Source organism: Metopolophium dirhodum, chromosome 8 (assembly GCF_019925205.1).
Source record: "Metopolophium dirhodum isolate CAU chromosome 8, ASM1992520v1, whole genome shotgun sequence".
Classification (NCBI taxonomy): Eukaryota; Metazoa; Arthropoda; class Insecta; order Hemiptera; family Aphididae; genus Metopolophium; species Metopolophium dirhodum.
Window position 1 is genome coordinate 11,551,626 of NC_083567.1, and position 67,685 is coordinate 11,619,310.

The 67,685-nt window shown below is 34.7% G+C and overlaps 1 protein-coding gene across 1 annotated transcript; it reads right to left on the minus strand.

Moving 5' to 3' along the window:
• Window positions 1-29,073: 29,073 nt before the first annotated feature.
• Window positions 29,074-43,164, minus strand: LOC132951318 (uncharacterized). The gene is made up of 3 exons (XM_061023145.1): window positions 43,111-43,164; window positions 29,464-34,652; window positions 29,074-29,110 (listed from the first exon to the last, which is right to left on the minus strand). Exons 1-3 carry the CDS (start codon window positions 43,162-43,164, stop codon window positions 29,074-29,076), a joined length of 5,280 nt encoding a protein of 1,759 aa, XP_060879128.1.
• Window positions 43,165-67,685: the final 24,521 nt, after the last annotated feature.

Here is a 67,685-nt window from a genome sequence, read left to right on the forward strand (position 1 = left end):
CAACACGTTCACAACCTCAGTTACAACATAACCTTTTGAAAAAAATGTAACAGGTACCACAGTAGGAGGCGGTTATTTGATTTATTTGATATAATATATATAACGCGTTGAGGTCCAATAATATTCAATAAATAGTAAATATAATTTGGACATATGAAATTAGAATAATAATAACAGAGATTAAATAAACTTAACTACATATTATTACTATAATATAATCCAACGACCCGGTAGGTTCACGCTAAGTATAAAAAGAAATTAGTTCCCTTGAATATGCACACATATAGATAAACGGATCGGACAAATACGGTAGATCGGTTGGTGTCTATCATATCTGGGACCATCCATAGGAAGAACAAAGGAAATTTGAAACCTTGTGGAACGAGAAGGAATTTTAAAGTCTACTTGCGAGAGCAGAGGAGGACCATGTATCAAACCACCAATATTTACAATTGTAAAAATACAAGATTAGTTCTACAATTAAGGAAGTAAGACCGAGCGTGCTCCAGACTGGATAGTTATAATTGTAGTCATGCTGGGGGTGGTCTATTTTCAGCTGTGGATGCCAAAAACCGTCTTTGAACTCGCTCTAAATGGTATGAAGCAACTACCGTAAATGGGTTTCAGAACCCAGACGCATATTCTAATAATGACCGGACTAGATAATTTTCCGGACGTATTAGCTAATGACTTCCGTGGACCAATGGAATATTGTGAATGTAACGTTGTAATTTATTATCAGTATTAGTTAAACTGATAATACTTTCTTCGTTAATCTGTTTACTGTCGTTGTTTCTATAACGATATAGTCCCTAATGACCGTCATCGATTAAACAATAAAATATTATGTTATGGATACCTCCTAATATTCACTCTAGAGCCATTCAACGATTCAATAATAATAATTTTATTAATTATCTTGAATTATTATATTCGTTGTGAGAGGGGTGCAGATTGGTTCCCGTAAACACTTGACCATGCCTTCAGCGAATCCAGACACTTTCTCCCCCCTCCCCTCCTTATTTATATACCATTTAAACGTGACATTTATTAACGTACATAACGGACGTAATCTCGATGATAATAATAATAATAAACATTAATGATCAAGATAGCTATTATAATTGTACATGATGAATCAGCAGCCTGAATCGTGATTATCAAGAGAAATAATTATTCGAAGTTAGAAACACTGTTCCTGATCGTTATGACGTACAGTAATACCTACACCATAAAACTATACTTGTAAAAATAAAATTACCGAACATTAGGTACCTACCGGCTACCAATATATTATATGAGAAAAACAAGCAAAGTTTTTCTAGCCACGGTGAAATGTTTTATTTTGTCAGCAAATGGTTGACAATCGTTTCAAAATTTATCGTAAAATCGGTTTCATAAACGTTTGTGTTTTGTTTTTAAATATTTGTAACGCACACAGATAGGGTTGAAAAATAATCGTAAAAGTCTCCGTCCACTCAGTAATCGCTTACGGCAGCAGTCGTCACTATGTATTTTTGATTCATTTTGATACTCCGTGCCTGTAAAAACAGTACTTACTATTTTTGGAGGAAATTCTTGACGGTGACATCGCATGCGAACAGTAAGTTTCATTAAGTACGCTAAAATGCCTGGCGTAGTAATACGATCTAACAGCTGAGCTGTACAAAAATATGATGTTCGTAGGAATGAAAAAATGAGAAAAAAAATGTAAAAAAAAATAAATGATACCTACACAAAAACGGTGACAGCTGAGGCGGGAACGTTTGTATACCACCGGCTATATATTTATATGCATAAATAATATATTATAATATACGCCCGTCTACATCATATTAAGCTCGTTTTGTAGTTTTTTACCTCGTTATGCGCTCGGGATAGCGTGAAGAGCAGTTTTTTAGCCGCCTCGCGTCGCCTTTGCCGTATGCAAATTCACGTCGACCTAATTGTAATAGTATTATAACAATATTATCATGAAAAAAAAAAAATAAAAAAAATGTATATTATTATAATAATATAATGCAATACATTATAATGTTGTGTGTGTTTACTGCAAACCGATATTGTGTGTGCGGAGTCGGCGTCGGCACGGATTCCGATATAATCTAAACGGTAAATATAAAATCCAACTATATAATAATCGGTTTTTCATGCGCACCGGGGGAGGGGAAAAAAACACTATGAAATCGCAGGTGGCTGCAGCTGGTAATTACAGGTATGCACCGTCACGTACGACACCGTTTTATATTACAGTAGGTAATCCGCCGCCTGGCCGTATTTTTTAGGGTGTCGTATTATTACTACTCGCGAGTGGGTATATACGCGTATATTATTATAATGTATATATTACGACTCGTATAGGTATATTATATTGCGTACGCATTAACACCTTAACCCGACGCGTCGACGTAAATTATGCGCCGCCCCAAAATTATGATTAATTGTAAAATAATTTCCATCGCGTTCACTCGAAAACCGCGATTTTGTGTCCTACGCGCGCTAAACATAATATTATATTATATTTTTGTCGTCGTACCAAACGAGTAAGGAAGTAACTGCACACACTTCGTGCGACTATTGCTTGCTCGTTACTAGCGTACGGCGCACGTATTTCATGCATAATCAAAATATTATACACACGACGAATGAAATATTATAATGTCGCCTTGTTGTGGAACCAAAACGAAAAACTATTACCTACGCTTACAACACTAGCTGCATTAGGTTTACCGTAACGTAAGACTGCGAGTTTCGATGTGCCGACGAGAATTAAACAGGAAATGTTATAATTCTTAATCTCAATCTAACAATAGTTGTGGTTTGATTGTATTTTATAATAGAATAATTAATAATTAATATTCGATCAAAGACAATCACACATCCGATAACTGGTATCGGATAAATGCATAAACGAGTCGCATTCATGTCGGGATAACAGGAAACGAAACAGCAGACCTAATTACAAACTAAACCACTACATCCTAATAATCCATGCTACATAAACCTAATCCCAACCTCGGAGACACACAATACCATCAACCATAAAACTGAGAAATCGTGGTAGAATAATTGGAACAAAATAATTGGCATTCGCAAAAAAATTATAAATTATTTTAAAAAAATTATCGAAAAATGAAAATTCACATTAATCTAAATAGAGGAGATGAAGTAACAATAACCTGAACCAGAATACGATACTATAATAAATTTAACTCACCCATTCTTATCACCAAATAACCAGCCCTAACATGGGACACGTGCAAGAAAAACCTAACTACCACACTGTAACTAAAATAAGTCCTAAACCCACTGAAATGATTATAGTATTATCAGTTCCATACCTAAAGTTGACAATATCTACTACATAGTAACTAAAATATATTCTAATCACGCCGAAGCACGAAAAATCTTTACCAACGCAAAATCAATCAACTGAAGCTATTTATTTATTTTTCAATAGTAGGTATACACTGAAGCGAAAAACTGTAAATAACTGTAATATTACCGTCCTATCTACAATATGACAGTCTGTCTTTGTTTTGACACAACTAATACTTAATAGTATATTTAAGGCCAAAGTATGATAATAACCCTATAGCTAAGCCCTAGCAGTAAAAATAAAAAAAAATATTGTATTTGTGAAACGATAGTAATGTCTCTATGGTCGATACTGACGGGAAACGCGAACGACCTACAAGGCCGATAAACGTTAACTGTTGTACCTATACGGAAAACACGGAGATTCGACATGGAAAGTATTAACGGTTCGTTCACTAAACGGATTCCGACATATTTCATGTATCGCAATCTTCTCTTCACCAACCCGAAGGTATTCGTGCGGTTGTAGTGCGATTATAATAATAATAATAATAATAATATTGTTATTAATAACGATATTCAGCAGGGTATAAGTATACGCGCCATATTATTTCTTGTATCTATTGATGTGGATCGGCCACATTGCGTAATTATTATTATATCCGTCGTTCGATCAACTTGAGTGGCGGACGACCGAAGGGCCCATAATAATAATAATAATAATAGTAATAATAACAATAATATCCAAAGCGCAATTTAAACCCACTGTCGTAATATATACATATTATATTATATTATGCCTGCAATGGTACAATAATTTGTTCGGCGGACGAAACTTGAAATCCGTTTTATACCTCCTGTGCAGGAGCTTAGGCGTTCCGAAATCCAAAACGAGGTCTTAACAATATTAATTTGCCGTAAAGTTATTATATTTAGATGACGTATAAACAACGGCGAAATAATAAATAAAACCGGAAACGGCGCGGCGGTGCCACGTGCCCGTTTGTGGTCTCCGCCGCCGCCGCCGCCGCCGTGTCGGAGTAACGCGCGGGAGAGCCGCGAGACTTTGTAACTATATTAAAATCACGAAAGTCTGCTCCCCCCCCCCCCCACCAGACAGAAGCCGCCACGCTAACCGTGTGTTTAATCTCTACGAGAAACAATAATTTTACGATATTACACGCAACAGTGACCGCTGCAGAGTGCAGATGTAATATGATACCTATGTATTATGTTTGAATTAATATTTCCCTCGCCGATGTAATAATAATAATATAATACGAAGGTATACAATATAATATGATATTATTATAAAATATGCACACTCGCCACGCGATAGCGAGCGGATCCAAAGCGAAGATCAAGCTGAGCTCCGAGAGGAAAACGCACTTTTTTTCAGAAGGCATCACTTTAGTACAAGGGAGCCGAACTGATTTTACACATGACTTGGTGCCCGCAGGGTTTATTAAAAATATTATTTACAACGTAGCTGGTATGCTCTCACGAGGCCGCAATCTACTTTATACTTTGTCTATATGTAGATTACGAACATCACGAGAGCGAACAATCTTTATACAGTTGGCAGAGCCACATGGGAATTAAACGGGACATGCCCTGCCTTATCGAAATTTGACAATATTATACAGTCTTACATCAGTCGGTCCAATGACAGCCCGACTTATGTCCGACGCCTTGGACGTCGCGGTTAGTAGATCCTTTTCTCAGACCGGCTTTAGCCAGCCGTCCTAGGCTTCCCGCACTGAATATCATCCTCTTCTCGAGTCGGCCCAGCCAGCCACTCTTGAATCCCGTGCGTGACTGAGCTTCGAGTGCCTGACGTGCCCTTGTTTTGGTCTCCTCGAGACTCAGGATCCACTTCACCATTTTGTAGAAGATCCTGAAACTTGAAACCCACTTACAACAATTCATTTCAACATAAATGTTTAATTATTTAGTTAATTGGCTGGATACGAGGTTTTGCGTCTGAACGATTTCTCGTAAGATTTTCGTTGTCATGGATAATTATTACTTATTGAGAATTTTTACCAAACTTTATACAATTTAATTGCAAATAAAATAAATTATATTATATTATAGGTTTTTTTTAAATTATTTGCTTAAAAGTATAGATATATTTCAGAAATTATGAATTCTAATGCTATAGATACCAGAAAGTGTTCAGAGAGATACAAAAAATTTAATATAATAACAATTATGTTTCATTTGACTTTAATTTTTGACTATTTGTAATTAAATTAGAAATTAACTTATAACGTAGCAAGCCACTCAATATTTTCACAACTCCAAAAACATATTTATGATTCATACATTTTTCCTGAGGTTGAAAATATCAAGTACTCGTTTCTTTCCGTGAGATTGATGTTTTCGGAGTGATAAATAACGAATTAAATATTAAGAGTATAATTAAATATAAACTATTTATATAAAATATTTATAATTTTTACGACGAGTACTGTCTCTATTTATATTCATAATATAATTCATCTAATAACAATATTATTTTAATCTAAAACGATTTTGTTATTTTTATTTCTGCTGTAATATATTTTAATATCTAACTAATAAGTTTATACACAACACATTTGGAAACTTATTTTTTTGTTTGGTCCTTGGGCTACCCCTATATCTCCGGATCCGTGCAAAGTATTCATATACATATTATATGTATAAAGTGGGTGAGTAAAAAACTTGAAAAAACTTGTAAAACTTGAATATTAACGCGAGGCTTTGCTCCTGTCATCATCATAATACCACAACTGCCTAAAATATCTGCACGCGATGTGACCGATGAGTCATGGCACACGGTAATATAATATTGTATTATATTATATTAATTGATTTCCACACTTATATACAAAAAAATAATATTTGTATACCTAATCTTATATTTTTTTGGAACGTACCTACCATTCCATTTTATTATTAACAACATACGTCATAATAATGCATAATATATTAAACTAAAATCAAATTAATTTTTAAAAATAATAATTTTTAATTTTCGATCGTATCTAATAATCATTATAATATTATATTGATATATTTCGCCTGCGATTTCGTTTCTACTTTTATTTTTTTTTCCATTTATATTTTATTTTGCAATGCGGACGCGACGCGATCGTTACGTTGAGTGTCAACCAAAATGGTTTGTGAATTTTCATGCTGACAATATTCAATCAATTTCAACTACACCGCGATACCTGTTGGCAATAATCCAATAAATCCACGGGTATGGATGAGATGCCTCACCACTGGTATATGATAATATAATATCAGATAAACAATTGGCAGCATGTGACTCGAAATTCGAATACACATACAAGATACAACGAGTAATATTTCATTGCTCATTAAATGTTTGATTTTGTGTTGTAATCACACATTTTGTGCTTTGGTTATTCTTAAGAATAACTCGAGGCGTGAATCAACAATTTCTGTTCTAGTATTATATAATAATTCAACTATCTGAACTAGGAAAATTTAATTTTTTTGAACCACATATAGATAGTATCTCCGTAATATAATAGGATTGTTGACAACAATTTCTTGCTCTTAAACTGGCGGACTTCAAAAGACGCGTGTAATAGAAATTGCAAGGTAAACATGACCTACATTTTGAAAAAAAATTACTTTGACCCTTCTGCAGACACTCGAGATCAGAATGTCTGATATAGCATGCACAAGTATGCGTGAGACTTCGCTCGATATCTCCTACCGAATTGTCTTTTAGGGTGAAATACAAAACGTATAGGTTTTTACCGATAAGTTTCGTTACTTGAAATCATATTCAATATTACAACAGTCCCGTGTATTTTAAATTATACTTATGAAAATAATAATACCTATCGTAATGTAGATATTGTGTTTTATTATTCAATTATAGGTTGACATACTATTTTGTACATATTTTAGAGGTTTAATAAAATAAATAATAGCATTGATGTATTTTAATAACTATAGTATATAATAAGGTTCATCCTACCACAAGTCATTACTTTTTAAAAAGCGCACCACAAGCCGCGTAATGCGATCGTAATGTAAACGCAATTGGACATATTATTATGTATTCTTGAAATCGTGGTAAATCGATCACGATCTACATCATTGGTCGGCATTGAACCTATGGTGAGGAAATCGACCAAGGTGAGTGATAAGATACATTATAAAGTAGTTTATTAAATAAAAATTATGTCCAATAATTTGGTTGAAATATTTATTTATTGAAATGAAAACTGCTTGAAATACAAAATATTAAGTATAATATTATGCAATTTGTTGGACATTCAAAAATGCCAAACGTTCCGACATCCTAATTGAAGTCAATTTATCCCGGACAAATCGGACTGCGTTGGGCATCATAATATTCAGAAATCCATCGATTTGTAGGTACCGATTGTGTATACGGCCGGCTGTGATTTGTGTGGTCGTTTTGGAACTCGACAAACGACCGAGCTCGGCGAAAGAAAAACGGTTTTTAACATTTTCATACTGCAGAATATTACATAATATTATGCGACGGCGATCGATTCACCGGATACCGGATATAGGTACTCCTTGTTATATTATTATATCCGCGACAGAACGTGAGGTGTGTGTGTGTGTTGTGTGTTTACACGTCGTATTAACGCTCTCTCGGTGGAAACCATTTATCACGAACGCGCTCGCGGAATGGCGGAGGCCCGGAAACTTTGGGAGAATAATTTCGCGTTGAAATCGTTTTAATACGTCGTCGCCGACACGCGGACAATAATAATTAGCGTAATGATCTCGCACGCATCTGCGGCGGATTCGCCGGCACCCCACCCCGCTGCCGAGGAGACGAGTAATTTTTCTCGGCTAAACCTCAGCCCCTCGCGTGGGGAGGGTTGCGAGAGTGTTATGCGATGATGTGTGTGCGCCCCGCGATCTAGATCGCACGTGTCTCGCTCGCGCACATCTCGTATCCATCACCTCGCAGCTAGTGTACATACCATTACGGTGTTACACCACGCGGGGCACGAAACGGTGTTATATTGCTATACGCAACAACAATAATAATAATAATATATAGGTGTGGCGCAAGGGCGACGGAAAATATTATTCCGTACCTACATCGTATTCTATATGTTTATATATATATATATCGGTAAACCTAACCGGCTGCGGGTAATTTATTCGAAATATTCCTCGCGCGCAGAACGCGAGCGGTGTATATATATTATACATATATAATAATGTTTTATGCGAGCAGGCGCACCGAAGTAATTTCCAAGTCACACCAATTAACTATTAGGTCGCTGTAAGGCGCGCGCGCGAGCCTTGTAAACGCCAAAGTTATTCATTATTCGCGCGTTTTGACAATATCCATATTTGTTTAATAAACGTAGCCCCCTGATCCGCGTATATTATTTATGCTAATTCCATCGATCCACGTAGTTCTGTACATTTAAATATTACAATAATATACATAATCTCGAGATATCTCCACTGCTTCGCCGAGTAGTTATTAGGTTTTCGCTGAAATATCACGTCATAATATTACAATATACAAATCCACTCTGTTAAAATATAATAACGACGCTGCGGCGACTGCTGCGGAGTAAACAAGACATTTTTGCTTTCGTACAGTAATAATTCGTGAAATCCGATGTTCGATATTATTTAAATGTCACAACGCCGTTGATTCGACAGTAGTTCGCGGTGTGATTCCGTGTGAGAGTTGTGTGGTGCAATCGTACGTCGTAATAAGCTCTAAGAGTAAACTTATCTTAAAACAAAAAAATGTATAATGATCGTGGGTCACAGCGGTCTCGGAGATACATATTATTTGCGAATAACAACATATAAGTATAATAACCATTATACAGTGTTCCGCCGTTTCACATTTCCGCCGACGAATTTTATACTTACGTATTTCAGTAGTATTCGACGGTATTTTTCCTTAAGCCTATTTTTCCCGTGACTTGGGATTGTGGCTGTACCATGCGGATGAGCGTTGTCGTAAATCGTAATAAATTGTATTGGTTTTCTCGAGAGTTTTCGAACACTTCTTGAATGGGTTTCCGATACCATAATAATAATACATTAGATGCGCCATTCTACGTTACCAAGGTAGAATGTGTGTATGGTAAACGAATAATAATTTCACTTGATTGCGAAGCCAGAATACAAAAAAAAAAAAAAAAACAAGTCATTCGACTCCGATCACCTAACCTAACCTAGGCCAAAGAACTTCTCGTCGAGTCAAAAAAGTGATATCGCCTTATGTGGCTGACCTCGTAAAGTTCAACCGGCCAACTTTGTCTTACGATCGGCCTCGGTGGTCGGCGTCAAGAAACGACGGCGCGGCGCATCCTCTTCGTCTGTACCCTTTGCGTCTTTATAGTACCTAATGATAATACACAGTTATCGGGCCACGATTGGATGTATAACCGGTAAATACCACGTCTCTATTGTGTCCGCCTGCTCGTATATAAAATACATATTATATATATATATATATATATATATAGAAAACCACCGTAAATCGATAAAGTATATAGGTACCTACGGTAATCGGCGATGGAAAAAAATAAAACGGATTTTTATATTATTATTATGTCGTTGAGTGATTGGTGCGCAGCGCGTCCGTGGAATTCGATTGTACGGTTTTACGCGACGGGACCGATCGTTCGACCTAAGCGATAAGCCTGCCGGAAATAACGGATTGTCATCACTCGACCGAACACATTACACACCGGCTATATCGTATACCATGCACGTCGAGTATAACGACTCCATTATTATTAGTGTTTTATTAGTGTCTTTGGCGTAGCAGCGGTAGGTACCTATATAATACGTTTTCCAGATATCCTTTAACGGTCGCATGTGTGCTTACTATATAGGTAGGTACCGCGAACGTTCCGGCCGCAAATTCCTTTGCTCACCAAACGTACTATAATATATAATATACAGATATATTATATTATTACAGTTTCCGGTCGTTTTTTTTCGACGTTTCGGCGGTGTGTATAAAATAAAAATAAACTCACAAAAAGAATCCCGCGGGGTTGATTTCGGAACACTAGATTCTGTCTAATGATCCGCGGCCAGTGTTCGCCGAAGGGTAGTTTCCCGGAAAATATCACGAGAGGGAGAGAATAATAATAATATATACGGGCACGAGGGTTATAATATTGTTATAATGCAAAACGAATGATTAGTATGCATGATGAGTACTCTTAGAGGATGGGATAACTTGAACGAGGGGTGTCGTCCACTCGTCTCGTTTCCCTCGACAATCTAGGGACATTTAAATATTGTTTTAAATCCGAAAGCAATATTACGCAGTAGCTACTTTGTGTGCCCATAAATATATTATAATATACATCTAAACGATTGAATTTGTCTTATTATACTAGGCATATTGTAACTCAATCAACCGACCTTGTCTTTGTCAGATTAATAGAACATTTTTGACTAGTAGATAGCAAAATATACTACCGGTAGCACTTAAAAATAATCAATTTCTAATTGATTTTGCTGATTTTTTAAAAAAATATGTCTGTACTAACTACCTTTATAGGGAATAGAAATAATCCAGATCTACATCAGGGGGTATATTATAGACTATAATAAAATATATATCAATAATATACGTAGACTTTATATTGATGTATATTTATTCCCGCACTTAGAACGACAAAAGACTATCTATACTCAGTATAATATAATCTATTCTTCTAACTTAACCATAATTTAGTTACACTTCCGCTCGAGAATTAATTCAATAATTATTATTTCTATAAAAACCTATTACAATATTATTATATTGTATTTTCACCCAAAATCACTTTGAACACAACGCCGCTGTAATAGGACGTTAAAACATTTATTTTTGGAATTATTTGGTTGAAATTAGAAATGATCTGCCTCTGCTGTGTAAAATCTTTACACAATACTCAAAACGTGTACAACTTTATCGGTGACTTTGAAGAGCGAAATTATGTGCTTTGGTAATACTTGACGCGTGTCCTTCCGGCACAGGTTGAGCTCAACCAATTGGAATATTTTATAATATTATGTAAATCGATGGTAGACGATTCGTTCCCATATAGGTTTGCGGTTGAAAAAGCGACGTGCGCCTCCCGATGAAATCGTTCTATATTTTTATTATTTTACATACATTCAAAATTTACATTTACATTAAATGTTATGTTTGTAATATCGTCATTACGTTATTTCAGTGTTTTTTTTATTATTACCATAATATAATAAACCATCATAATATTGTTATACTGTGTTTTAACATAAATTAAACGATTTAATTCAGTTGAATCATCTGTGTTGCGGACGAACTTAATTTAATAAATATTATTAACACTGTATTTCAAACCTCTGTTAAAAAAAAAAAAATAATAAAAAAATAATAAAAAAAAATAACAATTACAATGACAACCAATTGAAAAAAAATATCATTATTATTCACCACTGCAGCACCGAATTTGCACGAATGATCAACTCGATGTTATTATGGTTATTAGTATTTTTTCACATCACACAAGTATTTAATGACGCAGAAGCTCACAATGCTATTCTCACAATTATTATAGCCTCAAAAATATCAAACATAAGTATATCTACAGCTCACAGCCAACCTAAATAGCAAAATATAGATATTTGTTTGGTTTTTTTAAATTTAATTTATCGGTTTCCCAATTAGATTGTGTAATTTGTTTTTTTTACCGAGTTCCGTAGTCAATACCCAACACTTGAAGTCAAAAACAACGAGAACTTGATCGATCGTATACGATAGCTTTAATTTATACTTCAAACTTAAATAGCAAAGATATTAATTGTAGAATTTTTAAAATTAATTAATTATTTATTAAATTCTATTTATTTTTTTTTTTACCTGAGTTTCATCAACCAAGGAGAACTCAAACAATATACGTCTATGCATGCTACAACAGTGGTTTATACGATTTTCTGGTGTAGAAAGTTGAAACTGACATAATATTGTTGTATTTATATCTTAGTATTCAAAAAGACAAAAAAAAATGCATAGAAAATAATAATAATAATAATAATAATATTATATTTTTACCGAACGTTTTTGCCCGGTAAACGGTTCGGATCGATACGATATTATTATGTACACGTTTCGATTAAGTGTTTAAATAAAATCTGATTATAACCATTCGCACGGCGGCGTCCGATAATTTGTGCGTTGTTTCCCGGAGAACTGTTGAAAAACTATCGACGAAATGAGAACAATTCGGTAAGTGTACCGGGAGGCCGTTCCGAACGCGTTTCGAATACATTATAATAATACTATAATAGCGACTATAATACGTCTCAGTAGTTTATATCGGTTAGCACGAATCAGAAGTATTGCGTTAAGCAACTCGTTTTGTATGTAACGCTGGTTATCCGTTATATTACTTTAATCGTTAGGTAATGTTCATAGGTAATATATTTTATTATTTTATAAGCAATATATTAGTCTGATCCATGTTCGGGTTACGCGTGGTAATAACAAATGTATTGCAGTTTGTCAGAGTAATAATAATGTGTCGATGCATCGACGTTTATTTGCACGTAGTGTGGCTCTAAATGCCTCCCGTAAAACCATCGAATACAAAATTGAATTTGTCTAACCACTGACTTGGCAACAAATAGAACGAACGTTTCAGTTCTTTTATATGTTTTTTTATCTGATATTAGGCTTAAACGCTGGATCCGAAATGATTTTAAGTAGAATAATAATATAGTCTAACGTGCCAACACTCGTGTTAAAAACTTCGAAAAACTTTTAAGACTCCCAGTTGTACGATTATACATCGCAAGACTATAATAATAAATAGCTGGTCGCTTGTGGAAATTTAATTTTTGTAAACGCTTTAGCCGTCCAGTTTTGGGAATGTCCATCTGAAATGGAAGCAGGTTGCCCCGCAAACTATAGCCTGCAGCTACCTATATCCAAACGGTAAAGGCACGTCGTATATTGTATTTTATAATAGATTATACTTTTCGTATTGCAACGTATTATACAGTGGTGTTATATATTATTATGGGGTGTTAAAATCGTATTCGATCACCCCGCGCTACCCTAACCTACGTCGGTTCCACAGCTGGCGTGCTCTACCCCGAGTTTTACAGCCGGTGACGTAAGAGAATGTAATTGCAAAATCTTCCCCCCTCGACCTTACAATGTCCACGTATCGTCTATTTGGTCGGCCACGAACTACCGCCACAGACGCCGGTCGACCGATGGTGTGATTTATCGGTGACAAAATTTTCACAGAGCTCTAGCTCAAATAACCCCTCACCCTTCCTTACTCCATCACGCACTATCTACCCACCGCTCCCTATCGCCTTGATCCCTCTCTCTTTCTCTCTCTCTCTCTCTCTCTCTCCCCCTCCACCTCTCTCTCACTCTCTTGCTCTCTCTCCATTGCCGAAACAGACACATATAGTAGGTATATTTGTAATTATATAGGACGGTGTCACAAGCTTTGGTCCACACATTTCACCATTACGGCGCGGCGCAAAAGGATTCCGACTGTCAGGTGTTCGCGCGTATATATTGTTTTAATAAACGTCGCCGGTGGACTCGGACGGACCTGGCGGCGGAGGGCGAGGCCCCGCAAAATAACAATATAATAATAACAACAATAATAATATAATAATAATATAGAACATATATACCGGATTATTGGCCGATGCCGACCGAATAAATTGGTGGCATCAGTTTTGATAAAGTTAATCACTTTTTAGATTCTGGGTCGTCCCCTCCCCTACGCGCATACACGTCGCGGTCGCCCCGGCGTGACAGCGTTAATCAAACCGACGGGCGTGTATACGGCGGCGGGTGGGTGGGCGGGTACGTGCGCCACCGACGGTCGTATATAGCCGAACGGCGGCGGGCGGGCGGGCGGTGGTCCATTTGGACCGGAGGCTGCTGTGTGGGAAAACGTCGGCGACGGCGAGCAAAGTTTAAATTAAACCTTTAATCTTGATGATGCCCCGGGAACGGTCGTTTTTGTTGTTGCAGAGCACCGCCGAACCTCGTCCACGGGGCGCGCGACGGTAGGTACACACAAACCCCGAACGAGAGCAGCACCCCCCCCCCCCCCCCCCCCCCATCACTGATTGTACGTGTGTGTGTGTATATTGTGTGTGTGTGTGTGTGTGTGTGTATGTGAGCCGAGTGAATTATATTTCTCTATTGTCGCGGATGGGAGAGGGTTGGCAAGGGTCGCGTGAAAAAAATTTCCCATATATATACATATTCGTTTACGTCACGCACGCGCAATGTATGCGTGTGCGCGTGTGTGGGTGTGTGTGTTTTGTGTGTAAATGTGTGTGGGGGTGTGTGTACATTATAATATTGTAATTTAATGCTCGGCACCCACCGCCGCCGCCGCCAACGCTGCCCACCCACCGCCACCAGAGGGTTGACGAACGGTTCAGCGACGGCAGGACACGCACGGCGAGGTCCCCGGTCGCCCGTTAAATATAATATGTACGTGCGTGTTGTATGGGGGGGGGGGGGGGTTAGATATGCGGGGAAACTAAAAAAAATACACACATATAATATATATATATAATATAACAACGCGGGTGCGGCGTTCGGAGAGACCAACCGCGGGCCGTTTTTGACGAAACTCGCGAGATTATTGGATTTCGGCACTCGTTTGACCTTTTTTTCTTTTTCCTTTCATTCTCAAACACCACTCAGCCACACTATATATATACATAATATATTATGTATGGATGTTGAATGCTGATAGTAATAATATGTATACCACAGCTAGCCGATATTATACCAACATATATATACTGTCAACCACACCAAAATTCAGGGGCTTCGTTTTTTTGGGCAGGGGGTCGCAGGATTTATTTTGTCATCCCTATTTTTGCTGCATCTCGTTGGCCTGCCATAAAATGTACAAACACTACAAAAGTTAAAATATTATGAGAACCATATACTAGGTATGAATGTATGATATATTAATATGTATGGACTATTATTTATAACATTGATATAAATTTAAAATTATTAATCGGACGGCTATTTTTCATCCGCACTATCCCAAATCGCACTCGGGTACTATATTATAATACGCTCGTCTGGGCCCAATTTTTCGCGACAAACTTTCCCACAAATCGTTTTTCCGAATATAATAAGACACGTGTGTAACTGTCGTCACATCTGTCCGTCCACAAGGACGAACCCACACTTTGTTAGTCATGACCTCTGGGACATTTGTGCGCATAATAATAGCAATATATTACACACTATAATACACGTGTGTAACCAGCAGCACTTAAGACGCTCCTAGAGTTGCACCACACGCCCGTTATGATCGCCAAAATTATAATACCCACAGACGGGTTACTGAAATATTGAAGGAAAAAAAACGGTAACCCTGTATATATATATATTACACGTGTAGCCGGATAAATCGATGACAATTTAGGTTTTTCATTCGCTTCGATCCAATAACAAAAAGTGCATATCTCATTTTATTTATTTTTTCCGGTGTCTGTATCCCGTTTCCGAAAGAAACTACTTCCGTGCATACCTATCTCCTCTATCAGAAATGACGAAGAAAAAAACAATTATCGTTGTGTAATAAAATATTATTGCAAGATCACGTTGTTTTTTTTTTGTCACAGTCAAAAATTGTTTATCAAAAAATTAAATGAGTGATAATATTATAATAATAAAAGAAAAAATTTAAGCTAAAAACTATAAATACAACGATAATGTTAATATTTGTATTCAGAAACGTGTTTCAAGTTAAATGTCGAAGACAATATTGAATTACTCGTCCAGGACGATAAAACGTTTACGTTTGTAATAAACAATTAATATGTAAGTACTGAAATACAACAAATAAACGTTAATTAAACCGAATATTCAAACAAATGTAATCGTTTATCAGATAATTAGCAAAACGAATCTCAGACAGTCAGACATAGACCAATTGGAACAATTAATTAACTCTTTAACTAAACGTGTTCATCATTGATCAATTTAATTCGAATACAATATAATATACAGCTTATATACATTGTATATCAACATACCTGCAACTACTACAGTTGTACACGTAGGTACACTGTTTATAATAAATTGTTATAACTTGTTCAAGTGTACCTACTAAAGGTCTGCACCTAGACATTTAAAATAGGTAATTTTATGTCAGAAAAATACAATTAAAATATTAGTAACTAATATATTGTAAATGTATTGGTATGGTCATTAAGGACCAAATGTGACATAATTCAAATCGAACGTGTTCGGCATCGTTTCTTGAATATGGTTTCACGATCTATAGGCATTATTCACGAACCCCATGACTATAAACCCGTCTTAACAGCACTAAATTTATCCACCCTGAGCGAAAGGAGAAATATGAGTGATATTAAACTTAATTGACTCACCTTGTTTGTTACATAGAATAGGTTTTTGCATTTCAGGAAAAACCCGTTCACTAGACCCTTACTACCTTGCTCCAGTGACAAGATATTATCTGAATAATGACCCTCTCAGGAGAGCTATGTCTTAATTTAATAGTCAAACTAGTTAAAATGTTTTCTAATTTAGGTTTTTTTTTCTGTTATATTTGACATTCTAAAGTTAACTATGCAATATTGTATATTTTAATTTATAGATAAGGTACTCAATGTGTTATAATATATATACAAATATGTTATTATGTATATTTCGTTAATATGTCCACTTATATCCTCATTGATTTATAATCGCATTTGTTCGAAGAAATACAGTAACAACTATTATTATTATGGGTTTTACATTTTCAGCATCAGATATTTTTTCAACATGAATTCAATAATAATATATAATTCTTTACTATAAACGATTCTGAGCGGCGACTGTCTGAAAACCAATACTTCGAAGGACATTTTAATAAGGTAAAACTTCAATATTACGAAGTCTCATGGGCAACAAAAAAAATCGTATTAAAGAGAAATTCGTTAAACAACAGACATTCTGTGAAATGGAAGTTCGTTACATGGAAGTTTCACATTGTATTTATTATTTATATTGTTATAGGCGATTTATTTTTCTATTAGTAGCATCGATACGTAGAACTAATTTTATCGAAAACTAATCACATATTAATTTATATGAAAAATATTATAATATTGTTTCATATAATATTACTACCTGTTACTATCTCATAAGCCAATATGGCAATACCAACAATATGAAAAGGTTCATGGTATAAATATTAAATATCTCAAAACAAATATTATATTAATATTTTGAAAATTTAATTTTGTCTAATAAATGTATCGAACAACAACAAAATAACAACAATTTTAATTTTAAAAGTCTTTAAAAAGTATTGTGGGTATGTAACTCTAATATTTTCAAATAGCCAAGAGTAAGAATACAACTTATGAGAAATCTTGTTTAAATTGTCTTGCTTTTTGATACAGATTATTATAAACATTTGATCAATATTAATTACAGAAAAGAAAATATACCAAAAACATTTAAAAATTCAAAAAATTTCCAAAGCTTACAATACTATTATAATATCTTAAAGTTGGTTTAAATGTTTAAAAAATTTGATTGACACGTATCGAAAATTAAAATTAAATTAAGAGTGGAATGTTTCAAGTACTTATAGATATGTTATTTAAGGGGCTCGTTGTCAGTTTTTCATTTCTATATAATTTAAAAATTATATTTTATATTTTAATTGAAACCTGAATAATTATAATACTTTTCCACTAATCTACTGACCGATACATATTTAGGGGGGAAGAGATACGGTGTATTTTGTCAAAAAATTATAACTTGGGCATTGGAGAATTGTCGGGTTTTGATAAATATTTTTTTATCTGAAAGAAGAAGACTTCCAACACGCCACATTCCTCTCTGATTTTTTATTTTATTTAAAACAATGGGGTGATATAGATTATTTTTGAAGACATATTATATAGTTTGAAATTGAAATATTTAAAAACAGAGTTCAGTGCGGCCTGTCGAATACTACCTATTATTATTTAAAAAAAAATAATTATCGAATTTTGTTGATTCTACAGATATAAGGATTATTATTCCCGTAGATCGTATTTTTGCGGACAAAAATTAATTGTTACCGAGTGCCTTTATTAAAAATCGTTAAGAATAAACCGTTATCACGCTAAGTATTATTTGTTCGACGATTTGACGCTACAATCTGAGATATTATGTTTACAAACCAGTGGCGTAGCTAAGGGGGTTACAGTACATTTTAGGAAAATTTAATAATGGTTTGATTGTTCTGTGAACGTATTACATAAGATCCAACTGCATTTAATAAAATAATTGTAATTTGTGTGGAGGTTTCTGTAATAATCAAAAATATTAAATAGGTACCCACGTAATCAGCATACCAAACGTATTAAAGTATCCTAGTTAAACCTGCCTTATTATAAGACAAATTACTATCGCCTCCCCCCAAAAATCTTGTCAACGCTAATGCCAATACCAGGCATACTTTAGATGCACTATAATATAGTATATAATATTATACTTTATTCATATTAATACACACGTAATAACTTATATTATGCAAGTGTAGTTCATTGTAAAACCGGTGCAGATAGCTAAAACGAAATTTCTGTACTAATAGAAATTATTCGAAATTTTTTTTGTGTTATTTTCTGTGGTTGGTGACGTCGTCTTCTGAATAGTTTCAGAATAAAAAAATACCTCTCGTTTTTGTCTTGTATAAAATTATATTTTAATTAGTAATAATGGTTACACATCGTACGCTCGTATAAAATAAACACCTATCCATCTGAATAGTAGTTATCTATATTATATTGTATTGTATATAATAAGTATGTCAGCTATCTACAAATGTTGGTTAGGAAAGACGAGTTGATCAACCAACAGAGGTGGATCCAATTCCTAGGTTTAAATCAAAAGGGGTCTCCTATGTATAATAGTTGTCTCGTTTTACAGCACGCAAAGCAAATAAAAAAAATGACCTTTTTAAATCGATTTTCGTCCATCCTAACATTCTACATACATATACCTACCACGTGAGTATTTTTGATGGGATATGTTACGACCTTTGCCGTCCTCAGGTAGGTTATATATATATACGCCATACGGTGAAAGTGTAAGTTCAAGTTCCACAAATCGTAATGAACGAAAAATGGTGATTTACCTATAAAATCATGATAAATAGGACAATATACTACATGAGAAATATAATATGTAATATCTATATACCTATGTTATAATATGTGATATAGTGGAGATAAAGTGTATATTAAGACATACACGTATCAGATAAAATGTAACTATTTGATATAGGTACCGAACAGAAATCACACCGCCATTAGTGTTCTTACGTATAATAGATATTGTTTTATATTATTTTAATGCAACTTTCAGAAATAATAAACCATCAATAACTGTCTTATTTAATACAAATTACTTTTATACTTTTTCATTTGTTCGGTACGCACGACAATATTGTACAATGTTACGATGTAGTGCTTACAAAATCATAATAAATTACTAGTTTGTGTGTAGGTGACAGGTGTAATAATAATATTATAATAATTGATAATTCACGTTACATAAACAATTTGAAATAATAAATTGTTTTCTGAATATTTAATAACCGTTAAGAGAGCAATGTGAATCGAAACTACTTGAACATATCAGTTTTCAATTATTGATGACGAAATAAAACAAATTGTCATTTTTTTCATTTGTAACAATATTATTGACAATAGCAGATATTATGATATTTTTAAAACCTCACAACCACACTTCCATCCATATAAACTTATCTACTCGGATAAATTGATATATCGCACAACTATCTGCCACAATAGGTATTCGAAGAGTGTGAAATAAAACAATCTGCGCGATGAACAAACTTTAGATTGGTTATTATTAAAGTGTTCAAAGCCGAATACGTCTTTGGAACAGAAAACAAATGTACATTTCTATGTTATTTTCTCACTACTGCTACCCCACCTCCCCACACGTCACACATATGGTATAATAATAATAATGAAAACTATATATTATAATATTATTATTACGTTCAAGCGAATTAACACCGTTAATTCTAATTGTATTTTATCGCCACTTAAATAACAGATTATATTATTAAAAAAAGACACATATGAGTCGAACCATGTATGCTAATAATACAAAAATAGCATTATTATAACCTGCACGAAATTTACATTTCGTTCGCAAATTTACGAGCTTTTCTATAGTATAAATACAAATAAAAAATATAATTGATCCAAAAGAGCGAGTTAAGCCGTTCGTTAGGTACCTAGTGGAATTCAGATCCTAGTTAAAGTTTATTAGTAGGTATTGCAATTGTGTCCGGTGTATAATTACAGTCGACATAATATGTTATAGTTATACCTTAAGCTGGGTTGATTAATGAAAAAGGTTCGCTCCTATTGGAGTTAATATCGAGTTAAAAAATTATAATCGAGGTCAAAGTTAACTGCAGTTTATATGTTTTTTTTTTGGATCTGTATCTTTGTATGATAAAATTTAAGTTATTATCATTATTTTATTTTATTTGTATTCAATGCGATTTTCAAAAAGATGCGTTCGATGGATGGTGAGTGCCAACTCCTACTTATAACCAATTTATCAGTCTCGATCCCAATTTAGGATAGTAGGGTTACCCAACGACCTATGATAAGACGGCTAGGATATGAAACCAGATACCAGTACTTGCTAGCGCTTCTAATAATTATTTTTTTTACATATAATTTACTCACCCCAGTCATCTTATTAATGTCTGTAGTCTGTACACCAATTATCAAATATTATAAGTAAATAACAAAATAAGCAATAATTATTGTTTAATATTTAATTAACTAACATTTTAACAAATTTTACTTTACCACAGGTGGCGATGTAGATCAAGAGATCACGTGACTCTTGGATTCATATCGTCGGTCGTGTGATAGTGTTTTTATAATGGATCGCAACCATACTATCTTAAATCGTGGCTTCGACATAAACGATACATATAGTATAAAATTAGCAAAACTGAAAAAAAAACATTAAAGTATAAATAGTTCACGAAAATGAATTTAAAACAATATATTATTATCTACACTGTTCGTCACGTGCAATAAGTCGGCTAAAAGTAAATGTCCTGACTACAGGTACCAAACACAAAATGTACCTACTCGACGTTTATAACACGATATATTAGTAATATTATGATAAATAAATTAGATAGGGATAGGTATCAAAACTTTCAAAAGTAACATTATAATATGAATTGTTAGGTATGAATATCGATTCCGCGTTTTGATTTAACCGCCTCCGATATAATAATATTCCCTCTCGTATAAGCTTCCCGTCGCGATGTCCAGCGCTGAGAATTATAATAACATAATAATATTATCAGCTTAAAACTATATTTTCATCTGTAATTATGACGTACATGTAGTCTATACAATATTGTTGATTCACGTCAGTGAAATCGCATTTCGTATGAAAATGACGTGTCCTCTAAACCCGCGTAAGTATATAATAGGATGTATGACGTGTCCATAAACGGTTGATCCGTATTGTTAAAATATTATTGTAACATGTATTTCATGTTCACTCTCTAATGTTCGGTGTGCATTTTAATAATAATATTTATAATAATAATATAATATGCAATATTATTATCATATCGTAATCCAACGCTCGTCGTCGACGGTGGGACGACGGTGTATTTTTCGACTTTTATTTATTATTTCATCTCGTCGTGGTCGATCCACGATATAGTTTTACGCGTTTCGTAAATTCGGAAGAATAATAATACAAAACAAAAAACAAAAAAAAAACTAAACAATACGTTATTAATGAATAATGATTATTATCGCAGTGGTTGATTAATAACGCACCCACCCGACGACCTACGTTTGGTTTTTTTTTTCATAATAAAACACACCGAAAATAAGTATAATAATAAGTAATGACTTTAATACCTGTATACTATTATTATTATGATTATGACGCCTATACCGTATTATTACGTACGTTGTTCACGAGAGCCAAAACATTATTATTGTATACACAGGTTCAACGAAGGTATTGATAAATGTTATTATTTTTTTTTTTTTTTATCATAACATATCATCAAAACTTACTGAGTATCTCATTTTATTTTATAGAATAAACGATAATTTCGTATTTACTTATCAACAACAACTGTGTATATTAAGAATATCGAATTCATATTATATAATATTAACAATAATATTATGTTAATTATAATATTACATAATACACTAATAAAAGTCAAAATATCAAAAGATGTATTGATTTATATAGTAAGAAAATATTTTAATTACGATGTTCTTTTGTACTTGATAATTTTTAGATTCTGAGAGGAGTAACGAATCTATTTATTATATACAACGATGAGTGTTTGTGTTTTTATTTCTGAATCGGATCCAAATGGTACTCCGAGGGGCCAAAAGTAAATAATTCCTAGTACTTTTCAATATAATCGGGAATAACAAAAAATATATTCAAAACTAGAATTTTTATTCAAACCCAAATTCTGACGAAATATTTAGCTCAAAAAAGGTTTCAGTTATTAGCTTTGACTGAAAAATACATGCATTCGCTACGCTACGCTCAGAATCTTAAATATTTACAATATCATTTTCAAGACATGTCATAAATTTAAAAATATTTTGGAACTTTTTAAAGTTATTTATAGACATTTTAAATTTTAAATTTGATATTCTATTAGTTTTATTCTCGTTTTTGTATATTCGAATTTTCTCATACAGTTTTGCAGCGACCTCATTTCATGTTATATTGAAGCATCATGCTATTACTTCTGAAAACATTTTCAAGTAAAATAAAATATAATAATATTACCTATATAATAAATCAGCAGAATTATCATTTATTTATAAGCAATAATACACATTTCATATCTACAAGTAAGTATAACATAACTAAGAAAAATATCGTTTCTCAATGTTTTGTATAATTTAAAAATTGTGTTACCTATAGTTATTAAATTTCAACTATATTGAAAAAAACAAGTTCATCGCTCCACTCAGAATCTAAAACAAACTACAAAAAAAGATTGAGAAATCTAGTGTAACTCATTAAAAGTGTAAGTACTAACTACATAATATTATTTTGTATGCATTTAAAAATGATTATTAAACCATTTTTATTACTTATTTAACTATCGTTATAACAAAACATTATCTTTATCACTTAGAGTGAAAAAAAAATGTATTTAATAATATCAGCCATGGCGGTGCAAATGGTTTTGTGGCAAAGATTATGTTTTTCTTGAAACTTATATTCATAAAAGAAATAATTCAGTCAGATATAAAATAGTAAGAATATCAGTTTTTTCTCTGAAATGTTAAACTTTAATGATTTAAAAATTAACGTGAAAATAAAATGTTTTTTGAAAACTCCACACATTTTCTCGTTTGCCGAGAAAAACTATTTTATAAAAATAAAATAAACACCGATCTGCTCTCACTCTCATAATATTACAATATAGATAATAATAATAATTGTCACTACGGCGAAGTGGCGAGCCACGTATAACGATTTAACTGGTCTCCGTCACCGATCACATGATGTCAGCTAGAACGTTTCCAATAATAATAATATATTATTATAATGCATTTACGAGCGGTGCTCGAGCAGCCGAACTACGGGGGTCGGGGCGTTTGCATGCGCTCCCGCAGCGACGGGAAAACACGGAAAATCTCGTCGTGGGGTGCAAAGCGACGCGTGTTCACCCTGCGCGAATAAATATAGGAACGATACATTGTCGTGATGTTTTTGTATAGTTCACCAACCCTCCTCCTCCGACGGAGAAAAATAAAACATATTTTGACGAACGCCGTTTTCCTACAAACCAACATGTATTGTGTTTTTGCGTGGTGAACTTTTTGTTCGTGTCACCATAATGACACGGTATACATTATAATTATAGCACGAATGAATATTTTTGGAGCGCCACTTTAGGAGTTTAAAAACGTTTTCGGGCCCACAAAAATGTAATGCACCCACACGTTTATCGAAAGACAAAATCGAAAAAAATTCAATTTAAATTAATGAAAACATCTGTTGCCTCATCATGAAAAAAAAAAATAAAAATAATAATTTTAAAACTAAATTTCCCATTAGCTGCCAAGTTAACAAATTGACGGACAGTGAGGTTTATAAATAATTATAAAAAAACATGCCTAAATTTTATTGATCGATTTTATAAAAGAAAAAATCAATATTTTTTTAAAATTATATTTGCTTTATTTTGTCAATGACCAATGCCACTTTATGATGTTCATGGACATTAGACTTGGTCTCTCATATGATACCATTGAAAAAACCACTGCTGTAGCAGTAGTGTCCATTTTTGGTCAGTGTTCGAGAACTGATTTAGCAGTACTATTGCATATCAATTCAAAAGTGTCCCTTGGCATCGCCAAACAAAAATAAACTGCTACAGCAGTACTTTTTCATGGTTGTCCGTCAATGTGTTAAGTTTGTTACCACTATTTGGTGATACCTGGTATATACATATGAGAAGGACGTGTGTAAATTTAGAATATATCTCATTTTTAGATTTTTGAATTTGATGTAAATTTTGCATATTATGTAAATTTTGTTTTCGGGCTTCAGTTTTCTATTCAGAATTATTATTATGAACGTTATATTTATTATTTACACATATATGAGAATATTTAATATTATGTATACACAAAATATATAATAATATTATATGAACGAACCTCAGTGACTTTCATATTATATTAGACAATGTATTAATATCCAATTTGATATCCAATGTGTCAGCGAATCATGACCTTTTAAAAATGACAGCACTGCAAATGAAATATTCAATGTTTTTGCGGTACTAAATTAAAATCCTTACATAGGGGCTCTGTTAAACATTATATTAAACGTAGGTGACTCTAATTAATTAATTAGCCAGCGAAAGGGTCACGACCTCCGGGTTCAAATTTCCTGTTATATTATACTATAAACAGGCGAATTTCATCGATCGATCGTCTATTGAAAACTGCTGTTGCATAGCACGTCGGCATTTTACGCACGTTTTAGTGGCCATTTCCGAGCGTCGCAAAGTACGATATGAATGGGAATAAAATATACGAAAAAAGGTAAAAATATAACCAAATTTCAATGGCCGGAATGTTTGGGTAAAACGATACGATGCATAGAAGCACCTGTTCAGACCCATTTTTGGGAGATAATCGTTATTAGAATATGACGTAGATTATTGCAACATCATTATGCCAAGTCGTTGCCATAACCGTATCGTTACGAAAGTCCAACTTTGGTCGGAAGTCGGAACTGACTTGGAAATTATTATGACTATTGCTTTTGACATTTCACGTCAGTAAAATATTTCAATACGAGGAATAACCCATTTAACGATTCGAAAACCAACAATATTTACTTTGGACCGACAACAAAAATAACCTAACCGTTTAAGAGGTTTAAGGCGTCTTCTCAGAATCTGACTTGTAAGCCGTATTGTCGATATTTTTCAATGGGCGTGTCTATTCTGCAGTGTGCAATTATGATTATATTTGTATAGTACTTTTACATAAATTTTCGTTTAAAATATTCGACATTTTTACTTGAGTTCTTATAATGGATCCGATTTTAAAATATTTCTAGTAAGCGTCGTACAGCGAACGGTGAAAAAAGTCTTTGGGTTTTTGGGTTTGATAACCTAACTTTTTACCGATGTTTCATTTTCAAATTTACATTGGACTAACTTGATATGGTTTCTGCTCAGAGTAAGCACACCTTATAAAACAAATATGTATAAAACTGTAATATATGGTAAAAAAATAAAATACAAATTGTCAGTTATGTCTAGAGTGTGGAGTTTTATTAATTATACCATCACAAAATGAAAATAAAACAATAATACAAGTTTCACTACGGTCTGCATTGCGTCTGCAGGTTAGAGAATTTGTCGATTGAAATGTCTAAATAATAATACATCGTTATCATAAATGTTGACAATAACATCGAATATATATTGTTCACTTATCTCTGCGATACTGCAATGCATTTTATAAGTATGGTAGAGTCACGGATTACTGAATTACGCACACGTTAATCGCGTGTCTCCTTCACTAGACGTATAATATGTCGAAACGATCGACCGAAACTTTTCCCCTGGGGTCACTCGTCGTCATAATAATTTTTATGTTTTTTTTTTTAGTATTATTGTATAGTATAATTATTATATCATTATTTTTACTTGGGACCATTAAAAAGCGATAGACCGAATGAAAATAAACGTTTTTATGACGGTCACTATAATATACACTCGTGTGAACGTACCAGATTTGTAATTTTATATAATATATTATAATACCCTTATGCATATATAATAAAAACTGGATGATTCACCAATTTTTCCTTTAATCGAACATATTATCTATTCAAATTTTGTTTTTGGGACTTTTAAGTATACTTCAAGAATATAATATTATTTTAAATTACTTAGATTTGTTATATACCATTTAAGGGTTGTCCTGTGGCTATATAAACTTTTTTTTAACGAGAACCGCCCTTCTTTTTGTAAATTGTTAAACATATGATTTAATGATATAGCTGGATACTAATAATAGTTTTGAAATGCATTTCAACTCATAATGACATAGCTAAGTAGTATAAACCATTTTCAACAGTATTCACAACAAGGAAAATCAAACCACTAATAATTATTATTAAAATTTTGTCATATCTAAAGTAGTTGGAATAAATTATATACCAAGATATATAAAAAACAGGTTGATATTTAAAAACAGAATATGAGTATTGAGTATTCTATAGCATATTATATAAAATTGTTGTATTGGTATTTATTAAAAAATAACCACAATATTATGTATAAATGTTAACATAAAAAGAGATGTCAACATTAAAAATCACCGAGATAAAATAGACGTAAACTCTGTAAAAACTACATAATTTAGGAAAGAATAGTACTACAAAGAAGTAAAACTTAATAACTTAAATAATATTTTATTCAGTAAACAAATAGAGTAAGAAATTAACAATCTCCAATACTCATCACTTATGACTTGAGCCTAAGAATTTTATTAATTTGGTTATTTTTACTTGTAGATCGTACTCTATACTAATTAAGCACAAAATATAATATAATTCTTCACGAAAGTGTGATTATAAATACAATTTCTTTTAGAACATATTTCAACATTTTCAACAGTTTTTAGAACATATTTTACAACTTTTAAAGTCATATATGGTCTTTTTTATGGCATATTGCATTAAAGTACTTAAGTAAAAACTGAACGTACGATTTTGAAAACTAAAAATGAAGATTTTAATAAAGAATGCCAATTCAGGAGAAGCAAAAATAATAAATTCAAAGTCTACCTACCCAATTATTATTTTATACCCTATTATTCTTTCTCTGTATTTTACTAAGGTTTTTATTTTATTTACTGAGAAATTATAATTTGGTATAATAAGACGTACACTATAATAATAACGAATAAATGAACATTGCTGTAACTTGTTTCAGATCAATATAAAACCTAAATCTTGTGGTTTTTTTATTATGATTTTTAAAAGTATAATATTTTCCATTTTGACGTGTATTTAGTAAGTGTTGACCCGACGATCCTTAAAATCGGATATCGCCTGGTACAAGGTCCTCAGGGTTGTTGTGGAGTAGGGCAATTAATATAACATCGAATAATAACAAATGGTTTTACTATCAGGCGCATGTATTATTGTACAACACGAGCAATGGGTACAAACAATTATATAACAACAAATTCAGGGGGGACGGGGAACACCGACTGAGCTGCCTCCCTGGCAGATGTCTTGAGCTGATGAACGGCGATGGCGGAGCTGCTGTACTGGAATTGCGGAGCTGCTATGCGGGAGGTTTAAACACCGGTACGAATGCGTGCACCGACGTGAGGTGGAGCAACGAGTGTTCGCCTGCGTACACGGATACGCGGTGTATCTACCGACGTACGCGGATCAGAACTGAACGACACCGAAACACTAACAAAGATCAAACACAATAAAACGGCTAATCGGCCGAACAACCTCTAGATGGTAGACCACGTTTTTGCGTCGCACTTTCAAACGGGAAAAGATGGCGGACGGGCGAGCGAGCCGAGCACAAAACGTATCGACGAGCTGTCGAAAAACCGTTAAGACGGAGAGTGTGGCGCGGACGACCGAGCTCGCCTGCGCCGAGCACCGGTAACGGTCACCGGTAGTATTGCCAACCTTGCGGCTGCCGGCGCGCAGCGCACACGAACATGGTTGATGCGGCGGTCGGCTGAGCGTGACCACCGACGGCGGCAATTCTGTTATCAAACGGATCGAACATACTCCCCCTTGCAAGTTCCAGCTAACTTGGAATAAGAAGTTCGAGCTGTGCTAGATGATGTTGGAGCTGGGAGCAATGTACGGAGCAGTTGAGCAGATGAACGGAGCAGTTAAGCAGATGAACAGAGCAGTTGAGCAGATGAACGGAGCAGTTGAGCAGATGAACAGAGCAGTTGAGCAGATGAACGGAGCAGTTGAGCAAATGAACGGAGCAGTTGGACGGAGCAGTTGAGCAGATGAACGGAGCAGTTGAGCAGCCCAGAACGGTGATCGATTTTTTTTTACAAAGGAACAACATCTTTAACATTATTATTTTTGTTTGAAAATATAACAAATTAATTTCATTAGGTAGCATTACCCTGAGCTACGGCCTTAGCTGAACTAAAATAACAATATTTACAACAAAACATACAAAATTAATCATCAGTCTTTAGTTACAATATTTTCTTTTTATCATCAATAAGAAATAACAATTTAATAACAACAACATAACTGAAAATAAGCAAATGTAAAAACAAAAACATTTGCCATACCCCACTGGATCCAGAGGTGGAGCAACCGACCCATCATCCGGAGCAGGCGTGATGGCTGGTCAAAACAATTAATCACAATTTATAACACATAATGATCCCAGTCGTAGCAGACGAGTATAAGGGTGCAAAGGGAGCTAGAGGACGGAAATACATCTATTAATACCTATCGTGTTTTACAATTCCGTAGGTAACGGTACTAACTTTACAACTGGTCTAGTGAACACTCCCTGGTTGGTCCTTACCTTTGCCACCCGCACTATATTATCTGTGCCCGGATACACCTCAATCACCCTACCTAAAGGCCAAGTAAGAGGGGGGGTATCGCTAATTTTTACTACCACCATATTACCAACTTCGACGTTGTTGCTATCTTTAGTCCACTTTCCACGAACTTGGAGGGTATTCAGATATTCTTGAGACCAACGTCGCCAAAAGTACTGGAAAGACTGCTGGAGGAGCTTCCAGCGAGTCTGCAGTCCCGTTTGCGCACTGTCCAACACAGGTTCCGGAATTGACATCAGAGGACGACCAACTAAAAAATGACCGGGTGTTAAGCACTCTAAGTCATTTGGATCAGATGATGCTGGTACTAAAGGACGCGAGTTCAAAGCAGCCTCTACCCGACATAACACCGTTGTGAATTCCTCTAACGTCCAAACTTGGGAATTCATGGCACGTAAAAGCAACGACTTGGCCGATTTCACGGCGGCTTCCCAAATTCCTCCGAAGTGGGGAGCACCAGGGGGATTGAAATGCCACTCGCACGCAATATGCCCGGATAACTGATCCCTAGTATCCGGATGATTGACTAATTGTCGCAGCTGCCTCGCTGCACCGACAAAGTTGGTGCCACAATCGGAGTAGATCGACAACGGTAGACCACGACGAGCCACGAATCTATCTAGCGTTAACCGAAAGGCCTCAGTCGAAAGGGCCGATACCGGTTCTAAGTGCACCGCTTTGGTGGTCATACACACAAATACTGCGATGTATACCTTCACGATACGTGCCTTTCGCAGGCTAAGTTCCTTCATCTGCAAGGGACCGGCATAGTCTATCCCAACTACAGAAAACGGATGAGCTTCCTGGACACGAAACCTAGGCAGATCAGCCATCATTGGTTGAGGATTTACGGGCTTGGTCCTAGCGCAAATTATGCATCTGCGAATCACCCGATGGACCACAAGGCGAATGCCAACTACCCAAAAACGTCTCTGAACAAGTGCGGTTAATAACCGCGGACCGGCATGGCATGCGTAGCTATGCCAATGGCGAGTCACAAGCACTGCCAAGTGAGCTTCCTTCGGTATCAGCATCGGGTGCCTTCGACGTTCGGACCAATTTGTGTTTTGGAGGCGACCTCCTACACGGACTACCCCGAGCGAGTCCAAGAACGGAGAAAGGCGAGCAATACCCTTACGCTGAACTTCCTCGCCACGTGTTAAATTGCTGATGACTTCACGGAAAAAGCAGTTCTGTGCGCTTTTCACGACCATGATTAGAGCAGCGTCGAGCTCGGACTGCTTCAAGAACCCGGTTTCGACATCCATCTTACGACACCTCGATATGAACCGGCGAAGTCGAGCTACTACCCGGATCATATGGTCGAAAGAAGAGAACCGAGCATACCATTCTTCTGGAGGGTGGCTTTGCGCCACTACACATGCAGGCTGCACCTCCGGCAGCTGATCCAGAGATATTCTGCCAACTCCCGTTGACCAACTGTCGGCACTCGATAACAGAAAGGTAGGTCCCTTCCAATACAATGTCGCCTCCTTGAGTTCAGACGGGCGAAGTCCCCGAGAAGCACAATCTGCAGGGTTATTCTCCGACCGAACATGTAACCACTGGCAAACAGGAATCGTGGTTTGAATTTGGAAGATACGGTTGGATACGAAAGTCTTAAACGAGGTATGAGTGTTGCCCAACCATGAGAGCACAATGGTCGAGTCCGACCAAGCGAAGACATTCGAAATCTCTAGTTGAGGCTCCAGAGCGCGTTTGATTCTTCCCAGCCATAGAGCAAGTAGCACCGCTCCGCTCAGTTCGAGCCGTGGGATCGTCGAGGTTTTCATTGGAGCCAACTTCGTTTTGGACCCTAGAAGATAGACATCAACACTTCCTGACTTTGCAGTGACACGGAGGTAAGCGACCGCTGCATACCCTTTCGTGGACGCGTCAGAGAAACCGCACAAATCATAGCTACATCCAGCGGAACAACCGATGTAGCGTGGAATCTTCATTCCGACCAGCCAACCTAAAGAATGATAGAAGTCACACCAATCTTCAGCTATATCTGATGGCAGTTGATCGTCCCAACTAATCTGTGCGACCCACACCCGTTGCATGATCGACTTGGCATAGAACGTTGCCGGCGCCAACAGGCCTAAAGGATCAAAGATTCTGGCAATCATCGACAACACTCCACGTTTGGTAGGAATCATCTTGAAATTGTTAATGCCGAAGGAGAAATAATCTTGATCGTGATTCCACCGCATTCCCAATACGACGTGCGTAGCATCATTTTGCTCAAATGCCAGCGGATCTCCGGAGCAATCTTCAGGACGTAGTTGTTCCAACAATTCTGGCGTATTGCTGGCCCACTTCTTTAACTCCAAACCGGATCTGGCGAGAGTGTTGATTAGATTCAACTGAAGCGTTTTAGCAGCTTCCAACGACTCTGCACCCACACATATATCATCCATATAAGTCTGATGACGCAGAGCTCCTTTCACATCCGGAAAACTTTCACATTCCGTGTCGGCGATGTAGCGGAGGACTCGCAACGCCAAATAGGGCGCACTATTTACTCCATACGTGACTGTATTAAGTGTATACTCTTTTAGCGAAGCTTGTGGCGATTCCCTCCACAGGATGTATTGGTAACCCCGGTATTGAGGCAGCACCTCAATCTGGCGATACATCTTGCATATATCCGTGGTGAAGGCCACTTTGTGTACGCGGAATCCAATCAAAACATCAACGATATCTTGCTGCAGTTTCGGCCCGACCAACAAACATTGGTTGAGAGAGACACCCGAATGGCACTTTGCCGACGCATCAAACACCACTCTCAATTTGACACTGTCCCCTTCGGACTTCTGAATCGCATGATGGGGAATGAAATATTGACCGGGACCTTCTGCGAGAGTCATATGACCTAGTCTCTCATAATCGAGCATGAATTTGCGGTATGTATTGTAAAGGACTTCATCGGATGATAGTTTTCTCTCCAGCTGCAGGAATCTGTTTAACGCCACTTGCCGTGAACCAGGAAAATCTTTTAATGGACGGCCTGTGCGGAAGGGAAGAGGTACCGCGAACCGACCTCGAGCATCCCTGCGCATCTCCGAGTTAAACAATTCTTCACACAATCCGTCTTCGGTGAACTGAGGCGGAGCAGCTTCAGGTTCCTCTACCTTCCAAAACCTTTCCATGATGGATTCCATGGACGATACCAGCGATACCAACATGGCCTGTGCACCAATATCTGGATGCTCCTGAACTGGACCAATCAGCACCCAACCAAATACCGAGCTGTAAGCGGAAGGGAAACCTGGACCCAACGAACTGCACTTGTTCTTCCATACTTGGGGAAATATATCGGCGCCAATAAGCATCTCGACTGGAGCCGGTTCATCGAAGCTTGGGTCTGCCAATGTCAGATGGCTGCATTTGGCTCGTACCTGAACTGGTAATTGTCGAGCTGGCATATCAGACGTGATGGCAGAGAGTACCCACGGCTTGACCTTGATAGCTGGCGTTGGCTTATCCCTTGGCTGGATCGTCAGCTGAACGATACCCTGCACATCCGGGACCTTCTGACCGGAAAGACCAGTTACGGGTACTGTCCATCGCGAGGGCTGTAATCCCAAGCGGTTGCAGCAAGCCGATGTGATTGCACTGATCTGCGAGGCCGAGTCGATCAGCGCACGCACCGTCCGGCAACTGCCAATTGTATCTCGAACATGGACCAAGGCCGTCCCGAGCAGGACCGTTGGAGCTTGTTGTCGACCTAACATGGCGGCTGGAGGAGCGGAATTCGACGGTTCCTGATCTCGATGTAGTAGCGCATGATGGCGCCTCTTGCATATGGAGCACGAAGAAGAGCACTTGAACGACATGTGCCCGGGGAGCAAGCAGACCATGCAAAGGCGATGCGTGCACACTACCTTGTAGCGTTCATCGACTGAGCAAGCCTTAAATTTCGCACAATCAGCTAGCTGGTGAGCACCGGAGCAAACGTAACATGACGCCGAAGTAGATTTGGTTGACGCAGCTTTGGACAAATTATGTTTGGCCGAAAGAGGTTTGGACGTCGATACTAGTGTGGTCTTCGATTCCCGAGGAAAACCAGCTTTCCTGGGGTTGGCCGACTTGGAGGAGCTTCCTGTCGGTTTTACCCCTGCATTTTCAAGGACCTGGATTCTCGTTTTAACGAACTTGATCACGCTCTGGATCGACGGATATTCCTTAACATTTTCAGCCTCGAAAAGACGCCTCGAGATTGTAGGTAGACACCTGGCAGCCAATGAAAACAACAGGAACGACGCTAGATCCGGGATCTGAAGCGACTCCAGGATCGTGATGTTCTCGTCGAAGACTGACATAAAGGTTTGCAGAGCTGCAAGATTTTCAGAACTCGCGACCGGCGCGGCTATCAATTTATCAATTATTGATGATGCCAGCCTACGTGGTTTATCGTAACGTTCGATCAACGCATCCCAAGCCAGAGTAAAAGACTCATTCGATATCGAAAATCCCTTTATGACTTCCTGCGGATCAGAATGTAAACATCCTACCAGATAATAGAACTTGGTAACATTTGGAATCTTATCGTTGTTGGCCACCATGTTGCCGAACATGTCCCTAAAGGCTGGCCAATTCTGACATTCACCATCAAAAGTCGGTAGAGGGATTTCAGGCAACCTCATAGGTGTCACAGCCATCGGTGTGTAGGGAGCTGAGCAGTCCTTAGATGACCCCTCAGCAGAAGAACTTGCTTGGTCAACTATACCCTCGTACGATACTTGTTGAACCGTACCGACGCTAAAGGCGGAAGTTGGTTGAGATGCCTTATACAAGGCCTTAGCTTCTACCACCAAAGCACGGGTCTCAATTTCTACATTCACAGAAAACTCCCCCAACAAATCCAATTCGGAAAGTATTTCTAGAAGGTTGTTATTCTCAACAATAAAGTTGGCCCACAAACTATCAATGTCAACAATAGCCACAGCTAATTGAGCTCGACTAGCTTCATCGGTGGCTGAGCTTGTAGCCAATACATGTATCTGACGAATCCGAGCGATGGCTTGGTCCCTACGTAGGGTTGCACGCTCCTTCGCACGAGCATCACGTTCCCCAGCCATTATATTACCTACACCAGTAATTTACAATGCAAGAGAATAACAATATTGAACTAGAACGAGAACAAATTGCTAATTGAAGTCAATGGCACTTGAAGGATATGATCAAAAGCCAACTAAAACCAAAAGATCACTAATACTGATACCACACAGTACAAACGTTGATCAACGATGCCGAATAAAAAACCAAAAACAATTAAATGCTGACTTAAACGTCAAATGCTATAGTTTATAAAGGCAGTACCTATGTAGGTACACATCAGTCCACTCTGAATGAGTAAAATAAATGACTACCGGATGAACAATATCAAAAGACTATAAGCGAGTCAATTAAAAAACAATATGAATAGGGGGTAGCGATGATGTAGACAATAACTAAGCAAACGCCCAAAACAAACACTAACCAACCAACAGTATCATAACTATTAACAGTTAAAACAAGTCCAAACAACAGGAGAGCACCTAACTATTATAAACTTGAATAGAACTCAGGTGTACCCAGGTGACACAGTGCTAAATATAATATTTAATTAATTATACTAACTAAGAACAAGTTAAATAACCAATCATGTGCTATAAAACCCTCAATTGAGCAACCTAGATAATATAAAACAATCAAATAATAATATATTGAGTGGTAGTACAATACCTGATCCTTGGCCCGACTCACGACGCACACCTAAAGCTTATACTATATAATGCAATTAAAGCTACTGCACTTAAGGTAATACTATCAAAACCCAGGTGTCAATATCATGACAACAAAATAATAATAATAAAAAACCCAAATCAATAGTATAACCAATGAGGTAGGTGCTAACTAGACCAGCAACTAGTGAAAAACCTATACTAGCAAATACCCTGTGTTATTACCCATAAATAATACAATTACTAAACAATAAATAAATTGACCCAGAGAGCACCGTATAATAACATAATTTAATTAATTGTAATAGGTAATTAAAGTAAATTTAAATTCAATAACGCTACCACAGATGCTAACGCATGAGCCCGAATACAGTAAATAATACTCAACACTAAATAATAAATCTGACTTATATTATTAGCAATAAATAAAACCATTAAGTAATGACTGAACAGTCGGTTGAGTTAAATTACTGTTCTCTTGCCGAGTGATAGGTACCTACTATCGATAGGAATGAGGGAAAGGATAAATAAATGTACACCTTATACTCATCCACCAAAGCTAAGAACAAAATGCATTACTCACGCGAATCCTGAGTACCAGATCTGTTGATGGACCAACCAACCACGCTCTGCTACCAAAATGTTGACCCGACGATCCTTAAAATCGGATATCGCCTGGTACAAGGTCCTCAGGGTTGTTGTGGAGTAGGGCAATTAATATAACATCGAATAATAACAAATGGTTTTACTATCAGGCGCATGTATTATTGTACAACACGAGCAATGGGTACAAACAATTATATAACAACAAATTCAGGGGGGACGGGGAACACCGACTGAGCTGCCTCCCTGGCAGATGTCTTGAGCTGATGAACGGCGATGGCGGAGCTGCTGTACTGGAATTGCGGAGCTGCTATGCGGGAGGTTTAAACACCGGTACGAATGCGTGCACCGACGTGAGGTGGAGCAACGAGTGTTCGCCTGCGTACACGGATACGCGGTGTATCTACCGACGTACGCGGATCAGAACTGAACGACACCGAAACACTAACAAAGATCAAACACAATAAAACGGCTAATCGGCCGAACAACCTCTAGATGGTAGACCACGTTTTTGCGTCGCACTTTCAAACGGGAAAAGATGGCGGACGGGCGAGCGAGCCGAGCACAAAACGTATCGACGAGCTGTCGAAAAACCGTTAAGACGGAGAGTGTGGCGCGGACGACCGAGCTCGCCTGCGCCGAGCACCGGTAACGGTCACCGGTAGTATTGCCAACCTTGCGGCTGCCGGCGCGCAGCGCACACGAACATGGTTGATGCGGCGGTCGGCTGAGCGTGACCACCGACGGCGGCAATTCTGTTATCAAACGGATCGAACAGTAAGTAAATATATATTTCTAAGAAAAGATTTTTTGTTTTTTTTAGTGAAGCTTAAAGTTAATATCACAATTTTATACAATCCACCAAATCCAATAATAGTTCTACTGTTTATATAGTTAGTATTTTTTATGATTTATCTGGAATATTCGTTAAATGTTAATTTTTTAGGCCACTATTTAACTAATTATATTTTAATTATTTGTATTACCTGTGTATATCACCCGCTTCCTCCACCCAACACCCCAAGTCCATCAGTAGTAGTTGTCATTCGTGAATTTGTGTTTAAATTGTTTACTACTTTGTATTTTCTAATACATAAGAAGCATTAACTCACTATAATTAATATTATTATAATATAAACAGTCGGATATTTGTATGTTGATATATATATAATCTGTCTTAAGTATAATATATTAATACTACATTAAATATTCACATATTCACATATTTCCTATATTTTATACAAAACCAAGATACTAAGCACTTGTATCCCTAGTACTAACATACGGTTTTATAACTATAAAAAACCATTCATTTAAATATTGAATGAAACAATTATATAATTTGAAATTTTGAAAAGATCACGCGCTCGACAATAATTTACAAAACAAAAAATGGTTGTTTTTGTTTCAAAATAAAAAGTTTTTATCGCCTTGAAACACTAGGTAAGTACCTACTTAAAACACGATACAACAAATCAAAACAATATAAATATGGTCTCAACGTAATGTCGTAACTATTATTAGATTTATTACTATAGGTACCTACTACAAACATAAATTTGCAATCAATATTTTACAACCAAATTTCTTAATTTTCATAAATTTGAATTGAATACATAATTATATTATTTAGGTACATAACGGCAGGTGTGCATGCTTAACGCTATTAACCAACTCTGCAGTACATAAATGTAGTGGAAAACTGTAGCGTTTTGCACGCTTAGGCACGATAAACAATGATCGTCTTAGACGAACCACGAATGGCACGAATTAACTAAAGCACTAAACGAATGAGTATTTTTGTATTAATTATTATTTGTATCCAGTTTGTTTGAATATTAAAAACTACGTTTAACGCGTGTCCGATATTCAAATCTCGTGATTCAAAACAGAATGGTCCAAATCAGTAGGTTTCTAACATTTAGTAAAACACAACCGGCGATGTGCGACATTATAATATTCATAGTTAATAAACTAATAATAATCGGTTTTGCAGTTTGATTTTTAGTCGACACGTAATTCTAGTATTTTTTTTTCATTTATTTCAGTTGTGTAATTTGTGGATAAAAATCGACACGAAATATTTATCGAGTGTAAAAATAAAACGGTTACCAACCATAATGTTCTTCTGTTCTCCTTTCAAATTTTATATTTTAATCAGTTTTTTAATTTTTGGTGCCAAAATGTTGGCAGGCCACACAGTTTACAATATTATCACACATTTATACTCAATAGAGTTAGGCGTAAGTGTAAGCGATTAGTTTTAAAATGTAAGCAATTATGGAAAATTATTAATTTGTGTGATTTCTTATATTAACATGACTTAATGATTATAACTTTAAGATTATCGACGCTGGTACTTTCCCACACCATCTAGTCTTTTTATGTATAAGATACATGTCATTACATAATATGCTTGTTATACTACATATTTTTTGTACGAATTGCAGAATGATTGAATTATATTATTTAAAAAACTGGACTTTTAATGTCCCGTGGTTGTAATACATTTTCGTAGGTATCAAAAACAACAATGTGCCATCTACAGACTCTTTCTTCATCATTATATTTTGTTCTTTATAATATATAATATGCATATTACTGTTATCAGTTTTATCTTAGTAGTGGTCAATTGTTGGACTATCACATCGAAAATGGTTTTTAAAAGTTACAAGATACTGAGACTATTTAATATCATAATATTATTTAATACACATGTTATCTGTGTAATGGTTTTATTTTCAGCAGACCAATGAAGGAGTATTTCAAATAATGTGTTAGAATGCACAGTGCACACCCTGCACCCCCTTTACCCCTTCAAACGACGGTCTTACGACTTCTTTTAATTGGAATGAGCGGAAAAACATTGCTGTAAAACGCCGACGGACATTTAACAGTTTTTATTTCGTGATTTACATACAACTCCATTAATACTATATTAGGTCACAGAGTGTATTTCACGTTAGTATTATAATATTATTAGGGCAGCGCAGTGATACTTTTGTCAAAACGTTATGAATATTATAAACCAGATATAGTGGCGATGTGTTATACCGCTAATTTACGAAGCGAAATATTGTTGCGATTGCGTCGTATGCGTCTCGGACCTATACCGTACTGCGAGAGACAGTTCGATGGTTCCACAGACTCTAAAGTACTATGTAAGTACACAGTCGAGCCCCGTAAATAAATTTTAATATGACCGCGTATCGAATTTTTTTCATATAGGACTTCGTTCCGGAGTTTTGTAGTTGTATAATATTGGTATAGTGTTCGATATTGTTGGACCATCACAACGAAAATGGACCTGAATAAAAGTTCAAAATAAATCAAAATATATACTGACCGCAAATCATACTGTTTATAAGTTACAACACAAAAATATTATTTGTGCTTTGATTTTATTTCGGACAGGGCAATGAAGAATTTTTCAAATAATTCGTTAGAATACTCAATACACACCCTGCATCCACTACAAACGTCGGACCCGCGACTTATTTTAATAGCAATGAAATTACAATATTAGGAAAGCGTATTGACGCTTCTGTTGAAACTTGATGAGGTGTCATACCACAGATCTACGAAGCAGAATATTGTTACGACCGGCGTCGTATTGCTATACGCCTAGGCCTGCCGTTGTATGAGAGACAGTACGGTGGTCCCAAAGACTTTAAAATACTATGTATATAGTAATATGCGTTTGAGCAGCGTAAATAAATTCACATGAACCGCAATGTTATTATAGGACTTCGTACCGGAGGTTTGTAGTTGGTTGTACGGCCCGTATCGTAATCGCGATGTAGTCGGAAAAATAATTTAAAACGCTTAGCCGGTTAACGAGTTTCTTACACTCGAATAAAAAGTGACCTTTTAATGTTACGACGACGACGGACTATTTTTATAATGTACGTTTTGCTCTCTTGTGTTGTACATGTTATTATTATTACTATGCACAATATTATTATTATATTGGTAGGTAGATGGTATACGAGATGGGTGAGAGGTGCAACGCGTTGCTCTAATTTGAAAAGGTAAATTTTTGTTTTACCTTTCAGACACGCTTTTAAAAACCGACCCCATTTCATATACACGAGCTACTTAAACAAAGTTCATTATGTGGAACTTATAATAATATAATACGCACACACACACACACACACATTATATTATATTATACGTAATACGTACCTACATTCACAATATCATGCACGCCGTATTAATGCTTTCGTTCGCGCGCGTTTACATGTAAATTCGTCGTTAGCAAAGCGGAACCGTATACATAAATGTGTGTGTGTGTGTGTGTGTGTGTGTGTGTGTGTGTGTGAGTGTCTGTATGATAATAATAATAATATAATATATCACGTCGTCGTCACCGGAAACGGAACGCATTTTTTGGCGCTGCGGCGGAATATAATAGAGACGCGCGCGCGGTACGCGTAGTTTACGAAACGGATATTCGAGGCATTCGCGAGGAGTCGGCGCCGGGCCCAAGTGTGCGTGCGTTTGTCATCAGAAAATATCGTGCGCCAGCGTTTTGCCGGGGAAAATTCAATAGAGCATACGAATACGGGTCGCGCTCTCCTATAAAATATATAACATTGGACTACGACAATATTATACACGCACACTCAATGACGCCATACGAGTTCCGCCGCCGTGTTCACTACAATAACGACGAGGAATGTCCGAATAGCAAAATCCGGACGAAACTCTGTGCGCAATCGTCGTCGTCGACGGTGGTTTTTTTGATTATTTTTTTTTTGATAACATCGCGTGCCGACCGGCTACGGGAGAGCGTAATAGAATATTATAATACGCGTGTGTCGTTATAACGGTCACAATAACAATAATAACAATAATAATAATGATAATAATAATAATAATGATAATAATAAACGTACAACGCGCTACACGGCGGCGCGACGGTCGAATGTCTCCGGGCGACGACGATTCGTTAGTACGACGAAATAATATAACTCGACGTACCTAACTGCTGCGTATTGTACGAGCGGTTTTATATTGAAACGTGGAGACAGAGAGGAAAAAACAGCGAGTCTCAAATGTACACAACAGCGAGACCAAGACGTAATCATAAGTCCAAATAGGGTGTGGTATTTTACGTCGTAACGTTTACTACGTCGTTTCCGGTATTGATGATATTATACGTAGGTATTATTGAAGGGCCTGGTGCCACAAACACTCGAAAGGGATATTTTCACCGAATTATAAACGGAAAAAAAATGGGAAACGTAGGTTACCGCTCTGCTGTGTAATAGAGCGAGTCGAGTGTACCCCGCATCATTCAGTGGACGGATGTGTCGAATTCAATGATAAATCATAATATTTTATCCGACGAAAAAACTTTTTTAGTGAAGACGGTCTAATTGTTTGTTTCCCTGCAAGATTATCAAACAATCATTTTAATAACCAATACCTAGTTAATAAACAATAATAGTAATGTTTAGTTTTTGTTTTTTAAAAAAATGCCGAGTATTTTCAATTTTTAGTTTGTATCACTCGGATGTACCAACTAAATTCAAATTTTATACAAAAACTGCAAAAACCAAAGTTCATGATTGCAGCATTTTCCAACCGAAAAAAGTGTTCCTAGACACAAAAAAATAACACTCATCATTGCCGTAAAATAAATACATTTTTGCTCCACTCAAAATCTAAAATCGCTATAGGTTATACAACAAACGGACGTCTCCTGTTATTTCAATCCATAATATACAGTAAAACATTGCAATAATATTCAATAATATATTTTATTTTACTATATTAATATAGGCTTCCCAAAAAGAATGACGGATTTGAAAAGGTCATTATTTTTGGCGATCTTGCGACACAACACTGTTTGATTTTTTTTATAGAGGCACTCTAAGACACGAGTTTACCAGAACAAAGTCCGAAATATTTTGAAACTCAAGCAAGAAATTCGACATGTCTTCAACGAAGTTGATTGGACATCTCATCTAATCAGGTGGTGGTCAATTTCATGGAACGAATGGATCACCTGTAATGCTAATAGGAAAGGGGTCATGTCTGATCATTTTTTTTCATGTTTAAGCCCAAACTTCTTCTGAATATAATTTTTATTTTGGTGTTTTTACGGAAATACATTATATTTATAGACGTTCAAAATTTGGTGTACGTTTTGAAACACACTATACACATATATTATAGTACTCAATACTCATACGTTAATATCAAAATGATCATGTACGTAAACTTTGCGTGCAAATATTAATATAAACTATATCGTATTTGCACACCTACACATGTGTTTAGTTATATTATTCAAACGGAAGTATGATAGTCGATTATTGTTACAAAAATAATTTAAAAAAATATATATGTACACAGTCGTATATTTCGTACCGTCTATATATGTGTAATAAGTTTTTTTTCAATTAACCTTTGATGTGATAATTTTTTTATTTTGATAGTTCTTCATTTCCATATTTTGATTATTTTGAAATGAATTTTAAACGGATAGCATACTAAGATTGACTCTGATCAGACATGGATATTGGATATAGATATGAAAAATTGAAAGGGCTAGACGAAAAATGTATTTCAAGTACATAAAAGCCTAGTCATTAATAAGTTTAAGTTTTTATAACGAATAAAATATATATCATGGGTACATTATGCATATTAAAAATAACAATAATAACGTAATTACCTTTTATTGCGTATATTATAATATATGTAATAATAAACAAATTATAATAACGTAGGCAATAGTGAAATATTTTTTAGTACTTCAGGCTTAAAGGTTAGTTCGCCCATATCCTTCCTCTTTATATCTGCGCCTGGGATTATAGTCTATGTCTCTATAACAAATACCGATCACCATGAAGAAAACCGGGAAAATCACTCGGCCGTATAGTCGCGCCGCGCCGTTGTTAGGTTTTGCGAGGCCCAAACAAAACCTTGACAAAACAGACCAGACACTTTTAATTAAATTTGTATTAATCAATTCAAATTAATTTTATACTTTAATAATTAATAGATAAATATTTCATAGGTACCTCCTATAGGTTAGGTACCTACTTAACAATAATTTTTCTGAAAATCATTAAATATTCTTAATTATCTATAGGACATGCACTCCATTTATACTTAAGAACTGTACTGTTAAAATTTAAATATGATTTCTGATAACACTTTCCATTGTCGAATACAATACATCAATAATTAATTATATTCGAAGAAGATTACCTACCAATATGGCTATATCTGGATCAACAGGCATTTCATCAGTCATCACGGCATCCATAATCTTTATTGTCTAGATCATTTGACTTTGGAAAACTTTCTGAGGATCAGCTGAAACTGTGCCGCAACCATCCCAAAAATCTTGGAAGGGTGGAAGGGGGTTGAAACCTCTAAATAAATTTTCCTTAAAAGTAACCCAGATTTGCCTTCTTCTCCCCCACGTTTTTTTTTAAACTTTGGTTATCGAGGACTCTGGACCCTGTAAAATCTTAGTTACGCCCACGATGTAGCTACGTATAACAATAATGAAAATTCTTTCGGTGGAAGGGACCTGCTCGGTCGACGACGACGTTGCCCGGTGGCGACGAGGATTGCACGGCATCATCGTTTACACCGGTCATCATATCAAGGACGGACCGAACGGCAATGGCTCGGTTGAAGAAGTCGAGACGGTTCCGGTCGAGGGTTGTGAACTGAGCAACAGTTCCGGGGATCTGGTGAGTGGGTTGGACTCAGCGGCAACAACCCTGGAACCGCGCGCCAGACTCCGATTCCGCATGGAGTGGAGTCAAGCGTGTGGTTCGGCCGTATGTTCCGGGTGTTGGCGCGCCGAGGCAGATAACGTCCCCAAAAACCTTGGCCCTTGGCCGAAATCTCCGGCAAGTGACCGGCACAGATCTCCGGCCGCCCGTGGCACCAGCTGTAGTATGCCGTTGAGTTTTTTTACAAAAATATGTTCGGCCAATTTGAGCCGTACGCTATATATAATGATAGTGTTTTCTTTTCAATCTAAATCGAATATTTTATTCTGATTGAGCCTAAATATAACTAAACTGTTTGGCCACTCTGAGCCACGTTACACGTTTCTATTGTCATGCAATAATAAAACTATTCTATTTGTGTACACAAAAAATATTATTTCTTTTTTTCGTACTGTCGAGTATACAATATAAATCAATCGTTCCAGAACTTATGACTAACAAAATAGTTAACATATATTTTGGACAGAAGGGACGTTTATTAATAGTTATAATATAATATGTACCTACCTGTCCTACCTACATCGGTAGTTGGATAAATATGCCACAGAAAAAAGCCCAGAAAAAAATGTAAATATAAATATGAACAATCATGTATATAAATTACACAATATTATATTATAAATTATTTTATTTTATTGTGTTATTATAAAATAGTTGTTCATATATTATACCTACAGTGTCACTGGGGGGGGGGGGGGGCACACCTGTGGATATATATTTTATGTTGTAGTGTACATACGTAATGTTTTTAGGGTATAAGGTTTTTATTTATAATTTACCAAATATTTTTTACAATATAATATTACACATAATATGTGTTTTCTTTTTAATACGTTTTCGGGCAACAACTCAGAGTGTTCTATACACTGTAAGTCTGTAAAGGTACCTATATTGAGGAAGCAGGTAGGTTCCAATGATTTAAGCCTAGGTTTGGTGGTTTTCAGCTTATTTTAAAGTAAACAGATGCTGCCATAGATGCAGAAGTTTTTAAACTTACCTTTTATCTGTATTGAAAGGCTTATATAAAACATTTTCCCTGTATCGTTAAATAGGCATAGAACTGATAGTGTCACCTAAATTATCAGGCGTAAAGTTTTTGACATGTTTCAGTACCTTTGAGTGTATCTCTCATATTCGCTTGAAAACCCATCAATAATAACAAAGAATACATTATACAATGCTATACGCATATTATGAACCGCCGAAGTGAAATAACTGTATATACGAAAATAAAACGAAGTACATTATTATAATTAAAAAGAAATGGGATGAAGTATAAGTAAGTATTTTTCACATTTAAAATAAACGTGTTTTTAATAATACAAAAACAATATAGGTATCCTTTGTTGGCGTAAATATTGCGATATGGCTATATATTTAATCGAAAACCAAGATCGCCAAGTCCTAGTCTATGCAATACCGATAGATTAACACAAATTATTGCCTTGAACATCACCGATGGTCTGCACCACATAATTTCATTGACTGAGCGCAATATTATAACGTTAAAAATTAATTTAACATACGAAAAACCGACGTTTGCCTTCGCATCTATCACACGTATCACTATATTATGAGATGAAATATGATATTAAATTGATTTATGTTTCCAAATTAATATCAAATGACTAGCGATCAAATATATATTATTATGCTGTTACTTATGAGTTATAATTATTATCGAACGCACAATGATAACTTTTGAGTGCAAAAAAACTTATTGTACGGTCGAGTATCACTGCAGAAGCTACTGCAGCTCTTGTGATTCGATTTCGATTTACATTTTGCTATTTTACCGCAAAGTCTAGAGGAAAAAAAAGAAACGAAAATAGATTTATCTAAATTTCCGGCCGTCGGGTACGGTTTAAATGTTCGTGAAGCGTCTTTTCTATAACGTCTCCGCGATAAGTCGAAATTCTCGTGAAAGAAAATCCTACCAGGTTTCCGATGCGCAACGTTCCGTCGTGTCTGATTTTAATCTGCAGTACGCCAACTACTGTATAATAGGTCCGACGTAAGTCAACTATGTGCAACTGCAATAATCAAAAACATTCGGTGTGTTAGGAGTACCTACACAATATAAATATTATTCAGTTTAACTAATTTAATCGCTGATCATCTTGGATTACATAGGAACAAAAATATTTCTGCGTGATGATCTCCGTTTCAAATCTAACGTATTCCGCAGACATTTTACGTAAGTTTAGTCCATACTATACAAATCGTGAACCTCTAAGTCGTTATAATACTGATTTAAATTCGACCGTACGAGGCTATCGAGACTTTCGAGACTATCGATGTTATAGCTGTTAACATCCCGGGTGTGACGTTTGCTGGCCACTATGAAAGTTAACCGCGGACATACGTCATCTGCTGCAGCGTCGAAATCACTAAGCTTACGCCGTCTTTTCGATATAATAATATAGGTATTATGGCACACCCGAATATTCGATAAATAAGCAAACGGTCAAGTCATCTTACGGACATAACACGACCTAGTTTGTATGTTACTACCCACATTATATTCTATATATTAATATAACACGATTACGACGAACTTTGCGTGACACGCCAAATTACGTATAATAAGCGTGTTTCGCCTGTGCCCACTAGACACTTTGGCGCCAACAGCGAAACACTCGGATACGCAATAATAAATTAAATTGCTGAAAATATTTCTTAGATACCGCACGACGTGTGGTCGACAGAAACACAATATACCGATGTGACACGCGGGGACGGGGTCCCGGCCATGATATGTGCCGACCGATGGACGTTCTTCAAGTCGTACTTCAAGTAATTTAAATAATTAATCTAGTCAATTTCAATTCGACTTTACACTGCGGTTTTGTATATTATAATATACGAATTACGAGTGGTTACGACCCACATCGGTAGAACTCTCGACATGTTGACACAATATTTTTAGCATTCACCCACCTACCACCAATTTAATTTTCGACCATTATCGTCGATATTTTATTCCTCGCCCACGTGCATTGGATATTGTGTACGCCGTAACCGTTCGCGCAGAACAAAAGTGAATTAACACGGTAACTTTGTAAGTATTACCGAGGTTACGGTAACGTATATAATATAGAAATATACACCCGCGCAGCGAAGTCCCGGCTACGTTGTGCTTTATGTGAAGAGAAAATAAAATTTATTTAGATTTTTTACACAGACGACTACAAATTCTTTGAGGGACGTAAAGAAAATAATAAAACGCTACGCTACGTGGGTACCTACAATGGGCATTTACGACGCGAGTGGTTCGTCCTGACACTTTTTCGCAATATTCACAAAGAACGGGACGGCGAAGTAAAACAGCTACTATGAAATTGCATTTCGTAACTATATAATAATAGTGGCGGCCTTTCCGCCGCAGCCCTTTAGAGAATCGGATCTTCGGAAATATTATTATCACGCGCCGACGGCTTACAATAAAACAGTTGTAATTGGACATTTGGATATTACCAGCAGCGACGATCGTGGGATGCTGATTGTGAAACGACTACCTCGGAGTTTGACATTGCCAGTCGTATCTACCACGGACACGACTTTGACACAAAAGCTGTATAGGTAGACACTTATTATTCCGAATAATCAAAGCTATATAATCAAACATTTTCTGCAAAGCTGAACTACTGCAGGTCGACGGTAAATAATATGTCAAAATGTTGATAATTACCGTCTGTTATTATTGAAGCCGTGGCTGAATGTAATATATTTTGAGGTATTGCTGCACATTATTTTGTCCGAAAGTGTGCGCGCGCGTTTCTAAGTGCCTATAATATAGCAGTAAAATATTATTATTCGTTATAAATTCATTTTTCCTTTCTGTTTTAACTATAGGAATATCGATCTATATTATACTATAATGTTATTAACAATAATACTCATAACACCTACAACAGACTATAATATTATAGTTCGATTTAATGCGAATATATTATATATTATAATATATATATTCAATACGCATTCTCGTCAAAATATTGTTATCATAATAACTGAAATAGAAACTATATAATATGCGTTTAATAAATTATTAACGCACGACATAAATAACCATTTGTGGGTTCCAACGATTTAACACAGTACCTACGATATATTATGCATAATTTTTTGTTGAAAAAAGGGGACCTCGCATTTAATTTTGCACACTGTCCTGTGAACTGTTTGTGACGTTAGGATATTTACTACTCGTATTGTATAATAATATGCCACACTGCAAAAAATGTTGGTAAATGTCGACTACACCGACGACGCCATAAAAGTGTACACACGGTATAACTGTTACTATATTAACTACCTATGATGTGAATTCATGTTGTACGCTGCGTCGCGATTAAATAGTTACAGACATGATATACATTTTTGAAAACTTAAAAGTATATTATATCATCGCCATAATATTATGTTCAAACTCTTCAAATAATAATATGGCATAGGTACCTATAAATCACGGCGCATTTTCCACAGCGTTGTAATAATATTATTATATAATACCATCGTATTATCAACAGATAAGATACGACAACATTTAAACATATTTTTTTTTAAAACCTAAATATGTTAATGCGCTGGTTACAAGAGTTTGTTTCTGGCCGATTTCTCGTAAGATTTTCGTTGGCATGGTTATTTATTACTTATTGAGAATTTGTACCAAATTTTTAACCAAGGTATCTATAATAATATAGACACCTTGTTTTAGTATTATTTGCTTAAGATTAGATATATTTCAGAAATTATAAACTGTATTGCTAGATACCAGAAAGCGTTCAAAGATACCAATATGAAATAATTTAATACAGTAAAAATGATGTTTTATTAGACTTTATTTTTTGATTATTTATATTAAAAATAAGTAAAAAAATTTCTTATAACGTACCTACCTACTAGATTTTTTTAAAATTACGTTTCTTCCCGCGAGATTTTTTAATAAAACACGCTGAAACTGTCGATAAATTTTATATTAGTATATTGCTATGATATTATTATTTATTGTAATATAATAATATACCAAGTTGGAGCTAATATTAAATTTTCCACGAAAGTGCTAACGGTACACTAAAACTAAAATTGTTATAATATTATTATGTTTATGTTCATACGCTCATGCGCTTGCGCACAGATTACCCGTTTGTTTTGCATATTATTAATAGTAATTGGTACACGCCGTCTGCAGCTTGACGAGCAGCGACGTGTCGTCATAGGACCGGCTTAACAATTTATGCGCTGTTCGACTTTCGGGAGAAACGGGCCAGTGATATAAATAATGGAATTTTTCCGCCGCCGTTCCCGAAATTGTGTGTACGAAATAAAGTTAACTGTACACATACATTATATACGCGACTAGTGACGTCACTACAACGCCAACGATATTCGTTTTCGTCTCTCTCTATCGCGAAGACGTCCCAGCGGGCGAGTAAAAACCCTGAGCGTTAGTATATAGCGGAATATAACCCTTGCGATCTGGTCAGCCCACTCATCGGCACCGTTTTTCGTTTATATATCGCCACCGTACGTGTGGGCGAGAGCGTTTCTCACAATAGTCGAACCAACAAAATAAAAATAACACATAAGATAGACACACCATCGTAAACAATTAGACACTCGTATTGTATTGCGCTGTACACGCACTGCAGTCTGATCCACCGGGAATGACTTTTTTTATATTTTGATTTTTCCGCGGATTTAAAGTACCCATCTTCTAATGAAAATATTATATGTTGTACGATACAACATATTATGTAGTATCCGCCAGTTAAAACAGTAATATCTGTCTGTTTTGAACGCAAACGTAGTATAATAGTATTATTGTATCGCGCGTATCACATAGACAACAAATGCGTGTGTTGTAAAACGCAATATCATTCTATTATTTCCCTCTACAAGTTTCCCGAAAACAAAACGCATGCATGTGTAACCATGATAGTCTATTGTATTGTATACTATATACACAGTACGTCATACAGTTTCTCGCAGGGGGGGCGATGAGTTCAAAGAGAATTTTACTATTCGTTTTTTGTTGTTATTTTTTTCCCCTTTGAGTGTGCCAATACCTTCACGGCTTCACCCTCCGACGACATCTGACACGCTCCTCGCGCGTGCCGTTTTCACTTTTTTCTCATCCACCGACGACGTCAATTAATTTTTACAACACAACAGCAATGGCCCGGATATATGTGAATTCATATTTCTAAAATACGCGTCATGACCTGCAATTAAAATCTGATTAGAAAACTCGACGTTTTCGGAATTCATAGATAATAAGATTAATATTTGCTTTCACACATATATACATACATACACATTACACACACGTCATATACATGCATACATACATATATAAATATAATATATATTCATCCATACATACTTATTTTTTTTAACAATAATTCGATTTGTTTCTTCTTAATACTTCGACCATGTAATATCACAGGGAAACGAAGATTGCTATTACTAGAAATTGATTTGCTAGAACGATATATGCTGTCATTGAATCACCGATACTCTAAATTGATTGAAATTTAAAAAAAAAATAAATCGAGAATTTAGTGAATAGGATAAATGCGATGAAATATCAGTTGGAGATGATGTACCCTGCTTTAAATATACGACGATTCTATCATTTATTATAACGTCGATAGAAGGTTTATTTTGGAATATACAAGAATGTTACGATATAATCCTCGGGGCTTTAAATTTAAAAACCTTAAATTAATACCTAATTCTATGTCGGTACTAATTTCATAATAGTATGTAATTCTGAATAATATTGTTTTCATTATATTTCATATTTTATGTATTCGTGTATTATACGTTTTATTATTTAAACAAGTGCCTACAACATAACGATAATATTTAGAAAATATATTGTTAAAATACACCAACTATTATATATATTATTATACTATTGTATTATTGCATGCGTGGAATAATGTAATACCTAAGTAGTTAATTTATGTATATATATATATTTAGATTGCCTAAATAAAGTGGATTAACAAATATTAATTAATAGTTATAATAATTTGGTACAAACAGTAATGATAAATAATAATACAATATAACGAAAACTTACAAATAAAATAAAAAATATTATAATAATTACAATACGATATAAAATGCAAACACGCAAATATTATAATAAAAAAACTGCTACAGAGAAAAATGGCTTTCAATTAGCCATCCGCGTTGTCCTGTCAAGAAGTCTATTTCCTCGGTAGTCAGCTGCATATTATAAACGAACACGAAAATTATAATATTACAGCCTGGAACATGAAAATTAATTTTACAAAGTTAATTAGGTGCAACAACATGTTCTGATATTAGTTCACATAAAAAAGTTGGATAGCCGTACGATCCACCTACGTATTTAGTCCTAAACATTCTAGCACTGAAGTATTATAATATTATGTTATGGGCAATCAATATTATGCAGCACACAAGCAACACATTTCAAAAATTTAAGTTGAAGACCAACACTAGCCTCTAGCTGTATGAACGGGTGCCAAATAATTAAACAATACTCAAGAATAGAGCGAACAAGTGAGCAATAAAGTACTATAAGATAAGTGGTAGCTTGAAGTCCATGCATTACGTTTCATGAAACATGGAGCTCTCAAGGCTTTACAAGTTATATTATCAATGTGATTACGGATGGTCAACTTTGATTCGAAGGTTAAACCACCGAGATCCTTTACCATATTTCACGAAATAAGACTCTCACATCAACAAAATCGGTAAAGTGGCTTATTTGCCACAGATAAAGGCATTGATGAAAACTTAGGTAAATAAATACATTATAATATTGATATCTATGTAGTTATAACGTGTACGTTATGTTTGATATAGATAGGTAGTTATGGTTAATGTTGTCTACCGGGTAGACCAGCGTTTCTCAACCTTTTTAACGTCGTAACCCCAAAAATAGGTGAAAAATAAAATCAGTCATCTTATGACCTCCCTCTCTTATAATAAAAACTTTTGAATATAAAACAATCAAATGTCACATTAATTTATACTTTTTACTTTATTATTTATAGTTTGTAGTGTACTTTAAACTAGATAACTTTTTGTTTTTATCATTATGGTTGTGTATTATTTTTATATTTTTGATGTAAATAGAAGGTTGTCTTTCTACATCAGAGGTTTAATTATTCCTTACCGATGTGACCCCTCATATAGAGGTTTGAGACCGCCCTGGAGGTCGTGACCCCTAGGTTGAGAAACACTCGACTCTATCCTTTACCTATTCGACGATATTCTTGTGAATTATCTGCATTTTAATTTTTCACTGATCACAATATTACTTGCATAAATTATATCGCTGACACAAATAATCGAGATATTGACCAGAGAATACAGATGAGTACAATCATGATAACGGGATATGCCTGAGTGTAATAATGGGTATTGACAAAAATATCAAACAGTATTTCGTGAAGACGAATAAATAAATAAATAAATAAACCTGTCTACAACTATGTTTAAAATTGTATTTTGAATTTTCGTTCACTTGGCGGTGCACGACGCCTAGGTCGTTACTATATTCGATGTGATAGGAGTAAAACGAATAATAGGGTATCCTTTTTCGACGATCGCGAACGATTGGGTTACCCCACGTCGTTTTCGCTCGAATAATATATTATACAGTCGTACTTTAAGTACACTTTAAAATCGAATGTGTACGTATATTAATATATATACATTCAAGTGTCCGACCGACGAACACGCCATTTGGTGATTTTAATTTATATAAATACTATTCGCGAGCGCGTGTCTAGAAAATGTTGTTGCTTAAACAACCAGCCCGCTCGATGAAAATAAAGCGTTAACCTTTTCGCAGCCGACCGACACGTTCAGAACGAATACAACCACGGCGGGCGTCGTCCGAAGTGCCATATTTAAAGGGGTTGCTCAAAGGGGCGGCAATCTCCATCGGGTGGCACTATTAAGTGGCGGTCTACATTTTTATCGAAACCCAAACAAAGAGGGCACGAAAAAACTTTCAACCGAAACACGAAAATCGGGCTGTATAACAGATGCAGGACGAGACGACAGCGATAATAATAATATAATATAACCATCATCGTAATAATATCGTCAAACAACATTCTGCTACAACAAAAACACGTCGTCATAATAATGACATATTATAATGTCGTAATATTAATATTGTATTAGTATATTTAAGCTTACTACGTTTTTACTCGGACCGCATACGCGACGGTTTGAATATTTTTTACGACGCTATTATTCGATATGTGCCTTTCGGACGGAAATCGGTCGTAAACCGGTGCGCAACACCTTACAGTCATCATCATATTATAATAACAGCTCACTGTTGTAGTAGTGATATGAACTCGTATCGGAACGGTTTTCCGGAGTAGGATCTCCACACCGGTGATCGTATTTCCCGTCTCGCTGATATAGTAATATTATAATATTATATTGTAATAATATGGCATATTTATGTAGACGCGTTTACTCAGACCGCATACGCGACGGTTTAAATATTTATGACGACGCTATTCAGCATGTGCCTTTTGGACGGACGTCGGTCGTAAACCGGCGCGCCACACCTCATTGACATCGTCATTCATCATAATATTATAATAACAACCGTAGTGATGGACTAGTAGTATCGGAACGATTTTCCCGAGTCGGATAACTAGCAAATATAAAAATATTATATATTATTATATTCATTGCTCGAATTGGGAGGGGCGGTGCGCAGGGGGACGGAGCTCCCCTACTGTTTTTATATTTTTGTGCATACCCCTACTATTTTTCGTACGGTCTGGGATGAATAATTGCGCCCTTGGAACGCAGTTTTTAAATCGTTAGATTGAACTCCTCTACTTAATTGTTCCCAATTCGAGCACTGATATTATATTGTAATAATATTGAATTTATATAGGTACGTATTCCAATCACTATTATACGCGAAGAGTTTAAATATTATTAAGCCTCGATTCGATAGCTATGTGTCGTATATGTGCCTCTTAGTCGGATATCGGTCGTAAACCGGTGCGGCACACCTTATTAATGACATCATCATTCTTCATATTGAAATATTAACACTGTAGTGATAGACTCGTATCGAAACGAATTTCCGGTGTAGGATCTCCGCACTGGATCTCGCAGCATTTACCGTCTCTCATAACTCGCTAACATACCTATGACAAAATATGGCTATAATCATAATATTCACAACATCAAATTTTCATATCGCAAAGCACGACAAGCGTCGTCCGAACACGACTGTGCATGGTTTGGCGGTGGTTACGTCTGTGTAAACTAATGCTGTGCAAAAAAAAAAACGCGCAAAAAGGTATAATAATATACAATGTTATTATTTAACTATCATAATATTTTTTACCGCACGTTGTTTGCAAAATATAACATATTGTTATAATATTCTGTCAATTTATTGGGATAAATTTTATCATTTTTGTGAGCTCAAGCCTAAGCCGTTGCTGTAGTAGTATTATTATAATAGGTAGGTACACCGCACATATATAGATAACAGTGTACAGGTTGCAACAGGAATACCCGCATTACAATTTACATTGTTCACATTTACATGTTCACTGTCTCTTTCGTTTTTTTCATCGCGGTAATTGCACCATGTCCAAGTAGGAATGCTCAAAAGATATCGGTTTGACCGTATTGCACATTGCGGGGATACTACACGATAGTTATCCATAAATTTGACACACACACAAAAAAAAAATGTACTGTATGCATATTACAGGGAGATTTCACAATTTTGGCCACCAGTGACACTTACACAAAATAACTACCGTATTTAAAAATAACAGGAAGGATTACACGGTGGAAATTAGTTATGTCCCATATACATAACAATTTTATTTTTACCCTGCGTAAAATTATGATTATTTTATAAACCTTTCTATTTAAACTGATGGTACATGTTAGTTATACTGAAATATATATTGTATTTTATACGTATTTTTATCAACTAGGTAACTAGAAAGTCTGATTTAATTTATTTATTTGAGGTTACTATTAATTGTTTTATTTACTTACTCATAATCCGTTGTTTAATCAAGTCGAATTTCATTTTTCTCAATCTTCTTATGATAGACAATGAATACACCAATGGCTTTGTTAATAATGTAAATATGAGTACTACCTAATTATCTGCTGAAGCTTGACATAATTACAAAAAGCCAAAATATTAATATTGTATTAATGATTGTTGTGTAACTTTTTTGATGAACAAAATGCTTACTAAATGAACACTATTAAATAAACATCTGCTATAAGAAAAAATCATAATAATATTCACATACAATAAAGATTTGGTACAGATAATTGGTCGGTAAATAATAATAATATTATATAAATCGAGACGTTCCTACGTTACTCAGCATACTATTAATCATTAAGATATATCATTAAAATGATACATAAAATATACAATATTACGAGTTTACAAACGAGTTTAAGGGGCCTCCATGATACTACTGGATTCTAAGGAACATTTTATAGGCAACTTCTTATGCATTTGCCAATATTAGACTTGTCATCGTATTAGAAGTAAATGATCGTTAGTAGTAAATAGTAATAACCCGCATAATAGTAGCACGGAGGGATCTCACACACATATTATGTCAGTAAACAATTTTCCGATCGCGAAAATAATGTTTATTTTCACTCGAACAGACAACTCTTATTCCAACAATACCTCGCAACGATTACTTCGATTTGTGTTCCCGAAACTTTTAATTTTCCACAAAATGTACGAGTGTTCGACGGAAGCACATTTTTATAGTCGTATATTTTAGATTATTAAATATTTAATTTTTAAATTTTATAAAATTTTGAAGGACGTGTTAAAAAAATAATGCGGCAATCTAAATATTACAAAAATTAAAAACGTGGCTCACTGGCTCGATCGTTTCCTCGTACGTATCACGGAGGATGCTAATATTTTTTCAGAATGAAAATCATAATAGTTATTGTCGACTCGAATAGTTTGAATTAGAAACATTAAAGTAGTTTTTGACAAAAAAAAACTCGCATTTATGAGACGACATAATTCGTAAGAAAGTTTACGAGACATAATATTTATTGAATAAAAATAAATAAATGTATCTGAAACAAAGTTATCGAACTTTTAGCTAGGTACAGCTTAAACAATATTATTGTTCGCGTTGCATTGCGATTGTTCTTGACAAGAACGGCAATCCGTCATGGTATTGATATATTGTATCCTAATAATAACAAATATGGCCAACACATTAAAATTATAAAAATTAATTAACGTTATAACATCAATGATTTTCAATGTATCATATTGTATTATGTGCAATAATATAATGTATTTATATCAATAATTACAATATTGCCTACTAACTATATATTATACGGGATGACCCATTTAATATACTCATTATTTCAGAAAACACTAACTTTTTTTTTATATTTGTTAAATCGTTTAAAAAATTAAAACAACGTTTTTGGAAAAAAAACGGTATATTTTTTATTGTCATATAATGCGTTATTTTTTTTTATCGTCAGCGTTTTTAAATTTTTAATCTTTTGAATGACAAATACAACACACATATTTATTTTCATATTATTCCAAAGCAGAATATTTTTGGAGTACCTACTTTCTTGTAACTACTCACTACCTACTTACTTAATGGTATTAAAATTAAATTTCGGACAAGTAGTTTATTTTTAAAGTTTTGACGAGTCTGTTGTACCTTACCACTCCATTTCATTCATAAAAACTCTAAATACTTATAACTCATAAACTTCTGAAACCAAAATTCAATTTGTACATAATGCAGAACTCCAAAAAATGTACATCTCCGGAATAATGAATTGTCACGGTGACGCGGTGACATTAGAAAAAAAGTGAAACATTTAAAAAATGATATCGATGAAAAACAATGGAAATATTATGTTGTTTGACATCATTTTGTTTTTCAACGACCTAAAATAATGTAAAAGAATTATGTTTTCAAAAACGTCAATAGTTTTTGAAATAATGAATGTGTTTCATGTTAAATGGATTGCCTGGTTTATGGATAAACATCATAGGATTACGGACTTTCGTGCGATATAATATAATATGTCATGACTGTACATTTTTTACATTATTTCGTCGAAAAACGAGGACTGGTCGTCCACATTTTCTGTTGAACTCTGTTCGCGTAAACATTATGTATTTAATTACGAATGTAAAACACCGAATATGTAATTTATTTACAAGAGCGCGGAAAATAATACCTATTTTTTGCCGGTATCGTTTTTTTTTTCTTTTTTCGTCCAATTAGTAAAGTGAATTTAATATTAAAATGCAGCTACCCGTATACGTATTATGAGAGCGTACATGATACCCAACCCATTCGTTATTCTGTAGTGGTTTCCGAATAAATGTATAGGTTTTTTTTTCTTCCGTTTTGTACAATAATAAATTGATGGCTTCGGAAATAGTCGAAACTATATTATATAATATGCGCTCGATGTTTACGTACGGCCCACACATTTGCTCACTACTCGTGCAGCAGTCCGACGACAGCATTGTATTAATCAGCAGCGTGTTGAAAATAATATAATATAATCTATTAAAAAATGAATTTATTATTATCATACATTTCGACAACGGTCATGTGCAAACTATTTTGAATTCAAATCGATAACTGCGACAGTAATGTACATCCATTGGCTTTAACTTGATTTACAAATTTATTATCACCATACAGTTATATTATTTTATTATTCAAAAATATTAATTTCTCTCGGAGTTAAAATATTATATGTATAGTTGAACATATTATTAAAAATCAGCCAACTAAACCGTTTGTACCAAACTTTTTCCTCATTTACATTGGCTGCTTTTCGTAACTCATTTGATATTAGATGACCGCATTTACCCTGTCAATCTATAACACAATATAGAAAACAGATCTGTGTTATAATTATTATTATTATACGTATTAATTAATTTTACTATTACAAATAAAATCAATGAAACTAAGTTTTGATTTTAAAAAAGTACCTACCGAAACTGTAATCCTGATTTCTGGATTTTGATTTCAAACAATTGCATTGCTTGGCATTTAATCTGCAACAAATATCTGTCATCGTCAGTAAAAATTGTTAATAAAAATCGCTTCAATTATAATCTTAAATACTATTCAAATACCTAAGTGTGGACGAATACTGTACGCCAGTGCACCTATCATATCCTCAACGGCAGATACCAGCCTGTGTTTTCCATTTTACGGATAACAATTTTTATCTTTTAATCTTATCTAGATAAAATGAATACAAAGTATATTCTAGATCATCTTTTTAAATAAATTGGTCATCTCAGATAAATTATCCAAATTGTTTTTTGTATATAATCAGATTTTCAATTTTATTTTAATTGTATAATCATACAATTTGTTTTGTATAGGAGGTGTTCAATTTTTCAAACTGTTATACCTATAGCTTATTTATTTGATTTTATTTTAATTATATTTTAGTTATTTTATGTATATTTAGTAACTATGCTATACTTTAATTAATTTGTAGTTTATTGTTCAATGTTCATTATATGAAAACATCGATGGGTAATCGTGTTTAAAACAAACTTATTTATGAGTGTACAAACTTAAACTTTTATACATTATATAACTATTTTGTTTGTATCAAAAATTCTACATGTTTTACAAATAAAAATCTTCAATTATCTATTTTTTATTTAGATACATTTGGTGATCTTTTATCTCTTACTGACAGATACGATTTCAATAAATTACCTACCTGTTATCTTTTCTAGATAATTGTTGAGTTATCATTGTAAGATATTGCATTTAACGACTAGCAGCTGTTATTCGTTACAATACAGAATACAATATAAAATACCAATTCCGAACGTGTGAGTAATGATAATAATATCTGAAAAATATTTCAAAAATAATATTTTTATATAATTTTTTGATGTATTGTTTGGAATTATTACGCGACACATTTATTAGTCATTTCCGAAATTAATGCCAAAATACAAACAGGATGTCATAGGGTTTGACCTACCAATTCTAACGGTGATTAAAATAATAATGTTATTATCTATTTATCATATTTTAATACTACCACGAATAGGATTTATTGTAATGCTTGAAAAATAAAACGTAAAACTAGCTGTATGCAAAAAATATGAAAATGAAAAAATATGTTCAAACAATGGTCGACCGACGAGTGTCGATGGAAGTTTGATAGTCCACAAATATACTGCTAAAATTGATCGTAAAAAATATTTTCGTGAACTATTGTGACGATAAAAACCGATAAAAACACATTATGGCTCTAATATGATATGTATTTATAAAAAAGATAAAATACAACTCGCATGTTTCTAATAGTGATGGCTGATAAAAAAAAAAAATGTTAGTTTTACAAGATAAAAATGGTCAGAAAATCGTTAGGTCATAAAATATAAATAGGTATCCTGATTTAGATCATAAAATGTTGGAAAAACAAAACAAAAAAACGAAACAAATTACAAAATACTGTATTTTGATTATTCGTATCACAAAACAGATTTTAATCTTTATGTGATTTATCTATTGGTAGTCTTGTAATTTTCAAAAAAAAAAAAAATTCAAATTTCAAGTTATTGAAATTCTGTTCATTGATTATTTTGTTGTAAGCTATTGAAATTACAGTGATTGTTTAGAAATAATATATAATATTATTACTATTATAAAATAATTTACCTTCCGAAACGAACAGATAATATTTAATATCAACTGTTTCCTGTTTGAAAATTTTAAAATTTTTAAATATTACAATAATATTAAATAGCGATAATTAATAATTATTACTAAATTTAAAAAAAAAAGGTTGGTAAATAATAGACCGGGGATCGAAAAGCCTTAATATCATAGGGTTTCGAGTAATATTAATGCTCTAAAGATAAAAATAAAATGGTGCATTTAATTACATTTAAAAATTGCTCAAGGGTAGTTCATGCATTTAAATATTATTAATATTCTTTGATTTTTCAGCCAGAAAACAATGTTGGTTTGACGTTTTCACGCAGCTACATTGCGGGAAAAGAAAATACCTAACGGGTAGAAAGCGACTGTTGCTGGAAAGGCGATGGTTAAAAAGAAAACCGATTCTTTATGTTTCTATTGAGAAAATGCGTCTTATGAAACTATTATAATAAAATAACAAAATATGTTTATGATTATAACTATTCCATATCATAATAAGTATTTATAATTAATTTTAAATAAATTTAGAAATTTAATTTTTTTTTTAATTCTTCGACAAGAGATTCCGAAAATATAACCGTGTGAATAAATAATAGTGAATTTAACGTAAAACTTTTAACTAGTTAAACCATTATTTTAGTAAACTCACTGCAGCTGCACCTCGCAACTAAGTACAACAGTATGTTATAATATCAACTTTAAGAGATTAAATAATATTAAATTATTATAGGTATATAATAATATTATAATACACACATTTTCCAAACCAATGGCTGGAAATAAAATATGTAATGCTCTTTTCACGCGTAATATTGTTGCAATATTGCGTCTCTATTAAAATACAATTCACGATTTATACGACGAAGACGATATTTACAGACATCGCAGATTCGCAGCAGATAAATGTTTTTCGCGTGCAACTGGTAGCCGACACCAGCCGCCGGAGCAGTCATGGTGTAATTATGTGAAGACATGACCCCCCCCCCCCCCCCCCCAGCCCGAACAACCAACAACGATGAGGATAGAATGTGGGGCCCCGGAAGTTTTTTTTCCTTATTCTAGCCAGTCTAACTAAAAATATTATATTATATTATTTTTTTGATTGCCAAAATATATTATGTACTAATGTTCAATATTGCACATGTATACCTAACGCTACTTAACTGGAATTTCATACAACATAATATTTCATAATTTCCACAACATATCATTATACTATTATCACAGATATAGAAACAATATTCGGAATATCGTTAAGTTCAAACTGAAAAAGTTGGGTTGTAATAACGATTGAATTCCATCGCATAATTTAATTGTTTGGTACATCGAAACGTCGCATTTTAGTTCGGTGCAGTTTCGTAGTTTTGTCATTTATCTACAGTTACACTTGACACGATATGTCAATACATTCCACACGACAGAGAAAAGTTTCTCCAAAGTTTATTAAAAAAAAAAAAGAAAAAAGGGAAACGTATTTCTCGTAGTTTCCTATGTGTGTTTCTACAGTTGTGTACATTATTGATATTTATAGAATCGATTGGCGTCGGTGATCTGCCGTATCTGATTTATAAGTTATCTATATTATAATATGATCTACCTGTCCGTATAATATTTTAGATAATATATCATAACCTACAGATTTCTCTGAATGCTCGTCGTGTGAAAATAATTCACATTACTATAATTTTTCCGTTTTAAACGTCCACCATAGCTGGTTCAGTCGGTAGACCGAGACTCTTTGTCGTATACTTCTGACGTACACAAATAAACGAACAAAATATAATAATATTATAAGCACTTTTATTAACAACCGGCTTCTAACTAGAGGTAATCGCGTCACACGATTACCACCACTTACCCTTTTTCTGTCTTCACGTATATATATATATATATATTGTTTTGTAAATGGAGTTTTTTCCGTCAATAAAAATAACAATAAATATTCTTTATAATATTGTATAAATTTTATTATCGGTAACATCGGCATTAAACTTAACTTAGTTACATAATATTGTACTTATTGACTATGCTTAAAATTATACTAATTGTTATTTCATTACATAATTATTATCGTCTTAATCTAATTTGGTGGAATGCATCTAATTTTAATATTTTTTATGTATTACGCATAATACAACAGAAAATTCTGGTTCTGATTTTTAACCATATAGTACTATAATAGCAGTATCTGTGTAATTTTACGTTAGTAAGTACATTACTGTCTAGAGTAGGGTGCCGAATACCACGGTATAGCAGGTATACAAGAGATCCGGAACCATAGGCCTAAATTCGGGAGGGGGTCTTAGGGCTAAAAACTCCTGATTCCCCCAAGTATTTCCTATCTTGAACTTGTAAGTATAATAAATTATGTTAATACGTGTTTATTAATATTTCTAGCTCCCTGCCCCCGCCAAATCTTTAAACAAATTTACGCCTATTTCCAGAATCATATGATTATAAAATATAGGACAATACGAAATACCAGCTATAAAAAAAAAAAAATACCCAGAGGCCGGTCCTCTAAGGAAAGTCACTATGACGAATAAATTATGGCATATCGCGCTTGTACCGAATTCGTTTGCAAAATCAAATGTTAAAACGTATTGTGTATACCAAATGTTTTTGTATTTGCTGTATACAAAAGCCTATTAAAAGTTTATTATTCGACATAAATAAACAGTTGTTGTATAGTATATACCTATAGTATTATAATACCCACGTACGATCAGTACAACACAAAATATTATATACTGTTAGAATAATGTTAGGTATACTATCCGTGTCCAACGGAGTAAAGTAATATATGAGAGATAGAGAGAGAGAGAGAGAGTGAGAGTGATAGGGTGAGAGAGGATTTATTTGAACGGTGTACCTACGCATTAAAACGGTTATCGTGTCGTAAACAAAACGGTCAAATACACGCAGCCGCCGCAGCAGTTTTAATCGGTCGCGGGCACACGCACAATGTCCCCTCCGCCGATCTCTCGACGCGTTCCGTCTACATTACAATACATCATCTCATAATAATATATAATAATAATAATAATAATATTATCCTTTGCAGCCTATCCAAGGGCGACGCCGTTGTTCTTCGGCCGATTAGTCCTCGCGTTATCGTCGACAGCCATCGAAATCGATTGTCGCATCTCCCTCCCCTTCGCTTTTCTTCAACCGTGTACTATATAATAGCTATATGGGTATAATACGTCTTATACAATGGGCACTGATGCAGTACACACGCGTCTGCAGAGTTGTGTTCCGGTCGATTCACCTTCGCCATAAATCAAAGCGTGAGTCGATGACACCGTGTCGTCGATATTAGCATTATACATTATTATTATTATTATTATTATTATGGTCAGTAAACTTACGCAGTATGGCAAATTTCAAGATCGTTCAACAGTAGCAGGGAAGATGATAATATTATTATAGCGATTGAAATTGTTTAGCACAACTCGCGATAATGTACTGCGCGCGGGACTCCTGCACGCCACACATTTTAAGAACAGACTTCTTGAAATTTTTTTTTATAATAATATTGTATAGGTATGAGTCCTAGTCGTTTAACGAGGTAATTTTAATACTATGCATGACGCAATATACACGCAAATAAAAATTCCGATCCTCAAATTCCCAAGGGATGGGAGGCGTGCGGTCCTCTTATCATCCCCTTCGCTCAAACATGCCATTGGGGTACCTAAATTGGTCCATGCGCAGTGGAATCCCAGGTTTACAGTACAAATATTATAGTGTTGCAGGTATTGTCGACGAAAATTTGTCGTGCGATTTTATTTTCACGCATACTACCTTCCACCGCCGATTTCCGGGCGCTCTGCTATTTTGGTATAGCCGCATCAGAGAAATTATCGAAAGATAAAAATGTTACGAATATTATTGCACAATAGTTAATTGCTTTTACCACGTGATTTGTCATCTAATACTTAATCACCTCAAGTGGAGATTCGATCAGACACCGAGATTGAACTTTTATTCGGTTCGTTCGGATTTCGTTTCATTAAGGTTCATTGATAAAATAGTATTTTTTTTTTATCACATCTTAAAAATTAAAAATTTATTTTTCCGGGTAACACCAACGCTGTCCCACGTGGCCGATTTTAAATGGGTACTTACATATTAATATTATAGGAACCAAAAAGTTTAAATTTGAAAATAATTAACATGACTACGTATATTTACGGTGAGACCTAATCCGGATAAATTAGGAAACCGGGAACTCAAAATATTATCGAACCATCCCGCCGGAGCACAAAAAAATAATACCCTGTTGCAATAATCGTACCCTGGTGAAACCCGATAAAATTTATAACCCAGCAGTTTAACCCCGTTACCCGAAGCCCCGGAAATATGAACCCGTTTTTGCCATCGACGGTTCTGATCGGCAAGCTATTGTTTTTACTTGTTGCCGCTTTTTTTTTTCCGCGACGTACAGAGAGCACGTCGATTCGCGTTAATATGTGTAATTAATATATTTATTCAAACGGGAATGTTTGTTTTACGGCACGAGAGTCACTCGCGTCCGCTAACGAGTATTATTTCGAGTAGGTATTTATTACAAAGCTGGCGTATAGTAGGGTACTATTATATATGTATATTATATTATAGGTAGATTATTATATTATTAGCACAATGGTCGCGGGACAGATAATAAATGCGCAGCGACGGCCGACGGACAAATGGGCCGTAAATGTCCGATAAAAACACACCACCACTCCAGCCGAAATGAGCTCAAACCGGACGTAACGCACATAGGTAGTTAGGTAAGTATAGGTAGGTATATAATTACATTCGGTTCTTCTGTCCGAATTGTTCGGACGGGATTTATCTCGGACGAAATAATAGTTCTGGTCACGTCTCGCATTGTACGTCCTTACAACTGGTGCAGCCGCGTGGTTACCAACCTACCTATCCGATAACAATATGCGCATTTACTTTTCGTGCGGGAGAATATGTTTAAGTGACCATTGACGACGGACGAACGACGTACGACTTTGGACGGATTTAACTTGTCAGGTCATCTTTTCTCATAGTCGCATACTGTCTAGCCAATAATATATAACGAATAGAAAAGAAAAAAAAAACGTGATGAATGAGTTTTGGTGGATAACTATTATCTTTAAAATAATTCAATGACAAAACGTTATGAAGAATATTTCTGATGTATTCAAATTTTCACGTTCTCTGTAAGACTTTCAGTCCATTATATTGTAGCAGTGGTGTACTGAACGATTTTTTCGTACTGTAGTTCTCGTCCAACCTTAATTTAAGTAATAATTTTTCTTGTCTTAATGGTCTCGTTTATGAATCTTGTTTGAATCATAGTATAACTTAAGCAATACTTTTTATTAAGCATCGACAATGAATACGACCCTTGCCCCTTAGTGTTTTTCGCTCACAGTGCGCGGTACAGTCCGGGGTGGTCGCGAGGTACCTAACTCGTTTTCTGCAAAACACTGTAACAACAACCAAAAGCCCGACATATATCAAAGCTAGCTAATTATATATATCTATATAAATACATTGAAATAAAGTCGCGTTTTATTATAGGTCTGGTGGTAATAAATGTTAGCGTTGAACTCGAATCGACACTGCGACATTTTAAAATGCTCCCGTTTTCGTTTAACCGAGATGCCGTTGAAATGTTTCATAATACACCTCCAATACAAGACAGCCGTATTTCGATTATTTATAACGGTTTTGCGTCACCGTTTATGTAAAAGAACAGTAAACGGTTACATTATATATTGTTTTGTGACAATGTAGGTTACTTGTTTTAGCGTTTACCGTATGTTACGGCAGTGAACGTCGTCAATGTTACCTACAAATTTATAAATGTTATAATAGTGTAGGTAGGTATATTCCCCAGGTATTGACGTCAATTAGGTTGAGTTGGAGAATGATGTTCAATATACATATTTTATGGAAGTATGTCGGCGTCAGCGACTTCTAGAACGCATAGTGTTAAGCGAATTTGGGATTTAGCTTCGTTAGTTAATAATAATATATCACGACGAAAGCATAGATAGATGAGCGAAAACCTCTTAAGGAAACTAAATACTGGCATGTATGAAAACGTAGGATCTCAGCTAGTTCCTATCCACGGTTATGTTCAGCCGAGATGTTTGTGCGACGAGCATATTTTATAATCATTTCTTAAAAGCATAATAATAATATGTATTGACTTGAAAACTATTTAAATGTAAGTTTAACAGTACCTATATATAGTAGCATGTTATTATTATATTTATTATAGTAATATAGTATGGAGTACAAGAAAAAGCTTGATGCAGAAATCAAAAATATGATACATAATAAAAGACGACAATATTTTATTTATTTTTATTTTTTGTTCATATGAATATACAGCGATACGATTCGAAAATAGTAAAGGAATTGGAAACAGTAACATACAAGACAACGGTAACAAATAATAGAGTTATGCATAAATATAAAATGCTATTGTGACGATCACTAATAAAATCTATGCTTGAAAAATATGACTCCAACGTTTTATATTACATCGCAGTAGACGAGTTGACTGAAGTTAATCACACAGCACATTTCGCATCCCTACGTTTTGCACTAGTGGTAGAAATAGGACGATGGCTGATGGTAAAAGCAAAATATTGCAACGTAACAAAGGATTCAGTTATGCCACATTTATACTAGGCTTGCGCAGTAATTGCTAAATAAAATAGTCTAAACAAAAACCAGGAATAGTGACAAAACCAATTCTATACATTGAGCATTTAATTTAAGAGCGTAAATTATTGATTTAATTGGCATGCAATCGCAAAACTACAGTAATTATCGTGGCTACATAATATGAACTACCTACCGAGATCACTTAACCAAATTTATCATTTTAAAACCTCTAAAATCAAAACGGACCGTATAAATTTAAATTGCTTTAAAGTTTAAATCTGATAGATATTTACACAATATTTGGAGCTGACTCCACTCGGATAATGGCTGTGAGTTTGTAAATTCTACGATTACCAATTTTAAGTACTATGTACGCCGCCATTAAAAGTTTTACTTTTTACTGATGAACACAATATATATTATAATAATAGGCAGTACAAATGTTATCATTAATTTACGTGTATTGACAGTTAAGCAGTTTTAAGCATAGATATTCAAATAAGAAAGATATTAAGTAAAAACAAATCAGTGTGTTATTTTAAATGTATTATCATTGGCCACAAATATTGGTAAATTACGTCAATTAACGGTAAAATATGTACATTTGATTGTTTTGTTTACAACATATTTTACCTTTATTTTGGTGAATTACGTGGCATTGGTCGGGGAAAGGCGTAATATAACAAATATCGGCTTTCCCCGTAATATAATATATAGGTATAACTTGATATTTGATTTAATCATTAAGTACATAATAGACAATAATTTCGATGAAATAGAACACGAATTGGGTGCATTTAAAAATCGGCCGTAATTATTAATATTATTTGTTTTGAAATGTGGTGTGTAGGTACAATGAATTTTTGTTCAGTAGTTAAAATACGCAAACCAAAATATTATTTTAGTGAGTATTTACTATTACTAAAAAGTCAATAATTCAATACAATTTGTTTAATATTGATTTATGTTAATCACAATAACATCAATTTTATTTTTCTGAAAATGCGACTAAAAAAATACAGCTAACAAAAAAAAAATTGTATTGCGTGGTGGTGTCATTGGACCATTATCTACCACAAATCGAAGGTAATAATAGAAAAATAAATTTACAGATCTCTGTGAGGAGTACAATATTAATGGTAATTAGGCTATTCCGAATTCACTACTCATATATACATAATATTATTCTATAGAACATTTTTTAAATCGTGCTAAGTGTTGCCAGTGAGCGGCTTCTTATTCAATTTCTCACGTCCTGTATTCTCTTAACACATAAGCTTATTGTACATTACTTGTAGTATAGATTGTTTATTTCAAATAAAAAATCAAAAAAATCGAACATTTTATCAGAAAATTGAAATGGATTGACTATAACAAAATTTCAATATTTTGCCTTTTTCTATTTCTTTCTATTCGAACTATTACTATTTTATAGTATCTATTTAAATTATAAATATAGAGAAAAACGATTTATCTAAATTTTCAAATTTATAATTATTGATGTTGTGTCCTATAAATGCAAAATACCTATAATACCTAAAGTGAATAATATATAGTAAAATTTAGTTCAAATCATGTATAGAAGTTGTAGTATTGTTATAGTATTTGTTGTTGAATCG

Excerpts from the sequence above, each read along its gene's own strand:
- LOC132951318 (XM_061023145.1), bottom strand. The coding sequence starts at position 43,164 with ATGGATGCCGTGATGACTGATGAAATGCCTGTTGATCCAGATATAGCC. Across the intron at positions 34,653-43,110 it reads ATCCAGATATAGCCATATTG|ATTACTGGTGTAGGTAATAT; the intron begins GTAGGTAATCTT and ends CTTGCATTGTAA. Across the intron at positions 29,111-29,463 it reads TTCACTAGACCAGTTGTAAA|TTCAGCTAAGGCCGTAGCTC; the intron begins GTTAGTACCGTT and ends TTGTTATTTTAG.